This window comes from Corythoichthys intestinalis, chromosome 16 (assembly GCF_030265065.1).
Source record: "Corythoichthys intestinalis isolate RoL2023-P3 chromosome 16, ASM3026506v1, whole genome shotgun sequence".
Lineage (NCBI taxonomy): Eukaryota > Metazoa > Chordata > Actinopteri > Syngnathiformes > Syngnathidae > Corythoichthys > Corythoichthys intestinalis.
The window spans coordinates 41,109,737-41,181,825 of record NC_080410.1 but is presented as its reverse complement, the minus strand read 5'-3'; the positions used below and the strand labels follow the sequence as shown (position 1 = coordinate 41,181,825).

General features: G+C 40.7%; 1 protein-coding gene across 2 annotated transcripts; it reads left to right on the top strand.

Moving 5' to 3' along the window:
* Positions 1-37,710: 37,710 nt before the first annotated feature.
* Positions 37,711-71,351, top strand: mylk5 (myosin, light chain kinase 5). 2 transcript variants are annotated; one of them, XM_057861428.1, is made up of 17 exons: positions 37,818-38,235; positions 40,527-40,670; positions 40,942-41,094; positions 41,218-41,376; positions 42,748-42,783; positions 44,603-44,730; positions 46,093-46,246; positions 46,312-46,611; positions 51,647-51,758; positions 51,880-52,083; positions 56,690-56,907; positions 56,975-57,098; positions 62,196-62,348; positions 62,417-62,543; positions 64,910-64,994; positions 70,150-70,290; positions 70,404-71,351. In XM_057861428.1, the coding sequence occupies exons 1-17, from the start codon at positions 38,130-38,132 to the stop codon at positions 70,613-70,615; spliced, it is 2,556 nt and encodes an 851-aa protein (XP_057717411.1). In that variant the 5' UTR covers positions 37,818-38,129; the 3' UTR covers positions 70,616-71,351. The 2 variants fall into 2 exon arrangements, 1 of the variants encoding a protein (XP_057717411.1); XR_009067348.1 differs by lacking the exon at positions 64,910-64,994 and having other exon boundaries at positions 37,711-38,235; positions 70,404-70,420.
* Positions 71,352-72,089: the final 738 nt, after the last annotated feature.

Here is a 72,089-nt window from a genome sequence, read left to right as displayed (position 1 = left end):
ATTATCAGTGGTCTTGTATGTCTTCCATTTTCTAATAATTGCTCCCACAGTTGATTTCTTTACACCAAGCGTTTTACCTATTGCAGATTCAGTCTTCCCAGCCTGGTGCAGGTCTACAATTTTGTCTCTGGTGTCCTTCGACAGTTCTTTGGTCTTGGCCATAGTGGAGTTTGGAGTGTGACTGACTGAAGTTGTGGACAGGTGTCTTTTATACCGATAATGAGTTAAAACAGGCCCCATTAATACAGGTAACGAGTAGCGCCTCGTTAGACCTCGTTAGAAGAAGTTAGACCTCTCTGACAGCCATAAATGTTGCTTGTTTGTTGGTGACCAAACACTTATTTTCCACTCTAATTTGGAAATAATTTCTTTAAAAATCAAACAATGTGATTTTCTGTTTGTTTTTTTCCACATTCTGTCTCTAATGGTTGAGGTATCCCCATGTTGACAATTACAGGCCTCTCTAATTTTTTCAAGTTGGAGAACTTGCACAATTGAAGGTTGACTAAATACTTGTTTGCTCCACTGTATCTGTTCACTGAAAACACAGTGCTTGAATAGATTTAGGTAATATGAACTGTACTGAACTAGTTCAGGACCCCGCCTTCTGCCTATAGTTAGCTGGGATAGCTTCAAGCACCCCTTGAGCCCTTGTGAGAATAAAACTGGGTTGAGACCATTCATGCACGGTTCAGATTTGTCGTCATATGGCGTAAAACACCGACAAGACTGAAAAAGCAGTTTCTGCTCTTGCACTCCTCTTTAAAAGAAACTGCTGTATTTTAAGCCAAAACAACTGCTGTGTTTGATAGAACAATATGTCTATATGCTGCCATGGCACATTAAGCCCCCAAACTATTTTTAATTTGTCCGTTTTACCCCGGAAACCCCCGTTTACAGACGTCGCGCAACCGCTTTGTTTCAACCCAGTCATAAAACGAAGGTAATTAATTATATTTATTATTCAAAATGTCTGTCATTTTTAGCTTTTAATCAGTAATTGATGTCTAATATTTCGTTTAAAAAAAAAAAAACGACTTTAAAAAATTATTCATTCGCATATTTTAAACTTTTAAACAAATTACGTCACAATGAAAAAAATGGTGTCTGTATTTAAGTCCCGGATATCTACCTCATAACTATCGCTCAATTGTGTTTTTTTAGATACTGTCGCATTTTTTCCGAAATGTTAGATGATAAATATTCGATCCAAACAAAGAAAAATTGAAAAAAAAAAACATTGAAAAGGGTAAATATATGAAAAAGAACATCTTGATTACTCCTTGATGTCTGCGATTTCTGCATCGCGACCCTTGTTATATTATGATGTTTCGCCCATAAAATCCCAAAATAATCCAGCTGTGGCCATTCACAGCTGTGTCTTGACACTCAGTGATACATGCTCCATGGAATTTTTGGATCGAAACAAGATAAGTACGCGATAATATCTCGTTAAAGTTATGGCGTCTGTAATTCTGCTCTCGTGTGCTCTCACCTTCAGATATGTTTTTTAAACAGCAAAACCCTTTTTTTTTTAAACGCCCTCCTGTTCAAAAAATTTTCCCCCAGAAAATTGAAATTTTAAGCTTTCCAATGATGTATCACACATGCATCTTGGACAATTTTGAAATTTGGCCAAATTAGGGGTCTCAGAAGGGAACTTGAAGTCACCTGCGTGTTTTCCGCCATATCTGTATTTTTTTGGTCGTGCCCGTTCAAACTGCTTTTTTCCATGGAGCCCTTTCAAGTACATGTTATGCATGCGCACCAACTCGCTTCTAACACGCGCTGAGCAAAGTGACCCGCATGCACAGAAGCATCAAACAGGAATGAAAATCTCTCACCTTTCGGCGAAATTCGCCGTTTTGAAGTCAGACAGGGTGACCTACGTGAAGTGTGTAGATCCAAGGAGAACATTTTTAAAGGTGGGGGGGTTCGGTAGATTTTTTAAAAATGTCGGACGCTTGGTATTCAAGCGGGGAAAGCGACACAATGACAAAAAAGCCCACCAGAGTGGCCAAAACATTGTCTTATTTCAACGAAAAAAAGGTTTCAACAAGCTTGGCTGCACATTGGCCGTGAATTAACACCTGAGCACCGTCACCCAGTTGTAATTTTGGAAGACGACAGGAGACAATTACAAGCTGGCAGACTGTAAGTCCATCTAACTAACTAAGGACATGTTTTATTGAAGTTGCTAAGCCTGTCGCGATATGCAATCCGTCCATTTATCGCACGGTAAATAAAAATGAGGGAGATAATTTTCACGGCTGCGTTTTATCGTCGCGTGCATACATTTGTGCGTGCGTGTACACCTGCGTGTTGATGGCTTATGAGACAGTTCCTTTCACAGATGTTTATTGGTCATCAACACACCGTTAAATTGAAGTTCAAACAAACAAATAAGGAAACACATCTATATTAAACACTGTAAACGTTAGCATTGCTACATTAAGGCTAATGGGGAAAAAAGACAACCTACTTTAGCCTGCTATAAAACATTGACAGTCTTCTCCAAAACGCATTCACGCGGTTAAAAGGTGACACATCAGACATGAAAAATCGGCGGTTAACAGCATTTGAGGAGTGAATGGAAGTTTTTGTGCTATTGAAATGAATGGCAAATAGGTCCATCGGAAATAAATGGGAAAATTTGCCCATTAGAAATGAATGGGTATGTTTTTGGCAAAATTTTGGCCGAACAGTAGGTTTTTAGCAAAAACTGTACAGAACTTTTGTGCTACTCAGCATCCTGCATTTCTTTTTTGTATAAATGCTGAGATTTGAAACAAATTTGTAGGACAGGTAACGTTTTGAAATTTCATTTTTTATTTAAAAAAAAAAAAAAAACATAGTTTTGCATTACATGCAAAGCAACCATCAATAAAGGATTCTTAACCCTTTCAACTATCGAGGGGCTGAGCAATAGCTGCGAAATTTATTGGACGATTAATTGCTATGAACGGCACCGCAACATGATCAGTCACTTCCAGCCATTTCTACCATCTATTGCAGTCAAGTCAGTTAAAGTGGGGGTTTGTGAGGCTAAAATATGATTGGACCTAAAAAAAAAATTTTTTTTTAAATCCAACATAAATATAACTGGAAACAGTGGAGCCAAGAGAAACATGACAAACTGAGAGATCAGACTGTTGGGAATTACTTTATACAATTTCACGGAACAAAAAAATGAAATGAGGTTGTAAATTACGATGAGTGCTTGAGATAGAGAAGGCTTCGCTGACCCGCTGTCGGTGAGAGTCTGGACGCTACACTGCAGCGGTATTTGGGTTGACCGCGCATTTTGAGCATTGCAAAAAGTGAGCTCGGCGCGGCTGTATCGCAATCCTTCCCCCCGCGGTTAGCGCCTGCCGTCCAAGTAAAAAAATCCGTGCGCCAGCGTGCTGAGCTCAGCCCAATTCTCAACAGCGGCCATTGCGAGGAGGGGGGAAAGGGAGAGAGAACATGTTGGACTTCCTTCGGCGAGTTCATGGGCGCGCGTACAGATAGATGTGTTCTGGAAAATCTCCGCAGCTCCCCTATGGTTCATCATAATGTATGACTGCAACTAATCCAGAGTGCAAAGGTTGAGTTCTTCTTGGGCCCGTGCCAGGATGTGATGAGAAACAGGCTCGCTGGCATGTCTGCGAGTTCCTCCTTTGTCTTCAAACCACCTTACACACAAGCCAGCAGGGTTCATTTGGGTCCTTGAAATCCTTGAAAATGCTTGGATTTTACTGTCGTGTTTGACAAATTCTTGAATTTTGCATCCTTGAAAATCCTCCAAGCGTTAGACACACACTACTTCTCAGCCCCCAGTCTAAAAATCTGACTTATTTGTCGATTTATTTGGGTTAATAGGTAACACGTGCCTCCTAGAATGCACTGCAGCGCTACAGATGTAAATCGCAATCAAAATTCATGTTCTATGTGAATTATTTATTCAGTTACTGTTCCAGTTGTTTCATTAATAGCTAGTTCTGGTGTTTGGTAACACTATTTGACAGCGGTGTCATAAGACTGTCATAAGCCCGCCATAATTATGACATGACACTATCATAGGCATTATTGAATGCTTACGACAGGTTTTACTAACTCCATGTATGTCCAGCTCAGATCATTTACATCCATTCAAAAGTGAGATAATTTGCTGGATGACACTAAACGACATCTGTTATAAGCATTCATTAATGCTTGTGACAGTGTCATGTCATAATTATGATTGTCTTATGACAGTCCTATGGCGCCACTTTCAAATAAAGTGTTACCAAATTCCATAATTAGCAATTAATGAAACAACTGGAACAGTAGCTGAAGAAATAATTAGCACAGAACATGAATTTTGATTGTTATTTCCATCTGGAGCACTGCAATGCATGCTAGGAGGCATGTTGGACAACAACAGTGCTGACAGCGGAAGTTGACTGTCTCCCCCGAGGGGGCAATGATGGCCAAATGAAGCTTCTTGAAGCAATGAAGCTTTGCAGCCAATTGATTCAAAGCTTCATGGTGGTTCATTTGGGCTATGACAGTCGTATGATGCTGCTGTCAAATAATGTGTTACTGGTTAATATCTTTTGGTGTAAATATCCCATAATGCAGTGAGGAAAGCTGTGGCTTATAGTCCAGTGCGGCTTATTTATTGATCTATTTGGGTTACTAGGCAACGCATGCCTCCTAGCATACATTGCAGCGCTATAGATGTAAATAACAATCAAAATTCATGTTCTGTGCTAATAATTTATTCCGTTACTGTTGCAGTTGTTTCATTAATTGATAGTTCTTGTATTTGGTAAAATTATTTGACAGCGGCGTCATAAGACTGTCATAAGACCGCCATAATTATGACATGACACTATCATAGGCATTACTGAATGCTTATGACAGATGTCATTAAGTGCCATCCGGCAAATTATGGTACTAACTCCATTTATGTCCAGCTTGGATCATTTACATCCATTCAAAAGTGAGATAATTTGGCGGATGACACTAAACGACATCTGTTATAAGCATTCATTCATGCTCGTGACATTGTCATGTCATAATTATGATTGTCTTATGACAGTCCTATGGCGCCACTGTCAAATAAAGTGTTACCAAATACCATAATTAGCGATTAATAAAACAACTGGAACAGTAGCTGAAGAAATAATTAGAACAGAACATGAATTTTGATTGTTATCTACATCTGGATCACTGCAATGCATGCTCGGAGGCATGTCGGACAACAACAGCGTTGACAGCGGAAGTTGACTGTCTCCCCCAAGGGAGCAGTGATGGCCAAATAAAGCTTGCTGAAGCAATGAAGCTTTGCAGTCAACTGATTCAAAGCTTCATGGTGGTTCATTTGGTCTTATGACAAGTCTTATGATGCCGCTGCCAAATAATGTGTTACCTGCTAGTATCTTTTGGTGTAAATATCCCCTACAACAGTGAGGACAGCTGTGGCTTATTGTCCAGTGCGGCTTATTTGTTGATTTATTTGGGTTAATAGGCAACACATGCCTCCTAGCATACATTGCAGCGCTACAGATGTACATAACAATCAAAATTCATGTTCTGTTCTAATAATCTATTCAGTTACTGTTGCAGTTGTTTCATTAATTGATAGTTCTTGTATTTGGTAATAGCGGCGTCATAAGACTGTCATAAGACTGCCATAATTATGACATGACACTATCATGGGCATTACTGAATGCTTATGACAGATGTCATTAAGTGTCATGCGGCAAATTTAGTTACTAACTCCATTTATGTCCAGCTCGGATCATTTACATCCATTCAAAAGTGAGATAATTTGGCGGATGACACTAAACGACATTTGTTATTAGCATTCTAAAATGCTCATGACGTAGTCATGTCATAATTATGATTATCTTATGACAGTCCTATGGCGCCACTGTCAAATAAAGTGTTACCAAATAGCATAACTAGCAATTAATGAAACAACTGGAACAGTAACTGAAGAAATAATTACAATAGAACATGAATTTTAATCGTTATCTACATCTGGAGCACTGCAATGCATGCTATCTATCTATAGAACTGGGAGGGATGGCAGCGAATGAACATTCATTCACTGCCATCCCTCCCAGTTCAAATCAATTGAACGTCTACTTGTGATAAACTTAATTCAATTCACAGTAGAAGGTCGAAAAGAGCTTGTTTTCCTGTTTATTACTTGTTAAAGTGATCCTCTAACTTAAATACATGTAGGCTCTAATAAACCACAATTGTTCTCTTGTACTAACATATGTTGTTAGAAACACATAAAATGTTAAATCAATGGCAATATTTTATAATATTTAGTCCATATTTTGACCGTTAGTTGGCGCCATGGTTTGCGGGCTCGCAGTGATGACATAATTGGTATCTTTCAAAATGTGTAGCGTGTTAAACAATTGCTTATTGCTGCCTAAACTCGCGAAGTAAAATGCCACGATGTGCTGCTTTTGGATGCAATTTCCAGTCAAATGGAAACAAGGGGAGTGAAGTGAGTGGTCAAGGTGGAATTATTATTTTTAGTGAATAAATGTGCATAAGTGGAAGCTTCTCCCCCTTTTTGGTCGCTGTATGCACGTACCCTACCCACCACGCGTTAAAACTGGCGCCCGAACATTTTTCCCGGATCCTCAGTCAAGTAAGGGATCCGTCTATTTTCTGGATCCGACGATCCCACCACGTCTGCAATATTGGTTTCGGATCTGTCCATTTTTTTGATTCGTCGGTCCCACAGCGGCTTTTCGGATCAGTCTATTTTGTGGAATCGACGGCCGTGACATTGCCATGGGATCGGTCTAATTCCTGGATCTACGAGTGAGTAAAAAACGCGAATTTGGATTACTATTGCTATCTTTTATGTTGACTATTCATCATGGGAGTTTGCCCCAAATCATACTAAATAATTAAAGCACTATGGCACGCTACAGTGACGACAGTGACTCTAACGTGGACCTCACAACAATGTTTGAGTTCGTCAGGGAACGCGTGTTTGCTTACTGCTGAGCTCCCGAGTGAAGAGTGGTCAAGGTGGAAATATTATTTTTTTTGTGAATAAATGTAGATGGTGGAAGCTTCACTCCTTTTTGGTACTTTTATACACGTATCCTAGCTACCACGCGTTACAATGTACAAGACCTGGATTACACAAGGTGTGTTCTTTGGCCTGTACTGTATGTAAAGCACACGACAACTCTGGATGCTAACAATCTACATAATTATATTGGGATAAGTTTGAAAATGTAATATGCTTACCTTGAATATCTGCTAATAAAACCGGACAGCATACACTCTCGCTCCCAACCGGAGTTCCCAACAGGACTCTCTTGCATCACCAGTTTTGCCCAACTTTTGTCTTATCAGGTATTTGCTGCACGCATTTTTCCCTGAAGCTCGTCTTGTGAACGACCGACAGTGCTGTGCCGCTCTTCACTTTTCAGATCTGGTTCAAATAGGAAGGGTAAAACTGACAACATGTTAGGAAAGCTAACGAGTGACACGCTGGAATTTCGGCAACGGGACCAGTGAGGTCACGCACTGCGACGTAACAAGAATGACGACCTATCACTTAAAATAATTTTACAAACTTTATTAAAACAAAAACATTAAGAGGGGTTTTAATATCAAATTATTATATCTCATACTAACATTTATCTTTTAAGAATTACTTGTCTTAAAAATAGAGGATCCCTTTAAGTATTGCATCACCGTTTCGTGCGCTAATCGTTATGGTGGGCCATGTACCGCAAATCGTATCGTGAGGTACCAAGAGGTTCCCACCCCTACAACACAGAGTGGTGCACTCAAGCAAGGGCACTCCTAACATGATCCCTCTCTGAAAAGGCCCGCTTGCATTAAGAATCACAATACAATAAAGGTCTGCGGCAGCATTCTTCCCAACTTAGCCCAGCTTGTCCCTTCTTGCCCTCCAGCGAGCGTGCAGGAATCAACATCTGAGCCGAGGGACGCGAGCGTTGACTAAAATTTGACAGCTGGGTGAATGATCCCGTCCGCCGTTTTTGCATCAATAGTGTCGACCCCGCAACTGCAAGACGCCGCCAGACGCCGACCTGGATGAGTCAACGGCAAGGCATCTGATTCTTTTTCCAGATGTTTCAAGGTCTCACGCAATAACCTTTAGCTGAAATATCAACATCATCAGGAAGAATGCACGCCTATTTTCCCTCTTGGACGGAGACAAAAGGACTCAAATATGCCAGATTAGAAAGTGAACACAGGAATGTTAAAATGTAATGTCTGATGTGAATAGAAGAGACAAGTAGAGATGCATTAGGGACCACAAAAAAAATTTGGGTAAGAAAGAAAATTCTTAGTCAACCTCATAGATTACAATCCATTATAACTTGCAGAAGATAGCTGGCATTAAATCATGAGAGTGCTAGCAGTGATCATCCAATCACCGACCTTGGCAGCCGAAGAAAAACAAAAACGCCGTAGTCGCTTCGCCGTCACCGCAACGCAGTAGCATAACTCAGGCTATAGAGTCCAGCCAGACCCAACGCTGCCACCAGAGGCCAGTGTATCCATCATTAACTCATTCAATATTAGCCATTTTCACCGGAGCAACCCCCTTTGCTTTCGGCCGTTTTACTGGATTTTGACTGATTTTGCAAGGCCCACAGAAAATTCTGTTCTATTGCTATATAAACATGGAACCCCCCAAAAGAAAGATTAGACTCTCTTCTTTCAGCAGGAAAAAAAAGTTAGTTCATATCTAGAGATGATCGGCATCCTGATCGATCGGGTCCAATCACGTCATTTTCAAAGTATCGGAATCGGCAAAAAAATATCGGACATGCCTTTTTTACTATATTGTATTTAACGTTACAGACATAATGTCTTACACTCATCCAGAGTCTTTAGTTTGGGCTTAAAGTAGGGCTGTCAAATTTATCGCGTCAACAGCAGTAATAACATTATAATATTTAACGCAATTAACGCATGCGCTGCACTACCCACTCACGCATTGTCGCGTTCAATCTATAATGGCACTGTATTACATATACATAGAGCTAAAAGGCAACATAAAATGAGTAGAGAGAATTTTGGCAGCCTTTGAAGCCTTCTTTTAATTGGCTAAAGCCTTACAATCCCACATCAACGATTAGAAATATCTTGGGAAGCAATGTGGGGAAGAAAGGTAGTAGTTGATCTTTTTCTTAACACCCTATTTTATTTCCCAACGCTGAGAAGATATATCAATTGGTACCATTACGCACAGTTATGGTTGCACTTCCTATCATGCATTTGGGCAGAAGTTAAATGGCTGCAGTATCATTTACTGAAAGCTCATAAAAATCCACTAGATGGCAATATTTAGTCACAATATACAAAGTCACATTATCCTTTAAGAATTACAAGTCTTTCTATCCATGGATCCCTCTCACAAAAAGAATGTTAATAATGTAAATGTCATCTTGAGGATTTATTGTCATAATAAACAAATACAGTACTTATGTACTGTATGTTGAATGTATATATTCGTCTGAGTTTTATTCATTTTTTTCTTAATGCATTGCCAAAATGTATATGATCGGGAATGATTGGAATTGAATCGGGAGCAAAAAAAAAAAAGCAATCGGATCGGGAAATATCGGGATCGGTAGATACTCAAACTAAAACGATCGGGATCGGATCGGGAGCAAAAAAAACATGATCGGAACAACCCTATTCATATCTTTTTCCATTCTTTAGAAATTAGCATTAGAAAATAGCTCAGTTTGAGCAATTTCTGATGAAAAAACAGAAACTGAGCTGTTTGTAAATGCATAAATTTCAAACATAACTTTGACTTTAACACAGAAGCTATTTTTTTGCTTTTGTGACATCCCAAACATCTGAATAATGTTTTCGTTCTACAAAATACCATAAACAACAAGACAAATAGAGCTTTTGATAGCAAAGTAACAATTTATTTACACATAACTAAACTATTGAACTGTTGAACTATTTGCGCACATAACAATTTACTTGAACATAACATCCGGGGAAGGCTCTCGGCTGCTCCCGATTGAATGAGGTGGCTCAAATTCGGTCTCACTTTTTTCATCATCTTCATCATTGGTTTCAACCTCGGGCTCAGGAGTAACGCAACGTGAGCTCTTCAGAACGCGTGTGGAACCTGACGCTTTTGTGGCCGTCTCGGCAGAAAGGGTTAAACTTCTCTCTCATCGCCGTCTGTCTCATTAAGATAGATTTTTTTTAAACCTTCTTTGACGATGGTTTCGCTTTCTTTTTAAAAACACTCTTGCAGTGTCGTTTGCCTTTTTTTCCCCCGATTGTTCTCATTTTTCTCACAAGTCTTCACAAGATCCCTCCAACTTCCTTTTCTTGACTATTTTTCTTCACTTCCTTTCTTCGCCCGAGATGAGTTCTTACCAAATGCGCTACTGCCTTCCAGTGGCCTGTTTTATTGCTTTAAAATGGGTTTTGAGCATTGTGCTTTGGAGCTAAATTCCATCAGAACCTAGAGATGTCCCTTGTGAAAAAAAAACGTAAAAGACGTATAAATGCGTTTTTGGGACACTGAAACAATTAAAAATAGAACATATTTATACGTTTTTGGGAGCAAATGAGTTAAATATTCAATACTTTTGGACTTTTTGGGAGTTATTTGTAGGGGTATATAATGGGTTAATTCAGATTTACGCTGAAATTTAGGTTACGTCGCCAGCGTAGGAATGGAACTCGTTCGTAACCCATGGACTACCTGTACAAGGTGGCCATGGTGGGTCAACCACAGTCTTCCCAAACATATCTATTCAAGTCATATGCTGAAAAATCTTGTAGTTATAGTAAAATGTACATCGCAAACCCCCACAACGTCGCAAAGTCATTTATTTTTCAAAATTCGTGCAGCCCTAGTGCCCACCCCTATTCATTACACACCTTATGACTAGAGATCTACCGATATATCGGGCCGATATTTGGACTTTTTTGAAAATCCGATATACAAAAGTCCGATATACTACCGTACTGGCCCGAATATAAGACAGTGTTCTTTGCATTGAAATAAAACAAAAAAAGTGGGAGTCGTCTTATATTCGGGGTCTAGACATTATACCCTTTCATGACGCTCGATGGCGCCAGATATCATTGAAGCAAATGCTGAACTTGAGGAGCAATGTTCTGTCATGACAGATCTCAGCTACTTTCAAGTTTAACCAGTTTGCATTATTTTATTGCAATGTTTTTCCTTATTCAGATTTGTTTCAAGAATACAATTACAGTTAGACCTCAGATTGATGGTTAATGCAGTTACGTATTGCAATTTTGTTTTATCACAATAGATTGGTTTATTTACACTTCAAAAACCAGAAGCCATTCATTTACAAAGCCTTACAATCCCTCTCCCTACAATTAGAAATATCATGGGAAGCAATGTGGGGAAGCAAGGTAGCAATTGATCTTTTTCTTAACACCTTATTTTATTTCCCAACGCAGAGAAGATTTATCAATTGGTAGCACTACGCACAGTCATGGTTCCACTTCCCATCATGCATTGGGGCATGGCTACAGTATCATTTGCTAAAAGCTCAACAAATACACTAGATGGCAATATTTAGTCACAATATACAAATTCACAAGTCTCTCTATCCGTGGATCCCTCTCACAGAAAGAATGTTAATAATGTAAATGCCATCTTGAGGATTTATTGTCATAATAAAGAAATACAGTACATAAGTACTGTATGTTGAATGTATATATTCGTCCGAGTTTTATTCATTTTTTTCCTTAATGCATTGCCAAAATGTATATGATCGAGAAAAACTACCGGGAATGATTGGAATTGAATCGGGAGCAAAAAAAAAAGCAATCGGATCGGGAAATATCGGGATTGGCTGATACTCAAACTAAAACGATCGGGATTGGATCGGGAGCAAAAAAACATGATCGGAACAACCCTACCACCTAGTGGTCAAAAGGAAGTAGTCATGGAAGAGGAAAAAGGACAGGAAGCGGATGAGGTCCTGAGAAGCAAAGGTTTTGTTGTTGTGGTCTTCGTTTAAACCCAAATGTTTCTGTCCTCTATACCACAGGTGTCAAACCGATTCCAGAAAGGGCCAAGTGGGTGCTGGATTTTGTTCCAACCGATACAACGCAGAGAGTTTAACCAATGAGCTTCCTGCTGAAACAAGAAGCACCTGACAAAGTTTAACTGATTACACATGTAAAAGATCTAATTGGTGAAAAGGTGTCCTCTTCATTGGTTGGGAAGCAAACCTGCAACCACTTGGCCCTTTCTGGAATCGGTTTGACACCTGTGCTCTATACATAAGCTAATGTAGTTGGAGTTGTCTGCTTAGACCGTGATTGAGTATGTGATATAGATGCTAAGGGCTAGTGCTAAGCTAACCCTGATTTCAATCAGACAACCATCGCTGTCAAAAAGTGGATGGTTGAATTAAATGCCTCTGATTTCCAATGTTGTCTCGCTTTAGATTGTGCTGGTATGCCTAACAGAGATCACTAAGTCGGCGATTCATTGGAGGTGACAAGTCTTCCGCCATATTGTCGCGATAATTAGATCAACATGTTGGTCACGCCCAAGCCTTAATAGTTATTGGCTTCACCGCTGCCTCCTTCCATGTCTTTGCTTTTCCTGGTGGCTCATTTTCACGCCTCGTGCACACCATTTGTCTGCTGTTTTATTGCTCGTAGGCTGCACAGGGGAGGCCATTAGAGGGGAAGCAGGAGGGCTTGCAGGGGAGTGGGGGGCTAAAGTCTTGTAATAGCAAGCGAGGTATCTGGTCCAGACTCTTGAAGGAAAGGCGGTGCATGTTATCAGGCAAGAAGAAGAAGAAGGACAACTTCAAGAGACCCTCCAGCTGCTAAGCCGAGAGGTGCCGACAGCTGTCTGACAGATATTTTGGGAGCCTGGAGCATGCCTGGGATAATAATGGGCTTGATTGGGACGTGTGTGTGTGTGCAGGCTTTGGAATGGTAAATGTGCAACCGGATACCACAGCGCGTACACATGCCTGCCACTGTCCCTGAAGCTTCAGTAGCAAATGATAACAAAGGAGGCAACAAGATTTTGCTTTGTACAATTAAAACTTTTTTTGTGGTCACGCTGCTATATATTTTCTTTTACGAGGTGAAACATGTTTGCACTTTGACAAAAAAGCAGCCTTCATGGAGTGATATTTTTGGAAGCGTTGTGCTGAAAGTTGCACAGAAACATAGAGTATGACAGCGGCGGAACAAATGTGAACATGGCCCGGGTGCGATGCAATTAAAACAATTAATGAAACAACTGGAACAGTAACTGAAGAAATATTTCGCGCCGAACATGAATTTCGATTGTTATCTGTAGTGCTGAAATGCATGCTAGGAGGCATGTTGGACGACAACAGTGTTGACAGCAGGTGGCAGCAGAGGTTGACTGTCTCTCCCAAGGGAGCAGTGATGGCCAAATGAAGATTCTTGAAACAATGAAGTTTTGCAGCCAATTGGTTCAAAGCTTCATGGTGGTTCATTTGGTCTTATGATGCTGCTGTCAAATTAAGTGCTACCGGTTAATATCTTTTGTCGTAAATATGCCATAATTCATTGACAACAGCTGCAGCTTATAACCCAATGCAGCTATCTACGAATGAATGTCGTTTTCGTGTCAAATTTGGTCGGTGGCGGCTTACAGTCAGGTGCGCCTTAAAGTCCGAAATTACGGTATTTCAAGACTTACAGTGTATCACAAAAGTGAGTACACCCCTCGCATTTCTGCAGATGTTTAAGTATATGGCGGAAAACATTTAGGTGACTTGAAGTTCCGCTCTGAGACCCCCAATTTAGCCAACTTTCAAAATTGTCCAATATGCATGTGTGATACATCATTGGAAAGCTTAAAATCTCAATTTTCTGGGGGAAGAAAATTTTTGAGCAGGAGGGCATTTAAAAAAAAAAAAAATTTCAAACAGCAAAACCCTATCTGGAGGTGAGAGCACGCGAGAACAGAATTACAGACGCCATGACTTTAACGAGATATTATCACGTACCTACTTTGTTTCGATCCAAAAACTCCATGTAGCATGTATCAGTGAGTGTCAAGACACAGCTGTGAATGGCCACAGCTGGATTTTTGGGGGATTTTATGGGGGAAACATGGTTATATAACAAGGGTCGCGATGCAGAAATCGCAGACATCAAGGAATGGTCGAGATTTTATTTTTCATATATTTACCCTTTTAAATGTTTTTGTCAACTTTTTTTTTTGTTTGGATCAATTATTTATCATCTAACATATCAGAGAAAATGCGACAGTAACAAAAAAAAAAAAATACAATTAAGTTAGATATCTGTGACTTTTTTACAGACGCCATTTTTCAGTGCAGTGCTGTCAGCATTGCTGCAGAGATTGAAGAGGTAGGGGGTCAGCCTGTTAGTGCTCAGACCATACGGCGCACTCTACATCAAATTGGTGTGCATGGCTGTCACCCCAGGAGGAAGCCTCTTCTGAAGAAGGTACACAAGAAAGCCCGCAAACAGTTTGCTGAAGACATGTCAACACAGCACATGGATTACTGGAACCGTGTCCTATGGTCTGATGAGACGGGCGGGCTTTCTTGTGTCCCGTATTTTGAGTTATTTTGAGGGGAAAATAAATTTATTATATAAGCTGCACACAGACTACATTTCATTCTGTCAAAGTGTCATTTTGTCAGTGTTGTCCCATGAAAAGATAAATATCTGCAGAAATGCGAGGGGTGTACTCACTTTTGTGATACACTGTACATACAAAATAAATAACCAAACATAACTCCAGGGGTCAAAAAAGAAAATGCCCCATTTGTTAATGACATCACTCTTCTGCGATAACATCACACCAGAGGTGGGAAATTTATCTGTGGCAAGCAGTGTTATTTTTAACTTCCTTTAAAAATCTGATATTGTAGTTTTTGTTAAGTATGTTCAGTGTGGTTGATCATAACGTGTCCACTCTGCTAAAGCTATATATCAAAGCAATTGAATCATTTCAAAAAGTTTATTTGTCAAATTTTTCATCAAGTATCCAAAGTCATGTTAGCTATTATGGTTGCAAAGCTAGGCTGAAGGCTAACTTAAGCAGAAAACGTTCCCTCTGTTAGCCCCTCTGTTACAGTGGGGCAAATAAGTATTTAGTCAACCACTAATTGTGCAAGTTCTCCCACTAGAAAATATTAGAGAGGCCTGTAATTGTCAACATCGGTAAACATCAACCATGAGAGACAGAATGTGGAGAAGAAAAAAAAAATCACATTGTTTGATTTTTAAAGAATGTATTTGCAAATCATGGTGGAAAATAAGTATTTGGTCAATATAAAAAGTTCATCTCAATACTTTGTTATGTACCCTTTGTTGGCAATAACGGAGGCCAAACGTTTTCTGTAACTCTTCACAAGCTTTTCACACACTGTTGCTGGTATTTTGGCCCATTCCTCCATGCAGATTTCCTCTAGAGCAGTGATATTTTGGGGCTGTCGTTGGGCAACACGGACTTTCAACTCCCTCCACAGATTTTCTATGTGGTTGAGATCTGGAGACTGGCTAGGCCACTCCAGGACCTTGAAATGCTTCTTGCAAAGCCACTCCTTTGTTGCCCTGGCTGTGTGTATGGGATCACTGTCATGCTGAAAGACCCAGCCATGTCTCACCTTCAATGCCCTTGCTGATGGAAGGAGATTTTCACTCAAAATCTCTCGATACATGGCCCCATTCATTCTTTCCTTTACACAGATCAGTCGTCCTGGTCCCTTTGCAGAAAAACAACCCCAAAGCATGATGTTCCCACCCCCATGCTTCACAGTGGGAATGGTTTTCTTCGGATGCAATTCAGTATTCTTTCTCCTCCAAACACAAGAACCTGTGTTTCTACCATAAAGTTCTATTTTGGTTTCATCTGACCATAACACATTCTCCCAGTCCTCTTCTGGATCATCCAAATGCTCTCTAGCGAACCGCAGACGGGCCTGGACGTGTACTTTCTTCAGCAGGGGGACACGTCTGGCAGTGCAGGATTTGAGTCCCTGGCGGTGCATTGTGTTGCTGATAGTAGCCTTTGTTACTGTGACCCCAGCTCTCTGTAGGTCATTCACTAGGTCCTCCCGTGTGGTTCTGGGATTTTTACTCACCGTTCTTGTTATCATTATGATGCCACGGGCTGAGATCTTGCATGGAGCCCCATATCGAGGGAGATTATCAGTGGTCTTGTATGTGTTCCATTTTCTAATAATTGCTCCCACAGTTGATTTCTTTACACCAAGCGTTTTACCTATTGCAGATTCCAGTCTTCCCAGCCTGGTGCAGGTCTACAATTTTGTCTCTGGTGTCCTTCGACAGCTCTTTGGTCTTGGCCATAGTGGAGTTTGGAGTGTGACTGAGGTTGTGGAGAGGTGTCTTTTATACCGATAATGAGTTAAAACAGGCGCCATTAATACAGGTAACGAGTGGAGCCTCGTTAGACCTCGTTAGAAGAAGTTAGACCTCTTTGACAGCCAGAAATCTTGCTTGTTTGTAGGTGACCAAATCCTTATTTTCCACTCTAATTTGGAAATAAATTCTTTAAAAATCATACAATGTGATTTTCTGTTTCTTTTCCACATTTCTGTCTCTCATGTTTGAGGTTTACCCATGTTGACAGTTACAGGCCTCTCTAATCTTTTCAAGTAGGAGAACTTGCACAATTGGTGGTTGACTAAATATTTATTTGCCCCCCTGTACGTCAAAATGGCACCGTATAAAAAATAGACACCCATTAATGTATTTATTATTGTAATGTCATTTTACTGGTGCAAAAAATATGTCAATATACTGTAAGCACCCTGCTTTTGAACTTTTTTTTTTTTTAATTAAAATGTTCACTTTTGATTTCCTGGTTCCCGTAAGCCTGATTCCTATTGGCCCACGCAGTGCCTTTGGAGCACCTGGACGTACAGGTATCAGACCTCACCCAGACATCCTTATACACAACTGCTAATCCGGTGTGCCACTATAATTTCTCTCCCATGAGCGTCTGCGGGGCCCGCGGGCTTTGATGGTGACTTATTGAGTAGGCTCCTCTCTGGCGAGCCTGCCCCCCTACCCCACCCCCAACCCCCTGTTTAAATGGAGGCCCTCTAAACAGCCCTGTCTGAGGAATTTACAGCCCCGGCCCGGTCCAGGAGAGAGAGAGAGAGAGAGAGCAAGAGAGAGAGAGAGGGCAGTGGGGAGGGAAGGCACACTGCAGCCTTGTCCTGACACAGCCAAGAGGGGAATGAACAGCTTCGGGCAAGGTGTGCGTGTCTGTGAAAGTGTATGTTTTCTCCTCCACCTCTGCGTGTGTTCTGCTAGCTGAGCTAGTGTTCACGGGTGTACGTCCAAGATGAATGAGCGAGCGGTTATAGGAGGGCTCTCCAGCTCTGTAGGATCTCTGTAATTTCATGTAATCACTTCCATGTGGGCCTAACAGCACGGCGGCGGCCGACCGAGGGGCCGCGTTGAAAAGGTGCACTCGCAAAACAAATGCTTTGCGCTTGTAGCAATAAGCACACTGTGAGCATATGTGATGGGGCAGAGAGGAGAGTGCCCTACTAAACACAGTAGATGGCGCTCTTTTGCATCTTTTTTACAACAATATGTTAACTTTCCAGTTTAGTCAGTCCTCTCACCTACCTCTATTAGATGCCTCGCTTGGCGCATTAACTTTATGGCCACCGTTGACAGCAATAAAGGCTCCCATTTTGACAGGGAGGGGTGGCAGTGATCATTCACTGCTAGTCCTTCCAGTCAAAACGCATTGGACGTCAATCACCGTTCATTGTAATGAATGTGCTAAACCCCCACCCAAAAAAATAAATAAAGAATTGGAACTGTGGAAGCAAAAAAATGCAACAAACACATGAAACATTTTGGACATTATTTTTCCATACAAACAGAAACAGCACGAGTGCACAGTCATTTTTTTGGTGTCTTACAAGAATAAAGTCATATTTGCAGAGGTGAATAGAGTAGCCAAAAATTTGAAAAAAAGTAAGAGTAGCGTTACTCAAATAAAGGTAGTCAGCCAAAAAATGTACTCAAGTACAAGTATTAAAAAAAAAAAAAAAAAAGTATTTGGTGAGAAGAATACTCAAGTTATGTAACATTGTGAGTAACTGCTTACGCTGTTTGATTTTTTTCTTTAAAACAATGTTGTTTTTTTTGTCAGCACAAAGTTATCTTTATCAGTGTTTTTCAAACATCTTGAGCCACGGCACACTTTTTTCATTCAAAAAATTCCCAAGACACTCCACTATCACAAAAATGTAAAAATGAATGTCAACTATATTAACTCATTCACTCCTAGCCATTTTCACCGGTACAACCCCCTTCGGTCCCGGCCGTTTTACTGGATTTTGACAGATTTTGCAAGGCCCACAGAAAATTCTGTTCTATTGCTATATAAACATGGAACCCACCAAAAGAAAGATTAGACTCTCTTCTTTCAGCAGGAAAAAAAGTTCATATCTTTTTCCATTTTTTAGAAATCAGCATTAGAAAACAGCTTAGTTTGAGCAATTTTCCACTTTCTGATGAAAAAACAGAGAAATTGAGCTTTTTCTAAAACCATACATTTCAAACATAACTTTGACCTTAACACAGCTATTTTTTGCTTTTTTGACAGCCCAAACATCTGAGCAATGTTTTCCTTCTACAAAATAACATAAACAACAAGACAAATAGAGTTTTTAATAACAAAGTAACCATTTATTTGCACATAGCTGGACTGTTGGGCTGGGAGATGGCGCTGTTGTGGCCGCGGCTGTCTCGGTGGACGGGGTGGGCTTTTCCCTCGTCACCGCCTGTTTCATCAAGATGGATTTTTTTGAGTCTTTCTTTTGTGGTGACCACTGGCTCGTGGTGGAGTTCGCCTAGGGAACTTGTGTGGGGCATGTAGTGTTCCTGGGGGGGAACTGGTTTGGTCATGCACGTTTCCAGCTGAGTCGCGGGACACTGGAGGGTCGAGAGGGATGCGAGCGGCCAAGCATGGCGGCACGGGCTCTGGTCGGCGAGCAGCACGGACTCAATGGCATCGTCCGCTGCACTGGTGGTCCTGGTCGTTCTGCTCGGTCGTCCAGCGTCTGGCATCCCGGGTGTCCTCTCAGTTGTTCTGCTCGGTCGTCTGCCGGAGGGCGTCCTGGAAGTCCTTCTGGTCGTCCATTCAGTCGTCTTCCGCCGGCGCCTCTGCCGTGCGGCCCAACTGTTCGTTCCGTTGAATCATGTCTTACCAAATGCACTACTGCCTTCCAGTGGCCAGTTTCATTGCTTTAAAATGGGTTTTGAACATTGTGCTTTGGAGCTAGATTGCATCAGAATCTAGAGATGTCTCTTGTGGAAAAAAAAACGTAAAATACGTATAAATACGTTTTTGGGACACTGAAACAATTAAAAATAGAACGTATTTATACATTTTTGGGAGCAAATGAGTTAACAATAGCTAGCAGCTAGTTGGCGACCGCCGCTAGCTGGACACTGCTGGCTGACCGCCGCTAGATATCTGACAGCCGCCGCTAGCCAGCTGGTGACTGCCACTAGCTGCCGCTAGCTAGCTCCTGGCCGCCGCTGCACTAAACAAAGCAATTAGCTTCCTATTGACACTTACTAATAAGCTGGGGTATTGCATGATTACTGACCATTGGACGGCACAGACATCAGATTTTGCGCATTTGCGGATTGATTTTCCAAAAACATTTTGACATCACTTAGGTGAAAGTGGATGATTTTCCAGCACACACCAGGCACTACGCCACAGCACAGTAGTGTGCTGCAGCACAGTGGCTAAAAAACACTGATCTATATGAACTGTTATTATCATACAGTACTATAACCTGTTACACAACCACATGAAGCCACAGAAATACAAAAAAACATTAATTCCAGTGAGGGACAAAAAAAAAAAAAAAGAAAGGAAGCATCATTCGTCGAAAGAGCATGAGTACCTTCTAGTGGAGAACATAGTTCCTAGTTTAAATAGTGAATTGTTAATAGTTCCATCACAGTTCCTATTATGAAATTAAAAGGATCATATCTCTGGTTTTCCGTGGTCAATCGGTACCAAATAAAAACTGAGAGGGAGGTTAGTAGCCGCGCTTTTGAGTCATGTTGAGAACAACGCTCTATTGCAAATACTTATTTTTTATGGTGCTTTAAAGACGCCACGTGATTGAACAGGCCGGCGTGAGCACACAATGGCAAGCTTAAGTCTGATTGGTATAATGAAGTCATGTGAGTATTTAAAAAAGTAAAAACTAATATGAAGAATAAAGAGAAAAAAAGGTAACTTCTAGTGTAGCCCAAAGTAGTGGAGCAAGAATAGCATTTCTTCTTCACAAATCTACTAAAGTAAAAGTAAAAAGTATGGCCATAGACATAATTACTATTGATGTGTAACTTCGTCATTCAGTCATTTAGTAATAGTTGAAGACGGCACACGCTCATGTCGGATTTAAGCTTGTATTTACTTACGATTGGATTTAACTATGAAAGCTGTACTGCATACAAACAAGAAGGATTGTCTCCGGAGGGTTTTGTTCGAGGATTCAAGGTAAATATTATATTTGTCGTACAATGCATGCGTGATTGAAGCATTTATTCGCAGGAATTTTCTTCTTTGTTTAAACATGGAGGCGGCTAATTTTCGTAACTGATTAGCCTCATAGTTTACTTTTAACCAAGAATCGAGACTGTTTTACGTCCATATCTATGAAGAATTTGGGGAATTAAGCATATATTCACAAGAATTTTCACCAGAAAAGCTCCTGTTACGCCAGGCGGCCGCTAGCCTCATTCGCTAACAAGTAGCATTGCACTTCGTCAATATACGTACAGTAAACTCTAACTGCACAGTTTCTTTGCTTTTAACCAAGAATTGAGACTGTTTTATGTCCATATCTGTGAAGAATTCGGGGATTCAAGCATTTATTCACAAGATTTTTTGCCAGAAAAGCACCTGTTGCACCAGGCGGCTGCTAACCTCATTCGCTAACAGTATATAGTCTATAATGATAATAAAGGGCTATTCCACTCTATAATAAGTTGTGATTGTATATAGAATTCATTAATCATCTATTTACATATTATTTATAAGTGATTCTGCATTTTTTCCTCAAGTATTAATCAAGTTTCTGATGTTAAATTGAGTGATTTATTAGCTGTTGAAAACTTGCTGTAAAAAAAAAAAAAAAAAAATTGCTATTTTGGTAAAAAAAACTTAAAAAGTTTAAGTTAAATCTTGCTATTGATCCTGAAAATATAGGTGATTATCGCTGCATTTGGAGATTTTTGTGCATCTACTGTAAAATCTGAGAGTTTTATAGCCATTTTAAGTTGTGTTATACTTATATAAAATATTATCAGAATTTTATAAGGGAACGACTTTCAATTTTTTGATGCCGCTGCTCATGGAGACTCATATATGGCTACGGTAGGTGCCTGTTTTGGTTTTAGATCGGTAGCAGCTTTGGTTTTGAAAATATTTGAAGTTTTTGAAAATAGGCCCCCTACGAATTGGCCCCGTTTCCCGTGTCATGTCAATAGGTTATGAAGTCTACGGTATGCCTTAGTAAAACTACTCTTAAAAGTACATTTTTCTCAAAAAAGTAAATGTGACGGAGTAAATGTAACGCGTTACTACCCACCTCTGATTTTAAGTGTAACTTCTTACATTTTGTGTAGAGTTACCTGATATTAACAGGTAGCCCAGATTATGTATATAAGAAGAAATACATTCATGATTGAAATTTTAGACCTCTACCTATTTTCCAAGTGGGTCAGCTTGAAAAATCACAAAGGGGTGCAAATACTACGTTTTATTATTATCATTATTACTATTTTTGTTAAAAGAAAAACTTTTGTTTAGTTTTGTTTGTCTGTTTTAGGACATATTTGTTTACGGACACAATTGAAAGTTAAAAGTCTTGAGAAGTAAGACTCATAAAGAAAGATTGATGAGTTCAAAAGGAAAACCTGTTCCCAGTACGTGGTTACAGTATGTCTTCAAATTGAATAAGAATTGCTTTTCCCGCAAAAGCCTCCTAAAAGTAAGCATGCATTTGAGAGCAATTTAAAATATATTGGCAGAGTGAAGAGATGATTGCTAAATAAGAAGCTTTTCTGGAAACTGTTGGATGAAATTGGTTTGTTTTTGTGCTCTAGTCACATGTCCCGAAGCCCGAAGTTCTGATAGGAAATAGCGGCCTCTGTCGTTGTATAGCACTCACTACAACAATAACCGTCACTCTAAGTAGAAAAAAAATCAAACATGAGAAAAAAAATGTTTAGAAATGGTGTTCATGAGGACAAAGAAAAGTTTTTTTGCGGAAAAAAAATTAACACGAAAATAGGTAGGGTTCAATATTATACGGCGCCCATAAAGGGACATTAACAGAAATAAAAATACATTTAAGCAATCTTATGCGCACCAGAAACAATCGGTCTTTGTCAGGTGACGTAACGCTGTCAAAAGCCGCAGTGCATTGTGGGTCGAATCGCCATTTTGAGTGCACACTTATTGTAAACAACTTTACAAAGTTTTAATACTGAATATGCTGTTTTTTTTGCTTTCTAAAGTCGCTATTTTCTCATTGGCTAACCTTAACTAGCTAGCCTCACTTGTAAACTACAAGCAAAGAGGGAGGGCAGTTGAAATGGGTAAATCTGTACGTGATAAATCAGTGTTTAATTTATTCAATCATCGTTTATAAAAACATTATAGAGTGAATGATTTGAAAGATAAAGGTAAACGGCAAAAATGCACAGAAATATTTATCAATGCGTGAGATTTCCTTTTGTGATCTGAGAGATCTGATGGGATGGTAGCATGTCTGATTAAGTGTTTACGATTGTGAAATGCCATGGAAATATCCAATCTTACCTAGCTTTCTAAATAAAACCTGTGATTGCAGGTGAACCAGCTTATGAAATGATGGAGACTGACCCAGACTGGGTAATCCCTACATCTGGGACACACATCTGTTACACCGACAAACACTGCACGCTCTTAAAGACGAAGCAAGCGTGAGCAGCTATGGAAAGAGACATTGCAAACACCAGAGATGGGGGTCCAGCAGGATGCAAACATTGAAGAGCTGCAGACCAAGGAGGGATCATCTGAACCTGGTGAAATAAACCGTCGGCAACAGAATGAGGAGGGGACACCTGACGCTAGGCATGTGCCGGTATGAGATTTTGACAGTACGATAACCGTGAGCAAAAATACCGCGGTTTTACGGTATCACGGTATTGCAGTTATAGCTCCAAAATGTGTTATTTTGAGAGGTAAGGGTTAAAAAAAAATAAAAAATTCCTGGATTTTTTTATTTTTCAGAAAATATTTGCAAATTGGAACATGAATATTATGTTAAAATTAATAAATAAACAAAAAAATATTTTAAATAAAATTAAAATAAATAGAACTTATAGACTACCGACAGCCACAGCTCAGGTTGCTCAAGATTGGAGCAAGAACTAAATTAATTGCTATAAAAAAATAAAAATACTTCTAAATAAAATTGAAAAATATTGACTGTACTTTTTTTTTTGAGGAGGCAAAAGCTCAAGTGAAGTTTCGCCATTTTCAGCCACTGTGTCAACTCTAGTCTACATGTCATGCCTTTGTGTTAAAAAGACGCAGAATTCATAAGTTAAAAATGGATAAGTTAGTTAAAATGTGAATGTTGTTGTGTAAAGGTTTCATCTAAAAACACTGGGAGTGAGACCTCTCCTTTTCCAGCGAGCGTACATTCGTGCTTAGGGCAAGATCATCTGTTGCAATTAGCGATCTTTGATGTTATCCCTTTTCCTTCATTCAAACTCGTTTCTCAATGGCCGTGAGATTTATAACCTCGATGAAGTTGCTCTCCCAGCTAAGACTAGGCTAACATTCGTCTTAGTAAGTTTTTAGTTAATTTGTATTTTGAATTTGAAAGGAAAATGTGTGTTTTGTTTTTGGCGAACTTTTTCATGGATGACTTCCTCACATTCTGTTGTGTTTGTGCTAATGAATCTACTCACACGTGTAAAATACTATTGTACAACGTTTTAAAACTGTATATTTCAGTTACCATGATTTGAGACCTCCATAAATTCAAGAAAAGTACGCCTTTTGTTCGGAGTGTTTCTTTTTTGGTGTTTAGCAGAATAGCGTCACTGACACACACACACACACACACACACACACACACACAAGTTAGCCAATTGCAACAATTAACTAACTTGCTAGTTTCTGGTGCACTCCAGGTTGTTTCTGAGGAGCACTAGAAATAATCTGGTAAGCATTAGCATTTTATCACATTTCAGCTAGCGGATGTTTGCTATGCAAGTTATCCAATTGCAACTATTAACTAACTTGCTAGTTTCTGGTGCGCACCGGTGTTTCTGATGAGCACTAGAATCAATCTGGTAAGCATTAGCATTATATCGCATTTCAGCTAGCGGATGTTTGCTATGCAAGTTGGCCAGTTGCAACAATTAATTAACTTGCTAGTTTCTGGTGCGCACTGGACTGTTTCTGGTGTGCACTAGACTAGAAACAATCTAGTAAACATTAGCATCATACAGCATTTAAGCTCGCGGACTTTTGTTATGCAAGTTAGCCAATTGTTGTAAACATTCGCATTATATAGCATTTAAGCTAGCGGACGTTTGCTATACAAGTTAGCCAAATGCAACAATTAACTAACCTGCTAGTTTCTGGTGCGCACTAGAAACAATCTCGTAAACATTACATTTTATAGCATTTAAGCTAGCGGACATAACAGTGTTATATAACATTTAAGCTAACAGACGTTTGCTGTGCAAGCCAATTGCAAAAATGGTCCCAAAGGGGTGCCATTTGTTTGTGCTACGTTTGCGCTAGTTATTGGGACACGCTTGTTATTGAGAGAGTTGGTAACCTCCGTCAGCCGCGATGGAGGGGCTGCGAGTTACATCATCAATGGAAATTAATATCTCAATACCTATAAAACAATAGCAACAAAAACTAAACTTTTAATAGCAAAAACACAGCACAAACGATTGACCTCATTTTTATATAAATTTGCGCCATCCTTGGTGAACGGACTGGCGAGTCATTTTACTTGATAATCTCTGATGTCAATCTCCTCATTCCTGGTTTGCTTAAAAATATGTTGCCTCCACCTCTGCGCCTGCAGCCGGAGGTCACGCTCACATTTGTTTTCCGTGGGGGTTAGAGGTCAGCAGTTTCCCAGCACCTCGCAAGCTTCGGCATGCCCCTGCTGAAAGTTGAGTGCAGGCACGACACCTTCTGAATTCAGCTTGTGCTTTACAGAAACTCCACAGTTTTTAACTTAAAACTTTATATACGGCTGCGGGTCGCCACGACAGGGTAGATGTGTTGTACTGCATTTTTAGAGACAATAGAGGGCAGTGTAGCTCAACTGTACGTTATTGTACAGTCTCACGTTCTGAGGATCTCAAAATTCCAGTGAAAATGCATGTACAGTATTTTAAGCGACCTGAGCGCCACCTTCCCGGCCAAAGCACATTAAATGGAAGGGTAAGAAAAATGGAGCCCCCAATACCTGTTTCTTGCTAGGTGTTAGGACACCCCTCTGTTATTTTAATGGAGCGTGCCAACTCTCTCCCTCTGTTATGTTATTTTAATGAAGCGTACCAACTCTCTCAATAACAGAGGGGTGTCCTAAAAACTAGCACAAACGTAGCACAAACGAATGGCACCAATTCGGAACCATTTTGCAGTAAATGAGGGGCTTAGAGGGATGTCGTCACTTGAAATTAATATCTCAAGCCCCCCAATTTACAGCAAAATGAATCCCAATTTTTTGGTGCTCTGTTTGTGCAAGTTGTTAGGACACCCCTCTGTTATTGAGAGAGTTGGTACGCTCCATTAGCTGTGGAAGCTAAGCTACGAAAAAGCTACGAGTGACGTCCCCACTCGAAATTAATATCTCAATAAAAGCATAATACTGTATCTACAAAACCGTTGCAGCACAAACGATTAACATCATTTTTATATAAATTTGCATCTGATGGGGGGAGGGGGGGTTAACTTCTCAGTCATCGTCTTTGCAATTGTCTTGCGCGCCTTTTGCGGTTGTGCTGCGAGCCATTTGCTGTTGTATTGTGGCAACTGGCGTTCGTGCTTTTGACAATTTGCAATCGCGCTTTAGGAATTGGGGATTGCGTTGTGGCAATTTGAATTCATGCTGCGAGCCATTTGCTGTCGTGTTGTGGCAATTGGGGTTCGTGCTTTTGCCAATTTGCGATCGCGCTTTCGGGATTGGGGATTGCGTTGTGGCGATTTGCATTCGTGCTGCGAGCCATTTGCTGTCGTGTTGTGGCAATTGGGGTTCGTGCTTTTGCCAATTTGCGATCGCGCTTTAGGAATTGGGGATCGTGTTCTGGCAGTTTGCATTCGTGCTTTTTTTCTTTTGCAAAGCGTTTGCAATTGGGGTTCGTGGTTTTCCTATTTGCGAAGTGTTTGGACTTTGCATTTCGCCTGACACCTCTCAGCCACCGTACTCCAGGGAGGCATCCAGAAGACATCCATTCCGAACCAGATGCCTGCAACACCTCAGCTGGCCCCTCTCAATGCGGAGGAGTAGCTGCTCAACTCCGAGTCCCTCCCGGATGACCAAGCTTCTCACCCTATCTCTAAGGGAGAGCCCGGACACCCTGCGAGGAAACTTATTTCGGCCACTTGTATCCGGGATCCTGTTGTTTAGGTGACGACCCACAGTTCGTGACCATAGGTTAGGGTAGGAACATAGATTAAGTGATAAATCGAGACCTGTGCCATTTTGTTCAGCTCGTTCTTCACCACAACTGACCAGTACAGAGTCCGCATCACTGCAGACGCTGCATCGACCTACCTTTCGATCTCCTGCTATTGTAATGCAAAGGATTATTATTATTAGGGCCCAAGCACCGAGTGGCACACTTGGTCGAATTGGCCCAAGTAGAAGATTCATTTTGGTTTTGAATAAGTGTGAAGCTGCACAGCTCAGTAGCAACATAAAACGGAGATAAGGATCACGGTAGCGGGTAAGAAAGAGTAAACAGGTGTGTTTTGAGTCTGGATTTGAAAAGTGAGAGGGTAGACATATAATGCGAAGCTCAAGGGGTAGGGAGTCCCAGAGATGGGGGGCACAGTGACTAAAACCTCTGGAACCGAAGGTGGCGAAACAGGCACGGGGGACCGAAAGGTGGAGGATAGAGGAAGAGCGAAGTGAACTGGGGGGACGATTAATATGGAGGGATTGCACAGGTAGGTAGGGGCCAGGCCATGGAGTGCTTTGAAAGTAATGACAAGGATCTTGTAGTTGATTCTTTGTTTAACTGGGAGCTAGTGAAGTTGACAGAGGATGGGGGTGATGTGGTGGGGGTATGGCAGGTGAGAGAAGGGAGGAGGCGAGAAATATTGCGAAGGTTTAAGTAGGCTGATCTGGTGATGTCGTCGATATGTGAGCGGAAGGAGAGCATGATGACGAGGATGACACCCTCTTAACTCATTCGTTCCCAGCCATTTTCACTGGAGCAAGGCCCTTCGCTCCCGGCCGTTTTACTGGATTTTGATTGATTTTGCAAGGCCCACAGAAAATTCTGTTCTATTGCTATATAAACTTGGAACCCACCAAAAGAAAGATTACTCTCTTCTTTCAGCAGGAAAAAAACTGACTTCATATCTTTTTCCATTCTTTAGACATCAGCATTAGAAAATAGTTTAGTTTGAGCAATTTTCCAATTTCTGATGAAAAAACAGACTTTTGCTTTAGTTACATCCCAAACATCTGAATAATGTTTTCCTTTTACAAAATAACATAAACAAAGACAAATAGAGCTTTTGACAGCAAAGTAACAATTTATTTACACATAACTAACTGAGATGACGCTGTTGTGGCCGGGACTTTTCCCTCTTCGCCGCCTGTCTCATAAAGATGGATTTTTTTGAGTCTCTGTGGGGTCTGCTCAGCGAGCAGCATGGACTCAATGACATCGTCCGCTGCATTGGTGGTCCCGGTCGTTCTGCTTGGTCGTCCAGCGCTTTGCATCCTAAGCATCCTCGCGGTTGTTCTGCTCGGTCGCCACCGCCTGGTATCCTTCCGCCGACGCCCCAGCCGTCCTGCCCGACCGTTCGTTGCTGTTGAATGGGGTTGCGGGTCTTACCAAATGCGCTACTGCCCTCTAGTGGCCAGTTTTATTGCTTTAAAATGGATTTTCAGCTTTGTGCTTTGGAGCTCAGTTGAATCAGAACACAGAGATGTCTCTCATGAAAAACAAAAAACGTAAAAGACATATAAATGCGTCTTTGGGACACTGAAACAATCAAAAAATAGAATGTATTTATACGTTTTTGGGAGAAAATGAGTTAATGTAACATCATCTGCAATAAAGCAGAGATGCAAGGCTGAGACCACCAAACCAGAACCCCTCAATGCTTCGGCTGCGCCTAGAAATTCTGTCCATAAAATTTCTGAACAGAATCGGTGACAAAGGGCAACCTTGGCTGATTCATCTTTTTATGTTTTTTTTTTTTTAGTAGGGGTGTGACAATATTAAGAGTGTGATAATATCTCGATACAGCGATATATCGCGATATTTTTCTACCCGATCGGTTATCGATATGCTCCCGCCAAGTATCGATACTTTTATTTGACATATTGGCCATTGGATGCTGTAAACTGTTCAATGTTTGTTGAGCAATTCCTTGGCGGTCCATTAGGGGCGCTCAAGAATGGCGGTGAAGGTAAAGTGCGCACAAGTTGTCTAGAGAAGAAGAGAGGAAGCGCCAAGTATGTGGGTTGAAAAAAATAAAAAAGCTTCGTGGGAACGGTGGAAGAAAAAGTGACAAAAATATTGCTACAAATCACACATGTGGACACACTTTAGATTTTACACCAACAAGAAAGGAAGTAAGGTGAACAAGGACTTTGCTGTATGCAAGAATTGTCTGACAAAAATAAGGTTCACTGGCAGCCGGTGATGAAGTGGACACAGATTTCTTCACTGCTTCGCTTTCATCACTTGAGGTAAGAAAGTTTTGCAATGTAATTGATTTTTTAAATTTACATGTATTATTTTGATGGCATTTGGTGTTGAGTGATATAAAATACACCAGGACCGGGGATGAAAATGAATATCGAACAAGCCTACATGAATTTACTGATTTATTTGATATTATTTGAGAACCACTTTCCATCTAGTTTACTACACAAACTGTTATTACTGCCATTTTGATGCAATAAGCTATAAAAATGGTTTGAATAGCTTCCAAGATATATAAGGTGATGTGCATGCTAATTAATGTAGTCTACATATTAAAAATAGGTAATTATTGCATTTTTAATTTTTATACATTCAATTCATATTTTTTTAATTCATTCAATACTTCCAACACACACACAAAAATCAGGATTTCAACTCAAAAGCTATTAAGTAACTAATATTTTTTGTTTTATGTTGTTGTTTTTAAGGTGAGGAAGAATGTGACTGACTGAGTCCGACATCTCAAATGCTGAAGCAGATGGTGGATGTGCTCAAACCAATGCTTTTGGCAACAACGGTCATATACGAAGAAAAGACCCACCAATTTTATCATTGCCCCACTCCAAGCTCAACCTACAACACCGTTAACTTTTTTAAAAAAGATTTTAAACTTTAAAGAAATTAAGGGTGCCATTCATCAGGATCTCTCCAAGAGATATAAGTGGTTGTGGTTTGTTTCCTCTATATGTGCAGGTACACAATTTTCAGTAGATTCATATTTTACAGCAATGTTGCACAGAAAAGGTGTCACTGATTCATAAATGACTTAAACAGTACTTTTTCTATTTTGAAATATCTTTTTTTCCCTTTCAACAGTTATATCGTATAATGTATCAAATTTCTGACCAATATATCGATAATCGCTGTTTCGTGATATCGTGAGATAATCGTTATCGTGAGCCTTGTATCGCGAATCGTATCGTATCGTGAGGTGCCCTAGGTTCCCACTCCTAGACAATCTATCGAAACAGTGATTTATTGTGATACTTTTTATCCCAATAAAAATGTTTCTGTTCATCGTCATCATCTCCCGCTTATCCGAATCCGGGTCGTGAGGGCAGCAGCCTCAGCAACAAGGCCCAGACAGCCCAGCCACTTCCACCAGCTCGTTTGGGAGAATCCCAAGGCATTCCCGGGGCCTGCCGAGAGATATAATCTCTACAGCGTGTCCTGGGTCATCCCCGGGGTCTCCTCCCAGTTGAACATGCCTGAAACACCTCCTGAAGGAGGCGTTCAGTGGGCATCCTAAATGTCCAAACCACCTCAACTGGCTCCTCTCGACATGGAAGAGCAACTCTCTACTCGAGACCCTCCCGGATGAATGAGCTCCTCATCATATCTGTAAGGCTAACTCTGTGAAGGAAACTCATTTCAGCTGCTTGTAGCCGCGATTTTGTTCTTTCGGTCATTACCCAAGGTTCAGCTCATTCCCATTCACAGCAGGAGGATGAAAATTATAGCTTTTCTGTTTATGCATTGTTTTGTAGAATATCATAGAATAATTTCCTGACCTTTGTTTCGATAAATTTAATATCATAAGATAATCATAGCCCTTGCATCGCAAATCATATTCTATCATGAGGTACCCAGAGGTTCCCACCCTTAATTTTTAGTGTGTGCAAAACACACTGATATAACAAGCATCCTCCATGGTAAAAGGGAAAGTGAGACATTTCTACATCTTCCATGTAAAAAATGCATGTGAGGGCCTGTTCATGGCATCTTTCTTCAGTTTCACTACATCCCCGTGAGTTAAGGCAGGAAATATGCTGCTGCACTTCAAGAGTGAGCATTTTACACCTATGAAATGATAAACTGCTTGACAATAAAACTGGCCACATTGTTGGTGGACTTTGCAGCAAAACCACTTCCTCAAAGAAAAACGCCGATAAGATACAAGATAGTCATCTTGTTCCTTGCATGCAATGACTACACGCATTCTTGCGTTTGCTCTAACCACGCTAAAAATGTTCTGCGATTTTTGTTGTTGCTGTATGAAAATGGTCAAGAAAAATTGTAGCTTTGCTGTGTTCGTGTGTATATTGGGTCACTTCCTGTTTATTTGGGGGCATTTCGGAGACACTCTGGCAAGGTTCATACTGCAGGTCTGAATTTACGAATCTGATTATTTGGTGTTTTTCAGACTCGAGTGAGGCATTAACTTGACGGTCTGAATGGGACAAGTTGCATAGAAGTGGACCATTTCAAATGCGATCTGGGTCACTTTCGTATGTGTTTCAAATCCGATCTGGGCCACATTTTTCCAGAATGTCGCGCGGTCTGAACTGTCAAGTCTCCCAGATGGGAATTCATGCAGCAATTACGTCATCAAAGAGCGAGAGAGACGGCGCGCAACGGTAGCAGTGCAACTGTGCGTTAGCGCCTAGCTTGCCTTGAACGCAGCTTTTTGGAAGGGTCTGGCTTGACAACAGTCATAAAAAAATAAAAATGGGTTTAGGATTAGCCTAAGAATGATCGGTTTTCTCTCTGCTCTACAGTGGGGGAAAATAAGTATTTAGTCAACCACCAATTGTGAAAGTTCTCCTACTTGAAAAAGATTAGAGAGGCCTGTAATTGTCAACATGGGTAAACCTCAACCTTGAGAGACAGAATATGGAAATAAAAAAACAGAAAATCACATTTTTTGATTTTTAAAGAATTTATTTCCAAATTATAGTGGAAAATAAGGATTTGGTCACCGACAAACAAGCAAGATTTCTGGCTGTCAAAGAGGTCTAACTTTTTCTAACGAGGTCTAACGAGGCTCCACTTGTTACCTGTATTAATGGCACCTGTTTGAACTCATTATCAGTATAAAAGACACCTGTCCTCAACCTCAGTCAGTCACACTCCAAACTCCACTATGGCCAAGACCAAAGAGCTGTCGAAGGACACCAGAGACAAAATTGTAGACCTGCACCAGGCTGGGAAGACTGAATCTGCAATAAGTAAAACGCTTGGTGTAAAGAAATAGACTGTGGGAGCAATTATTAGAAAATGGAAGACACACAAGACCACAGATAATCTCCCTCGATCTGGGGCTCCATGCATGATCTCACCACATGGCGTCAAAACGATAACAAGAACGGTAAGCAAAAATCCCAGAACCACACGGGGGGACCTAGTGAATGACCTACAGAGAGCTGGGACCACAGTAACAAAGGCTACTATCAGTAACACAATGCGCCGCCAGGGACTCAAATCCTGCACTGCCAGACGTGTCCCACTGCTGAAGAAAGTACACGTCCAGGCCCGTCTGCGGTTCACTAAAGAGCATTTGGATGATCTAGAAGAGGACTGGGAGAATGTGTTATGGTCAGATGAAACCAAAAAAGAACTTTTTGGTAGAAACACAGGTTCCCGTGTTTGGAGGAGAAAGAATACTGAATTGGATCCGAAGAACACCATACCCACTGTGAAGCATGGGGATGGAAACATCACGCTTTGACTGTTTTTCTGCAAAGGGACCAGGACGACTGATCTGTGTAAAGGAAAGAATGAATGGGTTCATATATCGAGAGATTTTGAGTGAAAATCTCCTTCCATCAGAAAGGGCATTGAAGATGAGACGTGCCTGGGTCTTTCAGCATGACAATGATCCCAAACACACTGCCAGGGCAACAAAGGAGTGGCTTCGTAAGAAGCATTTCAAGGTCCTGGAGTGGCTTAGCCAGTCTCCAGATCTCAACCCCATAGAAAATCTGTGGAGGGAGTTGAAACCTGCCCAACGACAGCCCTAAAACATCACTGCTCTAGAGGAGATCTGCATGGAGGAATGGGCCAAAATACCAGCAACAGTGTGTGAAAAGCTTGTGAAGAGTTACAGAAAACGTTTGGCTTCTGTTACAAAGGGGTTGTAACTCCGTTACAAACCTTTCGCATTATATGCAAATCTACCATCAATTCCCATCATCAGTTTCCAGAGAGAATTCTTTCCTGTGGCTGCGGGATGCATTTGTTGTTCTGTTCATGCTTACACTTGTGGGATAATTGTGGTGAAAAAGCAAATCACACTGGTTGTTTTTCCAAGGCTGAGGGTGAGACCGCCCGCATGCATTCCATCAGGTCCGTCGAGGGGGGAGACCACTTCGCAGAGGCGGTGGGAGAGGCTCTATGCTCTATTTTGTCTGGTGAGAGGTGAGCGACCTCCCTGTACTGTACTACACAGTGGAGCGCCTTCATGAGGTGGTCTATTCTATTCTATTCTATTCTATTCTATTCTATTCTATTCTATTCTATTCTATTCTATTCTATTCTAGGTAAGGCAAATAACAACGTTGGAGATGATTAGAATAAATAAAGTCATAACAAAGCACATATTAATATTTGAATGATGACTTCATCTTTGGATCACTTCTCACACATCAAACATGGGTATGGGAAAAAAATTTTGCAGTTTTGCAAGTCGTCATTCCTAGACTAATCCAATGATCACTGAAGCGGAAAGCAAGCAATGAAGCTGAATGTTTTGTTGTGTTTTGTGCTGCGTGAGCTTGTCCACTTTTTGTGAGGGTGTTTTATCGTCACCTGTGAGTCACAGCTAATTACAAAGTTGTCTATCACATCTGCATTTACTGTCAACGCAAAAAAAGACCTGGCAATGATCTCAAATGCAACACAAGAGAAGATGCTGGCTCTTTATCTGATTGTAGGCAAGTCGGTAGTTTTCCGTATACAGTGGGATGAAAAAGTATCTGAACCTTTTGGAATTTCTTACATTTTTGCATAAAATCACCATCAAATGTGATCTGATCTTTGTCAAAATCACACAGATGAAAAAAGTGTCTGCTTAAACTAAAACCAGCCAAACATTTATAGGTTTTCATATTTTAATGAGGATAGTATGCAAACAATGACAGAAGGGGAAAAAAATAAGTAAGTGAACCATCACATTTAATATTTTGTGGGCCCCCCTTTGGCAGCAATAACTTCAACCAGACGCTTCCTGTAGCCGCAGATCAGTCTGACACATCGATCAGGACTACTCTTGGCCCATTGGCTCATACTGAGGGAAGGAGGTTGTTCCCCCAAATCTCACAATACATTGTAATGGTCATCCTCTCTTTAACTCATTCACACCCAGCCATTTTCACCGGAGCAAGGCCCTTCGCTCCCGGCCGTTTTACTGGATTTTGACTGATTTCGCAAGGCCCACGGAAAATTCTGTTCTATTGCTATTTAAACATGGAACCCACCAAAAGAAAGATTACTCTTTTCATTCAGCAGGAAAAAAGTAAGTTCACATCTTTTTCCATTCTTCAGTAATCAGCATTAGAAAATAGCTTAGTTTGAGCAATTTTCCAATTTCTGATGAAAAAACAGAGAAATTGAGCTTTTTGTGAAAGCATACATTTCAAACATAACTTTGACTTTAACACAGCTATTCTTTGCTTTAGTTACGTCCCAAACATCTGAATAATGTTTTCCTTTTACAAAATAACATAAACAACAAGACAAGTAGAGCGTTTGATAGCAAAGTAACAATTTATTTACACATAACTAACTGAGATGACGCTGTTGTGGCCATGACAGCCGGGTTAACGTTTCCCTCATCGCCACCTGTCTCATAAAGATGGATTTTTTTGAGTCTCTGCGGGGTCTGCTCGGCGAGCAGCACGGACTCAACGACATCGTCTGCTGCACTGGTGGTCCCGGTCGTTCTGCTCGGTCGTCCAGCGCCTGACATCCCGGGCATTATCTCGGTTGTTCTGCTAGGTCGTCCGCCGCCTGGCATCCTTCCGCCGGCTCCCCGGCCGTGTGGCCCGGCCGTTCGTTGCCATTCAATCGGGTTGCGGGTCTTACAAAATGGGCTACTGCCCTCCAGCGGCCAGTTTTATTGCTTTAAAATGGATTTTCAGGTTTGTGCTTTGGAGCTCAGTTGAATCAGAACCCAGGGATGTCTCTTATGAAAAAAAAAAAACAAAAAACGTAAAAGACGTATAAATACGTCTTTGGGACACTGAAACAATTAAAAATAAAACGTATATATACGTTTTTGGGAGCAAATGAGTTAATACAGTGCACTCATCCTGCACAAACACCCTCGAAGCATGATGCTACCACTCCCATGCTTCACAGTAGGGATGCTGTTCTTGAGATAGTACTCATCATTCTTCTTCCTCCAAGCACAGTTGAATTATGACCAAAAAAGATCCATTTTAATTTTTATCTGACCACAAAACTGGCTCACATAACTCCTCAACATCCAAATGGTCATAGGCAAAGTTAAGCTGATTTAAGCAGGGGAACGTTCCGTGCTATGCATGATTTCAAACCATGACCTCTTAGCGTATTACCAACAGTAACCTTGGAATCGGTGGTCCCAGCTATTTTCAGGTCATTGACCAGCTCCTGTTGTGTACTTCTGATTCCTCACCTTTCTTAGGATCATTGAGGCCCCACGAGGTGATATGTTACATGGGGCTCCACTCCGATTGAGATTGATGGTCATGTTTAGCTTCTTCCATTTTTTAATGATTGCTCCAACGGTGGACCTTTTTTCACCAAACTACTTGGCAATTGCTTTGTAGCCCTTTCCAGCCATGTGGAGGTGTACAATTCTGTCTCTGGTGTCTTTGGACGGCTCTTTTGTCTTGGCCATGTTACAAGTTTGAGTCTTACTGATCTGTATGGGGTGGACAGGTGTCTTTATGCAACTATCGACCTCAAACAGGTGCTTCTGATTCAGGATAATACATGGAGTGGAGGTGGACCTTTAATAGACATACTAACAGGTCTTTCAGGGTCAGAATTCTAGATGATAGGTGTTCAAATACTTATTTGCGGCTGAAACACACAAGTAAATTGTTATAAAATCACGCATTGTGATTTTCTGGATTTTTCTTTTTAGATTATTTCAAAACCTAACATGAATTAAAAATTTTTTTATTTTTCTTTAAACCCTGTCCTGTTCAGCTGTTAGACACGGAGAATGGAAGTCTAAGTACCCGGTTGGTCTGAACAGGTTTCATGTTTCACATTGAGAGTATGACATACTCCCAATGTGATCATTCAACATACCTCGTTTATTATGACAAAGCAGCGAACAGGAAGGGGTTATGGGGGAACAGAAGAAAAGAAACACAAGAGAAGAAAGAAAAGAAAGAAACAAACAACAACAAGAACTACATTGAACGTCTACACTAACTACGAATATGTTGGTGCTATCGTCAGCTCGATGTATTTCAGGTTGACACCATGTGGGGGGCCTGTTGACCAGGGAAAGAGGGGGACGGGGGTGGGGGAGTCTATAAGCTAAGTGGTTGAAAGGGGTACAGTGTACACAAATCAGCTCTGTGATCTGGAACCAAGTAATCGTGTGAATCCCTTGTGAGTGTAAGCCCGTTGATGACAGACCCTACGCCGCCCCATGGCCACTCCCGGCACCGGGACCCTCCACCCAAGCGCGCCTTATCACATCCAGCCGCACGCGAGCCCCACCAAGCGCGCGACAGCCACGCAGACGAGCGGAGACGCTACGCGGGCGTCCACCCAAGGCCACGGTCCCCACCCAGCCAGCCCTCAGGGGAAGGGTTTTCAGCGCAGCCCATCCCTCCTCCCGCAGCCCAGCAAAGGAGCCCTCCCCCCAGAACCAGGCTGGTCCCCCGGGCCACCCGCGCACCCATCAACGGGCCTTCAGGCAGAGGCGTAGCAAGCAACATGGGGCCCTTCGAGCGTGTGCAAGTAAGGGGGACAGTTGGACTTGGAGCAATAGCATATTTAATAAAAGTATAATAACGCCTCGGTCTCATAGAGCGCTTTTTAGGACACTCAAAGTGCCCGGCTTCTACTACATTAGGACATAAAACTACAGTAACATAGTTCACTCACCGCTGTCTTGCTTCCTTTTCTCCACTTCTCCTCTTCTGGTTTTTTTTTCTTTCTTTTTTCGCTTCCAGAAGGATAACTTCTCTTCATTTTGGATACACACGCCAATTCAAAAAAGCCAAATTGCCACTTACTCTCATTCTGAGTCACGTTGAGTGGGGGGGTGTAGAGCAAGTGAAGGGGCCCCTTCAGGGAACTCAGACACAAGGCTTTCACTGGCACTGTCGTACTTGTCGCTGCGACAGTGCAGTAAAGCTCCGTGTGCTAAATCTGTTGGCCCGTATGGGGGCCCCTGCTGGCTGGGGGCCCTAGGCAATTGCCTGGTTTGCCTAATGGGACGCGACGACTCTGCCTTCAGGGATGGCCGGCAGCCCAGGCAGAGGGGAGGCCACGCCCCAGGAGCCACGCCATGGAGAAAACTATGAAAATTTGAGAAAGATGAAAATTTCAGACTCCTCCATGATTTCTAAATGGGAGAACTTGCAAAATAGCAGGGTGTTCAAATCCTTCTTTTCTTCACTGTAAATTTGTTTTGAATTACCAAAAAGTAACTTGCCCTATCAAGGGTTAAGCAATGATTTAAAAGCCCACACATTCCTTCAAAAAAAGACCCTCATAATGACAGTCTTTGTGTTTTGCAGCTTTTGGTCAATGTTTGATTTTGGGAATTTGAGCCCATCGCACACTTCATTGAGCTCACTGACATGGAATTTGAGGTGGAAGGCGTGGGAACCGCGGGGGCGCAGATGTCCATGAAAGCCAGTTGAGATGCTACCTAAAGAACAAATGTTCCTCTCAGGGATCTCCTACAGCAGGTGGATGACGCTATTACCACATGAAATGTGGCATCTCACACTCGTAAAAAGACAGATGTCCACATGTTGAAGGATTTACGAACCCGTCGCAGCGTTTAGGGTTCACAGGTGGGTGACGACCCCTTCCGTAGGCCACCAACGCACTCTGGTGTTTGATAAGTGAGCCACGGCAAACAGGGAGACAAATAATGAGCACAATGAGACCTTTGGCTGGCAAGCTCCAGATAAGTCTCCACCTCTTGTTTATATGCTGAAAGAGCTTTTAAGAGTAGATAAGGTGCTTGCAGTCGGCAGGTTGGTGGTAGTGCTGGTGGGAGGTGGAGTTAAGCCTGGCTCCAGTAGGGAGGGTGCCTTGTTTTGTCACACATCGGCCACAAGAAGACAGGAAGTCAGCCGCCGGGGGGAAATGAGAATCTAAATTCAGGCAGACCACAAGAGGAAGAACACATCATGAGCGTGGACGTGGGAGGACAGCGGCGTTATGTGTCCACTTTCAGGATGCACATCAAGTCCAGTAATGGAATCAGAAGCGGCGAGAGTGGGACGACAGACGCGGGTGAGCTTGCTTATTAGAAGAGAGGTCTGAAACTATTTGCGGATGATGTCTCACCTTCATGACGGCTCCTGCTTGAGGCTAGTTGATGAAAGAAAAATATTTGCTCAAGAGGACAAGTCAGCGGACAGTTTTATCGACAACAGAATAACTGGTTTTTGCCAACTATTTCACATTTTTGAAGCGCGAAATGAGATTACTCAATGTTTTAGACTTAAACCCTAAGGAGTGAGCATGTTAGCGTCTTAAGAAGAGTTATTGCACTGTATAACACATTTCATTGCAATTTTTTTTTTGAAGAAGATTTACTTTATATTTGATACACAGTGGTGATCCAATGGAGTTACGTATAATAGGTACTCATTTATCATGTTTTTTTTTTTAATGTTGCAATGCCATTATGATCTGCATTCTAAATTCTCTGTGTATTAACGCGACTGCACAGCGATTTTAGCGTGTGTTTTTATCTCAAAGCCACAACAAGTTGAGACGAGCTTCTGTAAGCCTTGAAAGTGAAAGAATCCTTACGTCATATGCCTAACAAAACTCTCCTAAGTACTCTGCTGTTTGCTGAAAAGGTCAACCATAACACTGGTGTTATGTGTGTGACATCACTGGTTGTTGACAGCATTGACGGATGCTGGTCTTTCAGTGAGGGGAAGCTTAAAGTATGTCCGCCTGTGAGTGCTTTGTGACGGTGGAGGGGCTCAGTGGCATCCGCTCCTCAGTAGGGAAAGAAACTACAGTGCCTGAAGTCAAGTCTTCAACCGCAAGCAGCTACAACAATAAAAAACAAAAAAACACCAGAAACAAGCTTGATTTTTGTTTTCATTTTTGTAAAATTCGTAAAATTAGTTTAACTAGTAAGTCGCCATTGTTGTTGACGCTGCAATGCATTGTGGGCGGTGACGTCAACGGGCGGCGCTGCCGGGCTTTCAGAGTATGACTCTAGCAACATAAAGATGTCATCTGTTCAGCCCTTTCAATTTGAACTCTAGAGGGACATTATTGAACGGGACAGCACTGTTGATATTTCACAAAACGAGCAGCAAAAGCAAAATGAACAAGAAAGACAGGATGAGACGAGACGATGACAAAACTGGTGTTATGCCGAAATGTGCTACATCGGTGAAACGTCCTACAAGACGCGAATTTGACACCCAAAGTACTACTGTTCGCTTTCAGCTTGTTTTTTTTAGATGCATACAGACAGAACATACTAAAGATGCCTTCAGAAAATACTTAAACGGAGTAATATCAAATAAGGGTGGTTTAAATACGCTACATGACTATGTGGTCAACAGATCAGCAATCTGCTTTAATGCTACCACAAAAGAACAATGCTTAAAAATATGAGATGGAAACACATGCAAAAAGTGTTTTGAGGTAATGAAATGGTAATAAAACACAAATACTAAGCCGCTTTTAATCGATGTGCGTATGTGTAGGATGTCTCGCCGCGTAGAAGGAATTGCAGAACTCTGGTAGTGTTCATTAGCAAGTTCGTCTAGTGACAGTGACAGCTGCGGACTCCGTACTTTCGCTGCATGCAAGTAGCGTTCAAGACCACACTGTTTGGCAACATTAAATAACATCACAAGGACCATGTTGTTCTTGTTTTGTTTTTTTGTTTTTTTACATCGATAGTATGTGTATTGTTTATCGATCTATTAGCTGCAATCAGTAGAAAGTCCTCAGGTGAAAACCAATAAATGTGTAGACAACAATAACAGAGTGATTGCGGGAAAGGGTTTATTCAACACGGACCAATTAAAACGAGGGAAAACCGCAGTGAGAGACAGATGAACGAAAAAACTAAGGCAAGAATGCAACCACAAACTGTCAAATGGCAGAAAATCAATATCTTGGCAACCCGCCTAGGATCGGTTTAAAGACACTGCTGACGAGTTGGAATTGGATGCAGGTACGACGTCCGGAACTCATCCCACAGCTCTGTAAAAAAACAATCTGACCAGGAGCAGAATGTGACAAAATCATGCCAGTCGTCATACTAGCTTCATGAGCATCGCACGTGTAAAACATACTGCCCTCCTTAGGTCAAAACATGTACGGTAGATACATATAGATATAGATTTTTAAGTCAGTTGCAATATTTTGTGTGTTTCTAATAACCTATTTTAGTAAAACAGAACAATTGTGGCTAATTAGAACCTACAAGTCTTTAAGTCCGTGGTTCCCTTTAAACGATGCAGAACAACAATTTAGCCTAATCTCCTTTTGTATGAAATAAAATGTGCTATTTTCATCCTCCATCTTGTCATCTTTCAATACAGGCGTTCTTCCTTCTCACCAGCGCAACGACCCTCCTGTCTTCGTGCGGCAGCTGCGGGACTGCTGCGTGAACGAAGGCGAAGACATCACCCTGAACGGCGCCCTATCTGGGAGTCAACCTTTCAAAGTCACGTGGCTGCACAATGGTGAGGATGTATCCAAAAAAAAATTGCTTTCAGGAATCCACTGACCTAAAAAAGTGAGAATAGCTACATCTAGTGTTAAAACTAAGAAATGCAACAGAATGTAGGTTGAACTTAAGCTTCTTGTGCCAGCCAATTTCAATGATGTTTTCATCATTAGCTGCGGGCCAATAAAAAATGGGCAGCAGGCCACGGTTTAAACCCTCCTGAAAGAAAGAAAGTGAATTTTGGTCATGAACTCTTGACCAGAACTTCACTCGCCCCCTGTTGGCAGGTGAGGTGACACGTTTCGGAATCCCCGCCCTGGACGGCGGCAACGTGAGTTTGGTTGTGCGTGAGTGCCTGCCCGAGGATGCTGGAGCGTACACCTGCATGGCAGAAAACATGGCAGGGAAGGCTACCTGCTGCGCAGCTGTATTTGTAAAAGGTGAGGACCAATGAGGGATCGTCTCTATATAAACTGTGTACATGTCACCTACTGCACTTGTCTCGTCAAACCAATAAACACTTATCTTGATCTGACTTATCTTACTGTTTTCTGAACCTCCAGACTTTGAAACCCTTCGCTGCGTGCAGAGTCAAGTTTCTGCAGAAAAGAGCATTATGGGAAGCGAGACGTTACCGCAGGAAGTTCAGCTCAATTCCAGAGGGTCAGTGGGAACGTCTTCTACAAGCTCAGAGCCACAGAGTCCGGCCTCTTCTCCACGAGGTTGATATTCTATTAATATATACTTGTAATTCAGTTTTGTTTCAAAGAGGCTATTTGGTCAGTACTTCTGTAGATTATGAGACCTACAAAAAAAAAACCTGAGAAGTAATGACGCCCAAGCATATACGATTTTGGTTTGAAATTTCAAGTTCTGATCCGACCCATCCTCCAGAATTATTTGAAGTTCAGGATCCAAGGCTCGTTGACATCCTATTCAATGCTACCTGATGCTATGCTAATCCTGACACCAACAATCTCATATATCTAATTACACCCAGTCATGTGTGAACCCACTCAGCCATGTGATAGTCCTGGAGAAAAGTGGAAATGCTGCCCGGGGGCTGCCCCAGGACCCCAGCACCAACCCAGCCAATCAGAGGGGGGAGCACACTTGGCACACCCCCACGGCTCCGGCAAAGGGGCCACTGCCATCCCCCCGGGACCCTGGGTGGTCCCCCTAACCATCCATGCCTCCAATAACCAACCCTTGGGGAAGGGACAGGAAGCCGTGCCACCGCTCCTGACCAGTGTTGGGCACGTTACTTTAAAAAATTAGTTATAGTTACTCACTACTTCTTCCAAAAAAGTTAACTGAGTTAGTAACTGAATTACTCTATAGTAAAAGTAACTAGTTACCAGGAAAAGTTAACTATTTCCGATACTTTAAAAAGAAGTTGTTGTTTGTCAAAGAATTTGAAATTTTCTGAGCAGTATTCGAGTCAGTTGAATAGAGAAGAACGGACAGGTAGTTGTGTTGTTGTGTGTGGCATTCATGTCGTTCTGTTTTATCTCTCCAACACCCGTTTTTAGCTTGTTATCATCTTGTCATAGTCATGAAAAAATGTTCATCGACGAAATATATTAGTTATCATCATCGTTGATGACAACTACACTGATTCAGTGTCCTCTATATTTTCGTGCGAATGTTTAGCCCTTGAAGACAGTTTTTATTACCATCTTGAATTTTGATAAGTATGTGGATTATGAGGAGGCCCACAAGAAATCTATCAACAAAAGACAAGAAGTCTGCCATTTTGTTTGAGAGTATTCAGTAGTGCATGCATGTCTAACATGAATGAACCCACACATGAATCTTTTCCAGATCAGACACAGGATGAACACCATTTTTGGCTTAAAGCAGCCATTATTGAGTCATTTTCACCAAGTCCAAGGGTCCTTAATATAAGAACATCTTCAGGAAACGTCTTGTGGGGGCAAAAACAGGAAAATACATCACCTCCGGTTTTTGCGTGATAGCCATACAATAATACAGTGATGTCAGGAAATTACTCCAAGGATTACAAATGTCTTGAGGGAAATAAATACTACAGCATTCCTCCTTTTAAAAAACATCCTGTCTTTCCCTTGCAGAGGTTATTCCGAAGAAGAAAGCCAACTCGGGAATCGGTAAGAAACATTTTACCTGTCCATACGTGATAATTTGCATCTATCGCTGTCAATGGAAGTGAAAGACATTTTAGTGAAAATGTTGAATAGTGAAAATAGTTGGAAATATGAAATTTGATGCTATAGCAAATAAAGTGTAACTGGAAAACATCTTTGAGCATCTGTAAATGTGCTCTCAAATAAAATGCATTATTATTATGAAATTATTATCGTATAAAATGGAAGAGGTGATAAGGGTTAGTGATGAGGTAATGAGGTCAAAGGTCACAGAGGTTTCTTTGTATGTTTGTGTTCAAGATAACTCGAGAATTTAAAAATGATGATGATTATTATTATTTTTATCATATAAAATGGAAGAGGTGGTTAAATTTTGGGGTAATGAGGTCAAAGGTCACACAGGTTTCTGTGTATGTTTGTGTTTAAAATGACTCAAGAATATATAAAAAGGATTATTTCCAAACATGCATGATATTTTTGTAATATGAAATTTAAAAAAATAGTCAATTTTGGGGTAATTAGCTCAAAGGTCACAGAGGTCAGAAAAGGAATTTTGCCATAATTTGAGAATAGATTAACCTATTTAACCCAAATTTGCAGTGTCGGAGATATGATGAAAAGAGAAAGGGTCAAAGGTCACAGAGGTCATAAAAGGAATTTTGCGATAATTTGATAACACATTTGCTTTTTTTTTTTTTTTTTTACTCAAATTTGCGATGTAGGTGATATGATGCTAAGAGAAAGGGTCAAAGGTCACAGATGTAAGAAATATAGCAATGTTTTTTGGCTGCTTAGGCAGGGGTCTGCTCTCTCGAGTGCTTCTCTAGTCTGTAGTATTATTATTAGTATTATTTTTTTTGTTGGAAATTATTTTAAACATTTTTTTAGAATGACATTTTAAGAAAGAAGAAATTATATTTTATTGGAGGTAGGTAGCGTTGCCAAACGTTCTACTCAAGAGTAGCGTTACTTCTAAATAATGTTATTCAAGTAAAAGCAGTCATCTAAAAATTTACTCAAGTACAAGTAAAAAAAAGTATTCATTGAAAATACTCAAGTAATTAGTAACATTGAGAGTAACTGTGTACAACATCTGATTTAAAAAAAAAAAAATAATAATGATAGTATATTTTTTTCTCAGCACAACTTATGTTATTATTATACTGTACTATAACCTATTACATGACCATATTGGACCAAAAAGATGACACAAAAATAATCAAATTCAAACCAGATCAACACTATGAAACATCACCAAGCCAAAGATCATGAGTGCCCTCTAGTGGAGAAAAAATATTGTTATGTCTGATTGGTATAATGGAGTCATTTGGTTATCGTTGCAATGTCTTATAGGTGAAACTGAGACAGCCACTGTCCTCATCTCTGGCAAAAGTAAAGATAATATGTAGAATAAAAAGGAAAAATGTAACGACTCTAGTATAGCCCAAAGTAGCGGAGTGTAAAAGTAAGAAGTATTGCGTGGTAAAACTACTGTAAGAGGTACCGGTACATATATGTCAAAAAATTACTCAAGTAAATGTAATGGAGAACATGCAACGCATTATTACCCACCTCTGTATTTTATTTATATGTTGTCATAACACAAAAAGTTGTCGCGCATGTATGTGTTAGGATCTCTTTTGTTTCTACTTCACACAATTAGCAACACAGTAGCTCTCTGTTGTCATGATAGAGTTTATCTGACAAGCCAGTTTCCTGCCACAGTTTCCCACACGCTTGCTTAAAAAAAGAAAAAACACAGTTTTGTATGTGTGTGTGTGTGTGTGCTATTTTAAATTGTTGTTGTCATTCTTCCTGGCAGGTCCAGTTTTACGCTTGGAGAATCCACCGCAGCTCGTGGAAGTCAAGGCGGGACTGCCAGCGCGCATCACGTGTCGCTTCACCTGCAGCCCACCCGTCGTGTCATGCTGGATCCGAAACAAAAAGCAGGTGCTGTTTAATCTTTTTCTGACCAGTGGCGCCACCAGGGGGTGGCCACGGCCACCCCTATAAATTGGTTGGCCACCCCACTGGCCACCCTGCTTGCCACTATATCGTTAGATTGTTGTAGCATCAGTGATGCATTTCATCCCAAATGAATGCATTTATTTTGTTTTGTTATATGCAGGACTGTCAAATTTATCGCTACAACGGGCAGTAATTAATTTTTTAAAATTAATCACGTGAAAATATTTAGCGCAATTAACGCATTCACGGTACGACTCATTCACGCATTGCCACAAACAGCCTACAATGGCGCCTTTTTACTTATATACAGAGATATGAGGCAGAGTGGAGTAGATACAAGCATTCATTGGGGCCGTGCTTTTAATGGGCAAAAGCTTTGTCATCTCTCCCACAGCAACTATAAATATTGTGGGAAGCAATGTGGGGAACACTGACAGGAGTTGATCTTTTTCTTAACACCCTGTAGTGTACCCAACGCAGAGAAGATATAGCATTTGCAGCCACCACACACAGGCATGGTTGCACCACTTCCCATCATGCATTTGGGCAGAACAGTTGAGTTGCTACAGTATCAGCTAAACAAATACACTAGATGGCAATATTTAGTCACAATATACAAACTCACATTTATCCTTTAAGAATTACAAGTCTTTCTATCCGTGGATCCCTTTCACAGAAAGAGTTAATAATTTTAATGCCATCTTGTGGATTTATTGTAATAATAAACAAATACAGTACTTATGAACAGTATGTTGAATGTATATATCCGTCTTGTCTTATCTTTCCATTCCAACAATAATTTACAGAAAAATATGGCATATTTTAGAGATGGTTCGAATTTCGATTAATTACGATTTTAATTTTTAAGCTGTTATTAACTAGATTAAAAATTGTAATCATTTGACAGCCCTAGTTAAATGTACACCGTATTCCTAATATATACATAACCTAATAAAACAGAATTGTTGTGGAACTCAAAATGTTGACTGGACAGTTATGGACTATGCACATTAAATCATTAGTAACATCAAATATTACACAATACACCAAAGTATATCAGTAGCCGTGTACTTAAGTCTTACTGATAGTTTTCCGCTGAACTTTTTACTGCAATAATATAATGAAAACCTGAAATTCTGGCTTTTAGTTTTGGCCACCCCAAGATTTTAAGTGGCCCCATCTGGCCACCCCTATGAAAAATTTCTAGAGGCGCCACTGTTTCTGACAAATTAAATTGCAGTATTTCCCAGTGCGAGATTCATGACCTCTCACGGCACGTGTTCGATGCATGTTCACTATGTATTGATGTATTGATTGTTTGTTTGGGTGACTCTGTTGTTGAAGCTAGTGGACGGTCCTGAGGTTTGGATCGAAAACTCAGACGAGAGCAGCACGCTGGTCCTGGCTGAGGCTGCGCTTCAGCACACGGGGCGCTACACTGTGGTGGTCAAGGACCGCAAGAGCTCGGCCCAACACACGCTTACCCTCTCTGTCATAGGTAAGAAAACAGCTCACAGAAGTTACCTGAAGAGCTGTAATGTAAGTCGAGGTACTGCTCACCAGACAGGCCACAGCCGCCCGCTTCTTGTCCTCTGGTTTCCTCGTTGGGCCACGGGAGTCTCGTTCTGTCCTGGTCGGGACCCTGCTACGACGGGGGCAGCGCCGTGCTGGGCTACGTGGTGGAGGCGCGATCCGAGGGAGCCGAGTGGAGAGAGCTCGCGGCCCGTTGCGCCAGCACATCCTACAGGGTGTGCGGCGGTCTTCTCCCTGGGGAAGAGTACTGCTTTCGGGTAAGGGCTTACAACGCGGTGGGAGTCAGTGAGCCCGGACCGGCGTCCCCTGCGGTCACCATGGACCACAAGGGTGAGCCCTTTAAATCATTTGTGTCTCAGCACTGCAGTAACAACAAATGGAACTAGAAAATGCCATTTCTGGAGGAATTGCGATGGTGGATTTGCTTTGGCAGATAAACCTCTCGGGGTCACTTCCTGTTAATTGGGGGCATTTCTGAGTCACTTTCAGTTGATGTCTTGTCACTTACTGTTGATTTGGGGGCTTTTCAGGGTCATTTCCTGTAGACATTGGTTCACTTCCTGTTCATATCGTGTCACTTCCTGCTGATAGCTTTAGCAGGTAAACACCTTTGGGGTCAATTTCTTTTCATATCAGGTCAACTCTTGATTTGAGGGCATTTCAGGGTCACTTCTCGATTTCTCGGCTGCAACTTTTTCAAAATGCTGCTGCTCGATTTTTAACAGGTACACCTAGACGTGAGCATATTACACCCGTGCTATCATCACTCCACTGGCTTCCAGTCCATTTTAGAATTGATTTTAAACTTTTACTGTTTGTTTTTAATTCTATTAATGGCCAGGCTCCATCTGATTTATCGGAAATTTTAACTTTTCGTAACTCTGGCAGGACTCTTCGCTCTACCGGCCAGGTTCTTTTAGATGTTCCAAGGTCAAAACTTAAACACTGGGGAGACCGATCCTTTGCGGTTGCTGCCCCCAGGCTGTGGAATAGCCTTCCCCCCGAAATCCGCACCACCACGGATGTAGGTCTTTTTAAGTCTCGGCTAAAAACGCACCTTTTTAGACTCGCCTTTAACACAGATTAGGATAGCCTGGTTTTATTTGCTTAAGGGTCTTTTTAATGTCTTAGGATTTTATCCGTTTTATTGTTTTATTTGTTGGACTTTTATCGCGATGCGCCGTCTTTGTTTTATTTTTTTAAATGTCATTTTATAATATTTTCCTGCCTTTTATTTATCTTGAGCCATGTTTTGTTGTAAAGCACTTTGAGGGCCTTTCGGGTTTTGTAAAGGGCTATATAAATAAATTTGATTGATTTTTGGGGGGGGCATTCCGGGGTCACTTCCTGTTGCTATTGGGTCACTTCCTGTTGATTGGGGGTGTTTTAGGGTCACTCTCTGTTGATATTGGGGCTGTATTTCAATTGCGGTTTAAATGAGCCCCCGCTCACTTGCCCTAGCTGCCACCCCCCGGGGGAGTCCCCACCGCCATCTTAAGGGCCGTTCCAATTTCCAAAACAGCGAAGTGAACTTGGTGAGATGGACCCTCAGAGGGCTCAGTGATCAAGTGAAAAACGATGGTCACTGTTGATGGTCACTGACGATGGTGGTATCCCACAATGCATTGCAGTGGTACACGGAAAATATGTCCATACGGTTGTGATAATGAAGCTCAAATACCGTTGGCTGCTGTCTATTTACCACCAAAGAAGAAGAAAATGAATGGAGGAGCCAGCACCGTGTTTGAATGTGATACCAACCTGTCTTTGGAGTTGTAAAATTTATCATTGTTGTGAATAAATGAAAATAAAAAAAATTAGACCCTTTGTGGCAGTTATGGCAGGATGAACGGAATCACAGGACTGCCAAAATAAAATAAATAAATAAATAAATAAACAAAGCGAAATAAATGAATAAAGACTAAAGTTACTTTTTTATTGACTCTCCCTTTTGTCAGTAAAGAAAAGGAAAAAACAATGACAATTTTTGTCATTGATGTTTCTATTTCGCTTGCCTTTTCTATTTTGCTTTTAACGAAAGGAATGGTCTGTCAATCAAATGGCGTCAGGAGGGACTGAACTTAAACTTCAAATAGTTTAAATGTATTTGAACATCAAATCTGTTTACAGAATATAAGGTATAGACAAATAAATAAATAAATAATGAAATGCCGAAATAAAATTTGATACAAAACTGATAATTCTGATAATTCCCAGGTACCAACGTATTGCCATCAAGTGCGGAATACTTGTCCGGCTTATTGACATGAGTCGCAGCACATTTTGTGCGACGTGCCGTGGGCACGACTCCCCCCAATTAATTTCTTGGCTACCCCACTGGTCACCCCACTCACCAGTATAATGTCAGATTGTAGTTGCTGAGGAACTCAAAATTTTGACTGGACTATTATGGACTATGTACATTAACACAATATAATAGGATACAATAAACAATATAACACCATCAACAAAAGTATATCAAAAGGTGTGTCTTGAAGTCTTTCTGACAATTTTCTACTGGCCTGTTTAATACTACAACATACAGTGGGGCAAATAAGTATTTAGTCAACCACTAATTGTGCAAGTTCTCCCACTTGAAAATATTAGCGAGGCCTGTAATTGTCAACATGGGTAAACCTCAACCATGAGAGACAATGTGGAAAAACCCCCAGAAAATCACATTGTTTGATTTTTAAAGAATTTATTTGCAAATCATGGTGGAAAATAATAAGTATTTGGTCAATACCAAAAGTTCATCTCAATACTTTGCTATGTACCCGTTGTTGGCAATAACGGAGGCCAAACGTTTTCTGTAACTCTTCACAAGCTTTTCACACACTGTTGCTGGTATTTTGGCCCATTCCTCCATGCAGATCTCCTCTAGAGCAGTGATGTTTTGGGGCTGTCGTTGGGCAACACGGACTTAACTCCCTCCACAGATTTTCTATGGGGTTGAGATCTGGAGACAGGCTAGGCCACTTCAGGACCTTGAAATGCGTCTTACAAAGCCACTCCTTTGTTGCCCTGGCTGTGTGTTTAGGATCATTGTCATGCTGAAAGACCCAGCCACGTCTCATCTTCAATGCCCTTGCTGATGGAAGGAGTTTTTCACTCAAAATCTCTCGATACATGGCCCCATTCATTCTTTCCTTTACACAGATCAGTTGTCCCGGTCCCTTTGCAGACAAACAGCCACAAAGCATGATGTTTCCACCCCCATGCTTCACAGTGGGTATGGTGTTCTTTGGATGCAATTAAGTATTCTTTCTCCTCCAAACACGAGAACCTGTGTTTCTACCAAAAAGTTCTATTTTGGTTTCATCTGACCATAACACATTCTCCCAGTCCTCTCCTGGGTCATCCAAATGCTCTCTAGCGAACCGCAGACGGGCCTGGACGTGTACTGGCTTCAGCAGGGGGACACGTCTGGCAGTGCAGGATTTGAGTCCCTGGCGGCGCAATGTGTTACTGATAGTAGCCTTTGTTCCTTTGGTCCTAGCTCTCTGTAGGTCATTCACTAGGTCTCCCCGTGTGGTTCTGGGATTTTTGCTTACAGTTCTTGTTATCATTTGGATGCCATGGGGTGATATCTTGCATGGAGCCCCAGATCGAGGGAGATTATCAGTGATCTTGTATGTCTTCCATTTTCTAATAATTGCTCCCACAGTTGTTTTCTTTACACCAAGTGTTTTACTTGTTGCAGATTCAGTCTTCCCAGCCTGGTGCAGGTCTACAATTTTGTCTCTGGTGTCCTTCAACAGCTCTTTGGACTTGGCCATAGTGGAGTTTGGAGTGTGACTGACTGAGGTTGTGGACAGGTGTCTTTTATACCGATAATGAGTTAAAACAGGTGCCATTAATACAGGTAATGAGTGGAGCCTCGTTAGGCCTCGTTAGAAGAAGTTAGACCTCTTTGACTGCCAGAAATCTTGCTTGTTTGTCGGTGACCAAATACTTATTTTCCACTGTAATTTGGAAATAAATTCTTTGAAAATCAAACAATGTGATTTTCTGTTTTTTTTTCCACATTCTGTCTCTCATGGTTGAGGTTTACCCATGTTGACGATTACAGGCCTCTCTAATCTTTTCAAGTAGGAGAACTTGCACAATTGGTGGTTGACTAAATACTTATTTGCCCCACTGTAGTAAAAACCTGAAATTATGGCTTTTATTTTTTGGTGTGCCACCCCAAGGTTTTAAGTGGCCCCATTTGACCACCCTTATGAAGAATTTCTGGAGGCGCTACTGATTTGAAATAGGCAGTATAGTGCTACTCCAACACCTTGTGGTTGTTCCATGATTTTCTTGCCCGTGAGTGAACGAGGGAAGGTGTGTTCCATTTACGTCAAGGCAAGGGAGCGAGGGCAACTCAAACCGTGATTGGAACGCAGCCCTGGTCATCTCCTGTTGATTTGGGGCCGTTTCAGGGTAATTTCCTGTAGATATTGGTGCACTTCCTGTTCATATCATGTCACTTCCTGTTGTTAGCTTTAGCAGGTAAATGCCTTTGGCGTCAGTTCCTTTTGATATCAGGTCAGTTCCTGATTTAAGAGCTTTTTGGGGTCGCTTCCTGTTTGAGGGGGCATTCCTGGGTGACTTCCTATTGCTATCGGGTCACTTCCCGTGGATTAGGAGTGTTTCGGGGTGACTTCCTGTTGATATCGATTCACTTCCTCTTGATATTGGGTCACTTCTTGTTTTTTGGGGGGCATCCCGGGTTCACTTCCTGTTGCAATGGGGTCACTTCCTTTTGATTTGGAGTGTTTTGGGGTCACTTCTTGTTGATATCGGTTCACTGCCTGTTGATATCAGGTCACTTCCTGATTTGAGGGCATTTTGGGCTCTCTTCCTGTTTATTTGGTGGGATTTCGTGGTCACTTCCTGTTGATATCGGGCCACTTCCTGTTGATTTGGGGGCATTTTAGGGTCACTTTCTATTGATATCAGGTCACTTCCTATTGATTTGGAGGCATTTTGGGGTCACGTTCTGTTGATTTTGGGGCATTTAGGGGTAACTTCCTGTTGATACTGAGTCACTTGGGTTGGAAATCAGTAGCAATGAAGGGAGGTTTTTGTGCTATTGAAATGAATGGTGAAAAGGGTCATTGGAAATGAGTAGGAATGTTTTTGTCAAAGATAAAAAAATAAAAAATTGGGGGGGCGACAACGAGACAGCCTACGTCGCATGAAAACGGTGTCGGTGGGTCACTCGGTTCTACTGACAGCTTTTGAGTTCTACAAAGAGATTCATTGTCAATGTTCTGTATTTAGTTTTTACAGGATAAGGGCCTTTTCAAGCCTATTATGTGAAGGACTGTTCAGCTTGAGATTATTAAGTTGCATTCAGTGCTTCTGCTCCTTGCAGATTCCGAGGCAGCACATTCGGACGAAGATGAGGAGATTCCCGAAGCCTTTGTCACTATCGACCCTGCTCACAAAGTAACGGAGCACTACGACGTGCAGGAGAAGCTTGGGATGTGAGTGTTCAATGTAGACAGAGCTCATAGAAAGTATACATGTGGACCAAAGTACTGAAACGCCGAATAATTAATGATACCTACCATAAAGGTGTTCTAATATTTTTGTCCATCTCCTCAGGGGTAAGTTTGGCCTAGTGTTCAAGCTGAAGCACAAAGCCAGCGGGCGGCTGTGCGCCGGAAAATTCTACAAAGGTCGCCGCGGTAAAGAGAGAGAAGCGGCCCGCCAGGAGATCCAACTGATGAACAAGCTCCATCATCCCAAGCTTGTGCGATGCTTGGCCGCCTACGACCACAAGCCTGAAATGGTCATGGTCATGGAGTTGTGAGTTTCTGTACATTCCTTACAAATACACCTTTTGAGCCTTGAGAAGATTTAAAGGTTACCACTGATAGAAAGACATGTAATTCTTAATAGATCAGGCATGAAAATCTCTCACCTTTCGGCGAAATTCGCCGTTTTGAAGTCAGAAAGGGCGACCTACGTGAATTGCGTAGATCTGAGGAGAAATTCTTTTTGGGGGGGGGGGGGGGTCGGGAGGTTTTATTTAATAATTATTATTATCATCATCATGTGATTAACTTAGTACGTAAACTGAGCACTTAAGAAATCGGTTCTTTTTATAAGTGACACTTGGACAGCCAGCAAATCCTTCTAGATGCTTCGCTGACGAGAACCAATCATCGACCCAAGCTGCGTTTCATTATTCCAAACGCGCGCACTCCTTACGTGTACATAGAGTGCTCGGAGAGCCTTTGGTTGCAAAGCTGCGAAAACAAAAAGCAGGCCTTATCCACGCCGGGGAAGACCAGAGCGCAGCATACACACTTGCCTGTATTTGCCAGCAGATTGAATTTGGTGAGTAATGGTTTCAATCGTTTTCACATATTGCGATATAAAAAAGTTACTGCCATTCGTTGCAGCTTGCGTTGAACACTGCCAGAGCTAGCCAAATCTCCCATGAAAAAAAATAGCTTAAATTGGCGTCAAGCTTGTGTATTTAGCGGTAATATAGAAGAAGAAACACACTGTTGAGTCAAATTAGGCGGCATGCTCTCGGATGGAGGGGGGCGCCTCGTATCGCTCCCGTCGTCCGCCTGAGACGCGTTATTTTCGGCTGTGACTTGAGCTGACGGCCGGTGTCGGCACAACACCGGCCCGACGAGTGGTGGGAATGACTCTTGCTAAGCTTTTCAGAAATACAGGGATCCCTCGTTTTTCGCGGTTAATGGGGACCAGAACCCGCCGCAATAAGTGAAAACCGCAAAGTAGCGCCCCCCCTCCCCATTTTTTTGTGTGTGTTCAATGCATTTATTCAGATTTTACATTGGAAAAAAGATACATATATATGACATGTTTTTTTTCACTTTTTTCACCAAAGTATCATTTATAAATGGTTTTCAAGCACTTCAAAATGTAAGAATTATGATAAGTTTTAAACTAGGGCTGTCAAAATTATCGCGTTAACGGGCGTTAATTAATTTTTTAAATTAATCACGTTAAAATATTTGACGCAATTAACGCACTAGGCCGGCTCAGACAGATTTAAATGTCAGTACAGTGAAAGGCCAACTTGTTAATTGTGTTTTATGGAGTTTTTCCGCCCTCTGCTGGCGCTTGGGTGTGACTTGCATATATTATATGGCGTAATGTCCCCCTTTGCTGGCGATTCAGTGCAGCTGATTATTTGGGTTTCGGCGCGCTTTTCTGACGTGATTATATGTCGACGCGAACTCACACTAATAGACAGTGCTATTCAGACCAGCTAACGTCCGCATCCAGTATTCAGTGGCAGTTCTCATAGCCCCATCACACTGTTTGTGTCTAATACATGCATCGCTTGTGAGTTATATTCCTCCTTTGTTTATATTCATGAGCATTAGATAGTTATTGATGATGTGTATTTGAATTTGTTCACATATATGGTGAAATGCAGTTACATTGTTAGATGCTTGTGAGCTAATTGGCTAGTGCTACTGCTCAAATGGACACGTGTGTGTACATTTTATGTTATTTTGTGATTTATGCAAGTTATTGACACATTGCCTTGTTATTTTCAGTTTTACAAAAATACAAGAAACGTGCTCCTGTCAAAAAGAGATGACTTGAGTAAAGCCCATGCATCTTTGCCACACCGTCTGATTTCTTTTTGGAACTTATGTTCGCTATCTGTCAATTTGTGTACTCACACACATTGAGGACAGAATAGGGCTACTAGTTTATTTTTTGATTGAAAATTTTACAAATTTTATTAAAACGAAAACATTAAGAGGCGTTTTACTATAACATTTCTATAACTTGTACTAATATTCATCTTTTAAGAACTACAAGTCTTTCTATCCATGGATCACTTTAACAGAATGTTAATAATGTTAATGCCATCTTGTTGATTTATTGTTATAATAAACAAATACAGTCCTTATGTACCGTATGTTGAATGCATATATCCATCTTGTCTTATCTTTCCATTCCAACAATAATTTACAGAAAAATATGGCATATTTTATAGATGGTTTGAATTGCGATTAATTGCGATTAATTATGATTAATTAATTTTTAAGCTGTAATTAACTCGATTAAAAATTTTAATCGTTTGACAGCTCTATTTTAAACATGTTACTGCCCCACCGAATTATTTTTAAACAAGAATAAAGTAATAAGAAAATGCTTGGCTTTATTAAATGCTTCATAGTGAGTCTACTCAAACCCTCTCAGGGTTTGTTAAACGGTGATTGACACATGTGCAAAGTTTTTCTTTTTATATATATTTTTTTGTTTGAAGCAACTTATTTGATTGAATAATAAAGACACAAATGTCCTAGCCAAATTGTGGCCCAAACGCAAAACAACATTACTTCAATGGAAAAATTTGTTTCAATCAAGAAAAATAGTTTTCAAATGCTTTTTTTGTCTCAAATTTATTTTTGCAATCAAAAACAATTTTTTTTTATTGAAGTTACTTTTTTGGGATTAAAAGTATATTCTGTATTTTGATTGAAGCAACTTTGTTTTTGATAGAAGTAACTGTTTTTTGATTGAATAATAAAAACACAAATGTACCTCCATCGTTATTGAGAAAGAAATTAAGAAAGCTTTAAAACTAAAAGCCACCGGGGAGTCTGTTTTTTTTTTTTTTTTTTTTTTTTTTTTAATATTTATATTTCATCAGTGTTGTTAATCTTACTGAAAAAAGTAATTAATTATAGTTACAAATTACTTCTCCCAAAAAAAGCGCGTGAGTGCGTACCGCTGAGCTCCCGAGTGACGAGTGGTCAAAGTAGATGTATTTATTTTTGTTAATAAATGTGCATAAGTGGCAGCTTGTCCCCTTTTTGTTACTTTTATGCAAGCATCCTACCTACCACGCATTACACAGTGAGCGTCCATTACGCGCTTAAAACATGGCGCCCTCCGTAGGTCAAAACATGTACTAAATATTATAGATTTTTAAATCAATGGCACTATTTTATGTGTTTCTAATCACATATTTTAGTAAAAGTGAACAATTGTGGCTTATTAGAGCCTACAAGTCTTTAAGTCGGAGGATCCCGCTCCGTCCTTCAGTAAATGCCTTTTTAATCATATATTGTGAAGTTATTTATAAGCATTTATAATATATATTTTTAATGTCATATTTTCTCTTATCGTTCTGCTATTTTGTTCAAATATTTTTTAATGTTTGTTATTAGGGTTGTTCCGATCATGTTTTTTTGCTCCCGATCCCGATCGTTTTAGTTTGAGTATCTGCCAATCCCGATATTTCCCGATCCGATTGCTTTTTTTTTTTTTTTTTTTTTGCTCCCGATTCAATTTCAATCATTCCCAATAATTTTTCCCGATCATATACATTTTGGCAATGCATTAAGAAAAAAATGAATAAAACTTGGACGAATATTTACATTCAACATAGAGTACATAAGTACTGTATTTGTTTATTATGACAGTAAATCCTCAAGATGGCATTTACATTATTAACATTCTTTCTGTGAGAGGGATCCACGGACAGAAAGACTTGTAATTCTTAAAGGATAAATGTGACTTTGTATATTGTGACTAAATATTGCCATCTAGTGTATTTGTTGAGCTTTCATTAAATGATACTGTAGCCATTTAACTGTTCTGCCCAAATGCATGATGGGAAGTGCAACGATGATTGTGCGTATTGGCACCAATTGATATATCTTCTCTGCGTTGGGAAATAACATAGGGTGTTAAGAAAAAGATCAACTACTACTTTTCTTTCCCACATTGCTTCCCACGATATTTCTAATTTATGAGAGAGGGATTGTAAGGCTTTAGTCAATTAAAAAAAAGGCTCCAAAGACTGCCAAAATTCACTCTACTAATTTTACGCTGCCTTTTAGCTCTATATATAGGTAAAACATCGCCATTATAGAATGAACGCGACAATACGTGAGTGGGTCGTGCAGCGCATGCATTAATTGCGTTAAATATTTTAACTTGATTAAGACTCTGGATGAGTGTAAGACATTTTGTCTGTAACGTTAAATACAATTAGAAAACGATTTAATTAAAAAAATATATTTAAAAAAAGGCATGTCCGATATTTTTTTGCCGATTCCGATACTTTGAAAATGACGTGATCGGACCCGATCAATCGGGTTGCCGATCGATCGGGACATCTGTATTTGTTATGTTTTGTTATTATATCATAATTATTTATTTTAAACAAAAAAAGATTTTATTGCAAATTCTTTCAAATTAAAAAAAAAAAAAATGGATATTATTTATTCATTTGGCCCTCACAGTCAAAATGGATAAGACGGCTAGCGCCGTCAATGGCATAATTAAAAAAATATATATCAATATTAATTGCTCATATTTAAGTTTTGTAAATAACCAAATATAGTCACTTTAAAAACCCCCAAAAAGCAAGAAACACACAAGAATAAAGCTTGTTTGCTTGTAGCATCGCTGGCGGGGAACTCTTTGAGCGCATTGTGGACGACAGCTTCGAGCACACAGAACCGGCCAGCGTGCGCTACGTGCAGCAAATCCTGCAGGGAGTCTCCTACATGCATCGACAGAACATCGTGCACCTGGACCTCAAACCTGAGAACATTGTGTGCGTGGACGCCGGCGGCACCGCCATCAAGATCATTGACTTCGGACTGGCAGCCCAACTCGGTTTGTGCTCTCACTGGAGAAATGTTGTGCTGTATTTGCACAATTTTTTCATTTTTGGTCTGGACAGATGGCAAGAGCGACATGAGGGTGATGCAAGGGACGCCGGAGTTTGTGGCCCCCGAGGTCATCAACTATGAGCCTGTGTGCTTGGCCACCGATATGTGGAGCATCGGCGTCATTTGCTACATCCTGTGAGTCCACAATATTTACTAGTCCTTCTCAAAAAATTAGCATATTGTGATAAAGTTCATTGATAAACATTAGACTTTCATATATTTTAGAATCATTACGCACAACTGAAGTAGTTCAAGCCTTTTATTGTTTTAATATTGATGATTTTGGCAAAAAAGTCAAGAAAACCGAAAAATCCCTAACTAAAAAAATTAGCATATTTCATCCGACCAATACAAAATAGTGTTTTTTAATACAAAAAAAGTCAACCTTCAATTAATTATATCAGCTATGCACTCAATAGACCCTACTCACCAACGTCACAGAATGACGTGTCGCTGTATTGTGCCGCCATATTGTCCGTCATTGTGTGTCCGTATTCTCAATGGTCTCAATTTATAGTGCAATTTATAGTGCAATTCATGGAAGCCCCGGTGCTTTCAGACGCTGTAAACTCATTGGATGTGTTGCATAAAAGGCGTGATGTGGAAAAGCTTCTGTCGATCCATTCGCCAGATCCATATTTGATACCTAAATCGATATTTTTCGACCCGCTGTCTTCGCCGTCTCTGCCTGACATCTGCTACCCTGATATCTACAACTATCTTGTCCACAGAAACTCAGCCTTTTCTCACGAAAGTTTGAAAAACTTTAAGAGCAGCACTCCAAGCAACATTACCCCGTGTGACCCTTTACTTCCAATTTTCTAAAATGGCGACAATCAATAAAAAAAAAAAGTTGACTGCGATGGCCGACGCTTCAAGGATAGGTGGATATTGGACTATTTCTTCAATAAAATACGTAACCACTGTGTCTGCTTCATTTGCAAAGAGACAGTCGCTGTTTTCAAAGAGTTCGATGTGACGCGATATTACCAAACAAGACACGCTGACATGTACGACAACATTACAGGGAAGAAACGCAGCGAGAAATTAAAGCAACTTGAAGCTAGTTTAATTTCACAGCAGCAGTATTTCGCAAGAGCCCGAGTGTCAAAAGAGAACGCCACATAGGCGAGATCGTTGAAATTATGAATTAGAAAAAAAATAATAAAGCAAATGTGACACACAGGGATTGCTAAAACTTGTTTTCATATATTTTTCTACGTAAATCAGCCAAGGTAGCCCCCCACATTTTTACCACACCAAATCTGGCCCCCTTTGCAAAAGGTTTGGACACCCCTGTTTAACTGATGATCCGTAGACGAGGCCAGCTTCTTTCACTTGGTACCAGCTAAATATTATTCAAAAATAATGATGGCGGAAGAAATAAACATCTTGAATTTGAAACTGTATGTCGTCGGCGATTAGCCTCGCAATGATCTGAATTGTGGTTGTCAGCCCAAAACCCTCTAAATATATATTAAATGCATCTTACCAGGTATAAAATGACTACTACATAGTCTATGGTGATCGTTTGGTGCCCAGTTTTCTTGTCGAATTGCAGCAGTCCATCTCGCTCTCCTCTTCGGGTCTCTCGGAATACGGTAGAACTTCAAGTCCAACTGCCACACACGCCTTCACCATTTATGTTAACGAGCAGAAAAACACGCCGCAATAGGAGGCATGTACGTAGCGGTAATGTGTAAACACGATGAGCTGACAGACAATATGGCGGCTCCAGTCGGGGGCGGAGTTGTGATGTCATGTGATTGGGGTCTATACTCGGTTGGGAATCCTGGACTTCAGGCATTTTGGCATTTCCTTCTCCCCAGTCTTCCTCCAAACTCTGGTACCTTGATTTCCGAATGACATGCAAAATTTGCATTCATCCGAAAAAAGTACTTTGGACCACTGAGCAAGAGTCCAGTGCTGCTTCTCTGTAGCCCTGGTCAGACGCTTCTGCCGCTGTTTCACGTTCAAAAGTGGCTTGACCTGAGGAATGTGGCACCTGTAGCCCATTTCCAGCACACGCCTGTGCACGGTGGCTCTGGATGTTTCTACTCCAGACTCAGTCCACTGTTTCTGCAGGTCCTCCAAGGTCTGGAATTGGCCCTTCTCCACAATCTTTCTCAGGGTAAGGTCACCTCTTCTGGTTGTGCAGCGTTTCCTGCCACACTTTTTCCTTCCCACAGACTTCCCACTGAGGTGCCTTGATACAGCACTCTGGGAAAACCTTATTCGCGCAGAAATTTCTTTCTGTGTCTTAGCCACTTGCTTGAGGGTGTCAATGATGGCCATCTGGACAGCAGTCAGGTCAGCAGTCTTGCCCATGATTGCGGTTTTGAGTAATGAACTAGGCTGGGAGTTATTAAAAGCCTCAGGAATCTTTCGCAGGGTTTTTGAATTAATTCGTTGATTCAGATGATTAGGTTAGTAGCCCTTTAGAGTACCCTTTCACGATATGCTAATTTTTTAAGAAAGGGATTTTTGGTTTTTCTTGACTTTTTTGCCAAAATCATCAATATTAAAACAATAAAAGGCTTGAGCCACTTCAGTTGTGTGTAATGAATCTAAAATATATGAAAGTCTAATGTTTATCAGTACATTACAGAAAATAATTAGCTTTATCACAATAGGTTTTTGAGAAGGCCTAATATTTATAGTTGTTCTACAGCAGACGCACGTAAAGTTGTGTGATCGTCTTTTTATTTATTGTGAATTCATTGGCTGCCATTGACAACAATAAACAACCAATCCATTTTGACTTGGAGGGTTGGCAGTGATCGTCCGTTATTCTACAGTTTCCTACATCGATTTCAACACTGCTTTCAACCCTGAGCTAATAGAGCAACACTGTTTAAGTGTTTAGCTTCATCTAGTGCATAGGTGTCAAACCAATTCCACAAAGGGCCAAGTGGGTGCTGGATTTTGTTCCAACCAATACCGCGCAAACAGTTTAACAAATAAATTTTCTGTTGAAACAAGCAGCACCTGACAAAGTTTAACTGATTACCCATGTAAGAGATCAGATTGGTCAAAAGGTGCCCTCTTCATTGGTTGGAAAGAAAACCTGCAGCCACTTGGCCCTTTATGGAGTCAGTTTGACACCAGTGATCTAGTGTTAAGGATGAGAAGTGCAACAGAATTTAGGCGGAATTTATTTTTTCTTGTGAGGGCCATATTCAGTTATTCTTTCTCATCATTTACTGCGGTCCAATAAAAACTGGGCTATAGTTCTGACCATAAGCAGATTTGAAGGGGGGGGGGCAGAGGGGCCAGGTCCCCCTGGTTGCGGAAAAGTGTCATTGCATGTAATTGACTTTCCTATCTAAATAAAAGTTGTAAAGCAATAAAACTGCAACAAAAATGAATGAAATGAACAAAAAAACATTTTTTATAATGGGTCGAAATTATTTTTCGAGCACCTTAGACAGTCATTTGCATTGCATATAATTTAAAAAAATAGATAGACAGACAGACAGAGTGCCCTCCATAATTATTGGCACCCCTGAAAAAGATGTGTTTTTTTTAGCTTCTAATAATCTTTTTTAAAATTCAAATAATATGGGACCTTAATGGAAAAAAGAGAAAAATCCAACCTTCAATACAAGTGCATTCATTTAGTGGGGAAAAAATCCCACATAAAGAAAAAAATTTTTGACATCAAATAACGTGTGTCACAATTATTAGCACCCCTGGTGTTAATACTTTGTACAACCCCCTTTTGCCAGCAAAACAAGGTCTGGGGACTGAGATGGCCATGGGAGGAGCTTGATTTTGTGTCTGGTGAACCATTTCTGTGTAGATTTGGCCATATGTTGATTGGTCATTGTCTCACACAAAAATACACACGGTCCCAGGCTTCAACTGGAACTGTGTGCTTTGGTCAGATGAGACCAAGATTGAGCTTTTTGGCAACAAACACTCTAAGTGGTTCTGGCGTGCCACGAAAGATGCGCATGCTGAAAAGCACCTCATACCCACTGTGAAGTATGGGGGTGGGTCAGTGATGCTGTGGGGCTGTTTCGCTTCCAAAGGCCCTGGGAACTTTGTTAGGGTGCATGGCATCATGAATGCTTTGAAATACCAGGACATTTTAAATCAAAATCTGTTGCCCTCTACCCGAAAGCTGAAGATGGGTCGTCACTGGGTCTTTCAGCAAGACAATGACCCTAAACATATGGCCAAATCTACACAAATGGTTCACCAGACACAAAATCAAGCTCCTCCCATGGCCATCTCAGTCCCCAGACCTTGTTTTGTTGGCAAAAGGGGGTTGTACAAAGTATTAACACCAGGGGTGCTAATAATTGTGACACACATTATTTGATGTCAAATAATTTTTTCTTTATGTGGGATTTTTTTCCCCACCGAATGAAAGCACTTGTATTGAAGGTTGGATTTTTCTCTTTTTTTCCATTAAGGTCCCATATTATTTGAGTAAAAAAAATAATAACATTAGAAGCTAAAAAACACATCTTTTTCAGGGGTGCCAATAATTATGGAGGGCACTGTAGATAGATAGATAGATAGATATTAATTGATTGAAAATATTTTATTTTGATTGAAGCAACTTATGGGGGGATTGAATGATTGAGACACAAATGTCCTAAAAGATCCTAAAAAGGATTGCTTCAATCAAAGAAAACGTTTTTAATTAAAAATTAAGTGTTCAAATGCAAATTTTTCCATCTCAAGTATTTTTTCGCATTCCAAAACTTTTTCTATGATTTAAATTTTTCTTTTTTTGATTGAAGTGATTTTTCTCTTTGAAAATCTCTATTTTTTTTAAGCAACTTATTTTTGATTGAATAGTAGAGAAAAATGTCCTAGCCAAAATGTGGCCCGAACACAAATCAACATTACTTCAATCAAAAAAGTTGTTTCAATCAAAAAAAACTTGACTTCAATCAAAAAAAAATTAAAAATAAAAATAATCAAAGAAAAATAGCTTACACATGCATTTGTTTTTACTTTTTTTTTTTTTTTTACTTTATTTTTAAATGATGAAACAGAAACAAAAACCCTTTAAACTTCACATTGTGTCAAAGAAAATTATCACCAGTTACTTTGCCAAGTAACTAATTGCTCTTACATTCAGGTAACTGAGGTACTAACACAATTACTTTTTGGGAGAAGTAATTTGTAACTGTAATTAATTACTTTTTGAGAGAAATAAGATTAACAAAACTGCTTTCCACATTCCTAAATCAGTCTCTGATTGCGTGTTCGCAGACTAAGCGGCGAGTCTCCCTTCCAGGGAAGCAGCGATGCCGAAACGCTGGCTTTGGTAACGGCGGCCCAGTGGGAGTTTGACGAGGAGAGCTTCGAGGACATCACAGACAAGGCCAAACACTTCATCAGCTCCTTGCTGGAGAAAGACCCCAGGTGCGTTCTGGACACCTGGCAATCCCAACATGTTCAGGACGACCCGACACTGAGTGTCTGTTTGCTAGGCGACGCATGTCCAGCAAAGAGGCCCTGGCTCACGAGTGGATGACCTTCGACTCGCCGGCTCCTGCCTCCGCCAAGACGCTCCCCAAAGAGAAGATGAAGCGCTTTCTTGCTCAGCAGAAATGGAAGGTATGGAGATGATACCTGTTGAGTGGGCAGGAAACTATTGTTGATGAAAAAGCTACCATCTACTTCAGTCCCAGACAAAAGTCTTGTCGCTTATCCATTTTTGTAGAAACAATTGCTTATAACCTGACTTTTAATTATTCAATTGGTTTCAGAAATGGCTCATATGAAAGCTAAGACCCTCCCAAATGATGTTGAATGTACAAAAATATATTTGTTATACTGAAAAAAGATTAATCATTTAATGAAGACATAATGGTCAAATTTTGGCAGGACAAAAGTTTTGTCACCTACAGAAAGTAGTGCGAAAATTGAACAAAAAAAGTACTTCAAATACAAAAATATGTTACATAACATAAGTGAATTAGGTAGTGGTGCTGTAAGATCCAAATTTAATATTTTGTATGACTTCCATGGGCTTCGGCAAGGATTCATGAAATTTATTGATGAAGTCAATTTAAAAAATAGGGGAGGGCAATTTAATTTTTCAGATGATTTTTTTCTTTGAAAAAAAAATATATATGTATACATACAGTGCTGCTCAAAAGTTTGTGAACCCCCTCAACATTTTGGAATTTTCTATTATTTCAACCTGATTTCCTAATCAATCAATTCAGTAGTTTTTTTTTGTTTTTTTAACAGTTGTGTTGTCGAGACTAAATTAAAAAGAGTTTTCATCAACTGATGTAGGTGCAAAATTGAACTGTTTGGTCACAACCAAAACCGCCATGTCTGGCGAAAAGTCAACACTGCATACCACCAAAAGAACCTTCTCCCAACAGTGAAGCATGGAGGTGGGAATGTCAAGATCTGGGCTTGCTTTTCATCCTCAGGACCTGGACAACTCCACATAGTCCAGGGAATCATGAATTCTGAGGAATATTGTCAAATCCTAGAACATAACCTGACGCCATCTGTTTTGAAGTTAAAGCTTGGCAGAAGGTGGATCATGCAACATGATAATGATCCAAAGCATTCCAGCAATACAACCAAGGAATGGCTGAAAAAGAAGAAGATTCGTGTTCTGGACTGGCCCAGTCAAAGTCCTGACCTAAATCCCATTGAAATGCTGTGGCGGGACCTGAAGCGAGCAGTTCATGCCAAACCTCTCTCAACTGACTGCGTTCTGCAAGGAAGAATGGGCAAAAATCCCCCAAAGTAGATGTGAGAGGCTGATTAGTCACTACAGAAACCGTTTGGTTGAGGTAATCTCTGCAAAAGGAGGCGCAATATCCTATTAACTGAAGGGGTTCACATACTTTTGCACACATGATATCTGAGTTTTTCTTAAATCAACCACTTTTGTTAAATAAAGAATGACAATATAACTATTTCTTTTGTTTCAGTCCATTATTTGGAATGTCAGTATTGTGGATTTGGGTATAACTTAACATTTAATAAGGTTATTTTAGTTTTTTTTACAAAAAATCTGACCATCGCTGTGGGGTTCACAAACTTTCGAGCAACACTGTATATACATGTATATACATACACATTTTTTTCAATTTTATTTTTTTTGATTGAAGCAACTTTATTTGGTATTGAACGATTTAGACACAAATGTCCTACCCATAATATGGCCCAGACACAAAAAGAAAACATTTTCAATGAAAATTAAGTGTTCAAATGCACATTTTTCAATCTCAAATATTTTTTCGCATTCAAAAACGTTTTCTATGACTGAAATGTTTCTTTTTTTTTCTTTTTGATTGAAGTGACTTTCTTTTTTAAAAAAAAAAAAAAATTTTTTTTAAGCAACTTGTTTTCTGATTGAATAATAAAGACAAACACGTCCTAGCCAAAATGTGGCCCAAACACAAGTCAACATTACTTCAATCAAAAAAGTTGCTTCAATCAAAAAATCAATCAAAGAAAAATAGTTTTCACATGCATTTTTTGAGTTTCAAATTTATTTTTGCATTCAAACACATTTTTTTAGGATTGAAGCGACTTTTTTTATTCAACCAACTTTTTTTGGGATTGAATAATAAAGACACAAATCTTGACAAAAAGTATTGCCTAAGCAACCTGATTTACAATTCCCCTCAAGAATGATGGGAAACAAAAACGTTCACTGTCATCTTATTATTATAAATATTCTTGTAAGTGAATTTTATTGCTGACGCTGCGTTTCGGGGTCATCAACATGTTGTGCCTCCCCTGCTCCAAAAGTCAAACTCCACCTATGAGTTGCAGGGGTGTCAATGCTTTAGCCAGGACTGTAAAGGATCGCGCCAGATGATATGGAAGGGACCCGATATCAACAGGAATTGATCCCAAAATGCCCCCAAATCAGGAAGTGATCCCAACCTGCAAAGCTACCATTGCAATTTCACTAGAAATAGAATCTAAAGTTGTTGTCTTCACAGAAAGCGGGCAAGGCAGTGCTAGCGTTGAAGAGAATGGCCTTACTAAGAAAAGGGGACAGCACTTCTCCCACCAGCCCTGCAGAAGGTGATCAGTCTCTCGATAGCTATATTTTTTTTACTTGACTGACATTAGACACCCAAATCCATTTGAACCGATTCGATTGCGGCCAGCCCCTTCAGGTTCAAACAGATTGGACGTCTATTCCCATCAATGCAGAGTTAAAGAGAAATTGAAATAACACAGAATTTCATTTTTTTAAATTTGTGTGATAGATAGTAGAGAAAACGTAAATAAAAGTCAACATTTCCAGAAAGTGCCCGCCAGACATGGGGGCAAACATTTAGTCAATGCTGGTCTGGTACTATTTTATTCAATCAAATGTGAGTATTTTAGGCATTATATTCACCATTGTGAGAGGTCAGAAATTTCCATTTGCATACTTAAATGCTTTGAGTAACCCGTCTTTCACATAAAGGTCATTACAAAAGCAGCTAGGAAAATCAGCAAACACTTTTTATTGTTTCTGTTCTGTTCAATATCTCAGTCTTCTTCCTTCTCCGTCTGAGACTCAAACGAAGCTCTTTTCTCCAATAGGTGCACATAGCCAACGCGTGACAAGTAGGCGGGACTATCTGAGATATACAGTGGGGCAAATAAGTATTTAGTCAACCACCAATTGTGCAAGTTCTCCTACTTGAAAAGATTAGAGAGGCCTGTAATTGTCAACATGGGTCAACCTCAACCATGAGAGACAGAAATATGGGAAAAAAAGCAGAAAATCACATTGTTTGATTTTTAAAGAATTCATTTCCAAATTAGATTGGAAAATAAGTATTTGGTCACCAACAAACAAGCAAGATTTCTGGCTGTCAAAGAGGTCTAACTTCTTCTAACGAGGTCTAACGAGGCTCCACTCGTTACCTGTATTAATGGCTCCTGTTTTAACTTATTGGTATAAAAGACACCTGTCCACAACCTCAATCAGTCACACTCCAAACTCCACTATGGCCAAGACCAAAGAGCTGTCGAAGCACACCAGAAAATTGTAGACCTGCACCAGGCTGGGAAGACTGAATCTGCAATAGGTAAAACGCTTGGTGTAAAGAAATAAACTGTGGGAGCAATTATTAAAAAATGGAAGACATACAAGACCACTGATGATCTCCCTCGATCTGGGCCTCCATGCAAGATCTCACCCCGTGGCCTCAAAATGATAACATGAACGGTGAGCAAAAACCCCATAACCACACGGCGGGACTTAGTGAATGACCTACAGAGAGCTGGAACCACAGTAACAAAGGCTACTATCAGTTCCACAATGCGCCGCCAGGGACTCAAATCCTGCACTGCCAGACGTGTCCCCCTGCTGAAGCCAGTACACATCCAGGCCCGTCTGCGGTTCGCTAGAGAGCATTTGCATGATCCAGGAGAGGACTGGGAGAATGTGTTATGGTCAGATGACACCAAAATAGAACTTTTTGGTAGAAACACAGGTTCTCGTGTTTGGAGGAGAAAAAATACTGAATTGCATCCGAAAAACACCATACCCACTGTGAAGCATGGGGGTGGAAACATCATGCTTTGGGGCTGTTTTTCTGCAAAGGGACCAGGATGACTGATCTGTGTAAAGGAAAGAATGAATGGGGCCATGTATCGTAAGATTTTGAGTGAAAATCTCCTTCCCATCAGCAAGGGCATTGAAGACGAGACGTGGCTGGGTCTTTCAGCTTGACAATGATCCCAAACACACAGCCAGGGCAACAAAGGAGCAGCTTCGTAAGAAGCATTTCAAGGTCCTGGAGTGGCCTAGCCACTCTCCAGATCTCAACCCCATAGAAAATCTGTGGAGGGAGTTGAAAGTCCGTGTTGCTCAACGACAGCCCCAAAACATCACTGCTCTAGAGGAGATCTGCATGGAGGAATGGGTCAAAATACCAGCAACAGTGTGTGAAAAGTTTGTGAAGAGTTACAGAAAACGTTTGGCCTTCGTTATTGCCAACAAAGGGGACATAACAAAGTATTGAGACGAACTTTTGGTATTGACCAAATACTTATTTCCCACCATGATATGCAAATAAATTCTTAAAAATCAAACAATGTGATTTTCTGTTTTTTTTCCACATTCTGTCTGTCATGGTTGAGGTTTACCCATGTTGACAATTACAGGCCTCTCTAATATTTTCAAGTGGAAGAACTTGTACAAATAGTGGTTGACTAAATACTTATTTGCCCCACTGTATATGGCGGAAAACACAGACAAGGCTGAAAAAGCAGTTTCTGCTCTTGCACCACTCTTTAAAATAAACTGCTGTATTTTAAGCCAAAAGAACTGTTGTGTTTGATAGAACAATATGTCTATCTGCTACCATAGCAGATTCATGGCGCATTAAGCCCCCAAACTATTATCATTTGTCCGTTTTACACTGGAAACCCCCGTTTACAGACGTCGCGCAACCGCTTTTTTTTTCAACCTGGCCATAAAAAGAAGGCAAGCAATCGTATTTATTATTCGAAATGTCCGCGGTTTCTGCATCATGACCCTTGTTATGTTACAATGTTTAACCCATAAAATCCAGCTGTGGCCGTTATCATCCGTGTCTTAACACTCGGTGATACATGCTACATGGAGTTTTTGGATCGAAACAAGGTATATCTCGTTAAAATCGTGGCGTCTTTACTTATGCTCTCACATGCTCTGACCTCCAGTTTGGGTTTTGCTGTTTATAGAAAAGTTTTTTTTTAAATGCCCTCCTGTTCAAAATTTTGCTTCCCCCAGAAAATTGAGATTTTAAGCTTTCCAATGATGTATTACACGTGCATAGGGATGGGGATCGAGAACCGGTTATAAGAACCGGTTCCGCGTGTTCCAACTCCATGGAATTGTTCAGCCATTTATCTAACGATTCTCTTATCGATTCTAACCACAACGATTCTTTTGTTTTAAAATTTACGCATGTTACACATGTTTAAATAAATTGTGATTGTATATAGAAAAATGCAAATTTTGCTTTTGTTGAGTAAAATTAAGATGAAACTGCAAGCTTTCCTCAAGTATTAAGTTTCTGATGTAAAATTGAGTGATCTATTAGGAAAATTAAGTTGCTATTTTGGGCAAAAACCTATATGATATGTTGAATATTGCTATTGATCCTGAAAATACTGTATAGGTGATTATCTCTGCAGTTGGTGATTGTTGTGCATCTAGCGTAAAATTTGAGAATTTTATAGCCATTTTAAGTTTTGTTATAGTTGTATAAAAAAATAATCGGGACCAACTTTCAATTTTTTTTATGTCATTGCTCATGGAGACTCATATATGCCTAAAGTAGGTGACTGTTTTGGTTTTAGGTCGCTAGCAGCTTTGGTTTTGAAAATATTTGAATTTTAAGTTTTTGGACGGACTGGCCCCCAATCCCGTGTCCTGTCAACTAATAGTTAAGTCTATGATACAAACATATATTAGCTGAAAGTACTTACAGCCTTATATGGAATGGAATGGAATTTTATTGTCATCAGTATCATTGACAATTACAAAATCTGATATGATTTGCCCGAAGGAACCGAAGAAGAGGACAAAGGCGGACGAGATGAAGCATATGCTTCTCAGTTTCCCGTCCCCCATACAACTAAAGACGCACATTCAGGCATGGAACATACATCAAAACTGTACAATAACACAATCAACAATCTGAGTTTAGTAACTTAGCGTCCAGTCAATTTGTTTCAGGGCGTACGTTATGTCCCTGACATTTTTGCATCTGTTTGCTGTGGAACATTTTGTTGTGGCTATGTGTGTGAAGCTATTATGTGTTATCACACCTGGTGTGAGTAGCAACAATTGGCGCACACAGAGGTCACTGTAACAGTTTCATCAGACGTGAATGTATAAGATCAAACAACATGCAGATAATTATGTTCTTACAATTGGGGATTAGGAGCTCAATTGCAATTGCAATACATTCCAGGAGATTTTCAGTCATAATCGCAAAACCCCCTCCCCCCCTTAGATGCCCGATTCATCCGTGTCATGTTATGTCCGTGCAAATTAAACTCAGAGCATTTGTTATCTTTAGTAGATAATCCTTAGTGTGTTCGAACCATCCACATCCACGAGTTGTTATACTGGTTCGCTTTGTAGTATTTACAGTTATCCAGCTATTATATTCAGTTGGTCAAGACTCGTGATAGCTCTTATGTTCATACCTTACGTCTTGACAAGGATCCTGCAATCCGAGATCCAGGTGTTGGCTATTTTCCCAGCTTTCTTGAGTTGACGTGCTTTTCTTGCAATTTTGGCGAGTCAAGTTGTCATTCAAAAAAAGTCTTTGATCCTTTCAGGTGGCGGCGTTGGTTAAGCAGGGCAGTCTTGATCTTGTGGTCTGCCAGCTTCATGAGCACCGTCGCCGGTACTCTCCCCCCAGATAAGAGCAGAAGGCAGCGACGGATGTCCAGCGGTTCCATGTTTATTCCATACTCTTTCAGCTTAGCAATTGCCAGTTGCGCCACTGTGTCCCCTGGGCTAGGCGTAAATTCTAATTCAGAAATGATGAGCTCATTTGCCCGTCGGCACTGGTCGAGATCGTCAGCCAAAATTTCCAGCCTCTTGATGCGAACATCTCTCTCCTCGACCGCCTGCTTGAGTTTCTAGTTTTCAGCGCGAAGTAACTGGAGCTCTCTGACGATTTCTTGATTCTGGTTTTGAACGAGGCCAGTCAAGGAGACCTCCAACATCTGTATGGAGGATTTTATTTCATCCAAGTCTCCAGGTTTCAAATTCTTTGGAGCAATACTGAGGAGTCGAGCTTGCTGGACCTGAGCGCTTATCGTTTAAGATAAGAGAGTGCTTCAGGAGTGCGTCTGTACGCGTTGAAGGCTGAGCAGCGATGTGATGGGCCAAACCAGAGCGCAGCTATCCTTTATCCATGTCGGACGAGTGTGTAAGCTACTCTGTCAGTCCAGGCAGACCGAAGGCTGCCACCAGAGGGCAGTGTATCCTCCATCATTAAACAAAATACAATACTTTTGGCCTTTTTGGATAGTTATTTTGAGATTTAAAGGGTTAATTCCGATTTATGCGGAAGTTTGGGTGACGTCCCCAGCGCAGGAACAGAACTCGTTCAAAACCCGAGGACTACTTGATTATAACCGCTGGGATGACACATGATCAAGGTGTTGTCTATGTCTTTAAAGTTGTATCCATGCTAACACATTGTTTCACACACCCCCGCCCCCGACTCAGAATGTCCACTAACCCCAGAGACAGAAGATGCCCTACTCTCATTGGAGCGCAAGATGTGGGGACCCCCACGCTTCACGAAGACCCTACATGACCAAATGGTCTTGGCGGGAGCTGATGCCCACCTCGAATGTTGCCTCACAGGTAAAGATTCACTTCTTTTGTATCCAAAAGACATTGTAGCAAATGTTGTGCGACTGAGCACAATGAATTGGAAATCTATGACCGTCAGTGGCACTGACTTTCGTTGAATTTAGGGTACCCAGACCCAGATGTGGTGTGGCTACGCGGACAGGTGCCTGTGGAGGAGTCGGAAGCCGTCCGGATCGAATATGAGGAAGATGGCCGTTGCACGCTAATCATTTCCGAAGTTTGCCCACACCACGCTGACGTTTACACCTGCAAAGCCACGAACGACCACGGAGAGACAGCCTGCTCGGCATCGCTCCTCATCCAAAATTCAAGCTAAAGTTATTTTCTTACGTTCATGTGATGCCGATTAAATATGCTGCGGAAACATCGGAAAGTTGTAATTGTGTAAATTATTTTCTATGAATCTCCTAAAAAGGACATGAAAGAAGGGGGGAAAAAAAGTTCTTTGGAGAGTACGTATATAACACATTTATCTACATTCTTACGATGCCCGAAGCGCTTTACATTAGCACATATCTACCAACTCTCTCTAAGGTACTAGAAAGAGTAGTGCACAATAGACTAAGCGAATACCTAGACAAATTTCACATTCTAACCAGTTCACAAAATGGCTTCAGGAAGAATTCAACATGCATGGCAATTCTGGATTTTGTTGAAAAAATGAATGATGCCTTTGAGGAGGGCAAGTGTGGAGCATATTTCTGGACTTATCCAAGGCTTTTGACACCATTGACCTTAAAGTGATCCTCTGATTTAAATACATGTAGGCTCTAATAAACCACAATTGTTCTCTTGTACTAAAATATGTTGTTAGAAACACATAAAATGTTAAATCAATGGCAATATTTTATAATATTTAGTCCATATTTTGACCGTTAGTTGGCGCCATGGTTTGTGGGCTCGCAGTGATGACATAATTGGTATCTTTCCAAATGTGTAGCGTGTTCAACAAGTGCTTATAGACCCTACTCACCAACATCACAGAATGACGTGTCGCTGTATCCGGCCGCCATATTGTCCGTCATTGTTTATCCGTATTCTCAATGGTTTCAATTTGTCGTGCAATTTATAGTGCAATTCATGGAAGCCCCGGTGCTTTCAGATGCTGTAAACTCATTGGATGTGTTGCATAAAAGGCATGATGTGGAAAAGCTTCTGTCGATCCATTCGCCAGATCCATATTTGATACCTAAATCGATATTTTTCGACCCGCTGTCTTCGCCCTCTCTGCCTGACATCTGCTACCCTGATATCTACAACTATCTTGTCCACACAAAATCAGCCTATTCTCACGAAAGTTTGAAAAACTTGAAGAGCAGCACTCTAAGCAACATTACCTACCCCGTGTGACCCTTTACCTCCAATTTTCTAAAATGGCGACAATCAATTAAAAAAAAGTTGACTGCGATGGCCGACGCTTCAAGGATAGGTGGATATTGGACTATTTCTTCAATAAAACACGCAACAACTGTGTCTGCCTCATTTGCAAAGAGACAGTCGCTGTTTTCAAAGAGTTCGATGTGACGCGATATTACCAAACAAGACACGCTGACATGTACGACAACATTACAGGGAAGGTACGCAGCGAGAAATTATAGCAACTTGAAGCTAGTTTCATTTCACAGCAGCAGTATTTCGCAAGAGCCCGAGTGTCGAAAGAGAACGCCACAAAGACGAGACTGTTGAAATTATGAATTAAAAAAATAATAAAGCAAATGTGACGCACAGAAGGGCTTGCTAAAATTTGTTTAAATATAATGTTCTATGTAAATCAGCCAAGGTAGCCCCCT

Coding starts and splice junctions, on each gene's coding strand:
- mylk5 (XM_057861428.1), top strand. CDS start 38,130: ATGAGCGTGGACGTGGGAGGACAGCGGCGTTATGTGTCCACTTTCAGG. Junction 46,247..46,311: donor GCTTACCCTCTCTGTCATAG/GTAAGAAAACAG, acceptor ACTGCTCACCAG/ACAGGCCACAGCCGCCCGCT. Junction 64,995..70,149: donor TCCCACCAGCCCTGCAGAAG/GTGATCAGTCTC, acceptor CCCCCGACTCAG/AATGTCCACTAACCCCAGAG.